This window comes from Coptis chinensis, chromosome 4, assembly GCF_015680905.1.
Source record: "Coptis chinensis isolate HL-2020 chromosome 4, ASM1568090v1, whole genome shotgun sequence".
NCBI lineage: Eukaryota > Viridiplantae > Streptophyta > Magnoliopsida > Ranunculales > Ranunculaceae > Coptis > Coptis chinensis.
Window position 1 is genome coordinate 87,285,871 of NC_141459.1, and position 72,089 is coordinate 87,357,959.

At 35.7% G+C, this 72,089-nt stretch overlaps 4 protein-coding genes and 1 long non-coding RNA gene across 5 annotated transcripts in view; 2 read left to right on the forward strand and 3 right to left on the reverse strand.

Annotated features, from left to right (window-relative positions):
- Positions 1–29,597: 29,597 nt before the first annotated feature.
- Positions 29,598–30,336, reverse strand: LOC147505395 (uncharacterized). The gene is made up of 3 exons (XM_086605530.1): positions 30,220–30,336; positions 30,045–30,140; positions 29,598–29,930 (listed from the first exon to the last, which is right to left on the reverse strand). Exons 1-3 carry the CDS (start codon positions 30,334–30,336, stop codon positions 29,598–29,600), a joined length of 546 nt encoding a protein of 181 aa, XP_086461656.1.
- A 1,154-nt stretch (positions 30,337–31,490) lies between these two features.
- On the reverse strand, positions 31,491–36,394 carry LOC147505396 (uncharacterized). Its single transcript, XM_086604131.1, has 3 exons — positions 35,839–36,394; positions 35,478–35,765; positions 31,491–31,703 (listed from the first exon to the last, which is right to left on the reverse strand). The coding sequence occupies exons 1-3, from the start codon at positions 36,387–36,389 to the stop codon at positions 31,700–31,702; spliced, it is 843 nt and encodes a 280-aa protein (XP_086460257.1). The 5' UTR covers positions 36,390–36,394; the 3' UTR covers positions 31,491–31,699.
- Positions 36,395–42,046: 5,652 nt separating this feature from the next.
- On the forward strand, positions 42,047–51,713 carry LOC147505397 (uncharacterized). The gene is made up of 2 exons (XR_015220594.1): positions 42,047–43,169; positions 51,089–51,713. It is a non-coding gene; the product is annotated as an uncharacterized LOC147505397 (long non-coding RNA).
- A 3,115-nt stretch (positions 51,714–54,828) lies between these two features.
- Positions 54,829–55,269, reverse strand: LOC147505398 (glutaredoxin-C9-like). Its single transcript, XM_086605531.1, has one exon. The coding sequence runs from the start codon at positions 55,267–55,269 to the stop codon at positions 54,829–54,831; it is 441 nt and encodes a 146-aa protein (XP_086461657.1).
- Positions 55,270–64,048: 8,779 nt separating this feature from the next.
- The window catches only part of LOC147505399 (uncharacterized), a 12,686-nt gene continuing 4,645 nt past the window's right edge, over positions 64,049–72,089 (forward strand). Inside the window, exons 1-2 of the mRNA XM_086605532.1 lie at positions 64,049–64,166; positions 65,172–65,506. Of these exons, the coding sequence (XP_086461658.1) occupies positions 64,049–64,166; positions 65,172–65,506 (453 nt within the window). The remainder of the gene's footprint in view (positions 64,167–65,171; positions 65,507–72,089) is intronic.

The window sequence follows — 72,089 nt, forward strand, 5'->3', positions numbered from 1 at the left end:
CTAGTTCAACTGGCAGATGACAAGGTTTTCCAAAGACAAGTTTGTAGGGGGACATCCCTATAGGTGTTTTAAAAGCGGTTATATATGCCCATAGTGCATCGTTTAGATGGAGAGACCAGTCTTTCCTATTTGAATTAACCGTTTTCTCCAAGATACGTTTAATCTCTCGATTAGAGACTTCTACTTGACCACTTGTTTGAGATGGTATGGAGTTGCAACCTTGTGGGTTACTCCATATTTTTTCATGATACGTTCAAAAACTCGATTGCAAAAATGTGATCCACCATCACTGATGATGGCTTTTGGAACACCAAATCTTGAAAAAATATTTTCTTTTATGAAACCGATGACTGTTTTGTTATCATTGTTACGACATGGTATGGCCTCAATCCATTTGGAGACATAGTCTATGGCTACTAGGATGTAGATAAAACCATTAGAAGTTGGGAAAGGTCCCATGAAATCGATGCCCAAGATGTTGAAAATCTCTACTATAAGAATGGGATTTAAGGGCATCATGTTACGTGCATAAATACGACCGAGATGTTGGTAACGAGCACATACCTTGCAATGAAGAAATACATTGCGAAAGAGTGTTAACCAGGAATCCACATTGTAAGACCTTAGCAGTAGTTTTATTGGCACTAAAATGCCCTCCACAAGCCTACTCGTGACATAAGGAAAGGACTGCAGACTGTTCCCATTATGGAATGCAACGTCAGATGATCTGATCGGGGTAGTATTTGAAAAGATATGGGTCATCCCAATGATAGTACTTTACTTGAGCCAGGAACTTCTTCCTCTGATTTCTATTCCATAATGGCAGAGTCTCTTCTGTCACCAGATAATTCACAATATCAGCATATCAAGGTGCAGAAATGATCGCGTAAAGGTGCTCATCCGGAAAAGAATCTAAAATGGGCCCGGAATCACTGTCACTATCATTGTTTAACCTAGACATGTGGTCAGCCACTACATTTTCAATTCCTTTTTTATCTTTTATCTCCAAATTAAATTCTTGCAGGAGGAGAACCATCAGATCAACCTCTGCTTAGCATCCTTCTTCGTGAAAAGATACCTAAGTGCTGCATTATCAGTGTAGATTAAGGTTTTTGAACCTATCAAATAAGGACAAAATTTGTCTAAGGCATAGATAATAGTTAAGAATTCTTTTTCAGTGGTCGTATAATTTCGTTGAGCTTCATTTAGTGTTTTACTTGCATAATAAATAATTGTAGGTCCCTTATTGATAAAAGCCCAAAAATGTAGTTTTAACCCCTTAACAATATTACTTGTAGACCGATAATGTGATTAATAAATAAGAGTTAGTGTTGTTTACATGTTTTTATGTATTTCAAGCATTGGAGTCAATTATGTGCAGAAATTTGTCCCTTTTGCGAGATAAAGGAGAAAAGGTTGGTTACTAAGAAGTTCTATGATTAAAGGCCAAGATTCAAGGAGAAAAAGCCTTTCTAAAGCCCGGTCAAAGCTGAAAAGTCAAAGTTAACGCGGGCAAAAATAGCGCATAAAAGTCAGCAGAACTTCCGAAGGCCGTATATTTGGACTCAGACCTCGGAATTAGGCTTACCATATGTCAACACGACCGGCTCGGAAAGCGCTTTCTAATGGTCCAAGCTTTGACCCAATCAGAGGAGCAGAAGTGGACGAAAAGGCTATTGTAGTAATTTTCAATAGAGAAACCCTTTTTGGACCGAAGTAATCAAGTTTTGGGGTCGATTTTATGGCCCAAAACATGGCTCCAAAACTCATGCACGAATTTGTAGACCTAGCATCTTCTATATAAAGAGGACTAAAGTTAAACTCTTATCCTCTCCTAGATTAGATTCATAATATAGATTAGTCTTAATTAATTAGTCAGTACTTAGTTTTAATACAGTTTTGAATCATTAGACTCTTTTTCATTAGATTAATAAAGTAATTTTACATTTCTTCAACGATGTCTTCTTCTTATTCATTTATTAATGATAGTTTGATTAATCAAAACTAAAACCTCCATTAGAGTGGTTTAAGGAAGCTTTGATGAAAACTTGATTGTGTTAGTGTAGAAGTAGTTGTAATAATCTATTCCACTTTAGAAGGTAGTTAATTCGCCATAAGAATGGATATAAATTGTCTCACATGCTAATTATTAGTTGGTAGAGATTGTCATGAATAATTAGGGATTAGAAAGACCCAATCTTTATGTGAAAACATAAAGATTAGGATTACAACAAATCTATGCTAGTTTATTAAATTGAATTCAAGGTGGAAACAAATCCCCCTAATTCCATCCCATATTCACATCGTAGTATTGAATTGTCGTAGTTTAAATTACATCATTTCTATTAGTATTAAATTACCACATTAGTATATTTTCATTTCATTATTCTCATCGATTTTGTTAGAATTACATAAACAAGGAAACGTTACATCTAAACAAGCTAGGAGTAGAACGAATTCTCTACTCCACATATTGAACGATAACGAGAGTAGAACTTTGATCATATATCATAAAATAGCATTTAGTTTTACTTATTCATAGCTGAAATAGTTAAGAGTAAGTAAGACTATTGTTTTTCTACATTTATCACTTATTATGTTTTTGACCTAAAACAACGCCAACAGCATAGTCGCTGGTGTGACACATGAGCTCAAACAGTTTTGACCAATCAGGAGGTTGAATTATAGGTGCAGTTATTAAGGCGGCTTTCAATTTTTCAAAAGCCTGCATGCATTCCGAGTTAAACTCAAAGGGTGCATCTTTTATAAGAAGAATAGTTAAAGGCTTAGCAATTTTTGAGAAATCTTTGATGAATCTTCGATAAAATCTAGCATTGCCTAGGAAGGCTCATATGTCACGGATGTTCCGTGGAATAGGTAGAGTAAAATTTTTGTCTATTTTAGCCTTATCTACTTCTATACTATTTTTAGACACGATGTGACCTAACACTATTCTTTTTTTTTACCATGAAGTGACAATTTTCCTAATTAAGGACCAAATTCTATTCCTGATAACGCGCCAATACTTTGGAAAGGTTGGATAGGTAATCATCGAAAGAATCTCCATAGAGGGAAAAATTATCCATAAAAACTTCCATGAATCTCTCCACCATATCACTGAAAATGTATAGCATGCAGCGTTGAAATGTGGCAGGTGCATTGTAGAGACCGAAAGACATACGTGCATAAGCATATATTCCAAAAGGGCAAGTGAAGGTAGTATTTTCTTGATCTGCTTCATCAATTAAAATATGAAATTACCCTGAATACCCATCCAAGAAATAGACGTAAGCATGTCCTGCTAAATGTTCAAGCATATGATCTACAAACGGTAAGGGGAAATGATCTTTCCTTGTGACGGCATTCAGCTTTCGATAATCAATACAAATCCTCCACATGATAGGAACACTTGCTGAAATTAACTCTCTTTTCTCATTACGGACCATTGTAATCCCAGATTTCTTTGGCACCACATGAATAGGGCTCACCCATTTGTTGTCAGATATGGGGTAAATGATTCCAGCAGCTAGTAATCTTAGGATCTCCTCCCTTACTACCTCTTTTATAACTGGATTCAATCGGTGTTGTGGCTCTCTAGAGGTCTTGGCATTCTCTTCCAGGTGAATCCGGTGGGTGTAGATCTTTGGATCAATTTATTTTATATCATCAAGAGACCAACCAATGGCAAAATGATGTTTTTGAATCACTTTAATTAAACGCTCTTCTTCTTCCCTTGACAAATGGGATGAAATGATGATGGGATGTGTACCATCGGTATTAAGATAGATATATTTTAGGTCTGGAGGGTCAGGCTTAAGGGCAGGAGTAGGTGATGTGGGTAACAAGATTTCTATAGGATTCTGTTCTTCCACAGTAAACACTTGGGCTGGTGACATCTCTTCATGTTTCGGTATCTCATCATCTGAATTATATAAAGGAACTGATTCTAAAGTGGCAGCTGTATCTTCTTTATAATGATCCATATCGAATTCTAACTCTTTGAAGGATAAGAACTGATGCACCTCATTTTTTAGGAAAGTCTGGTCACAGTACTCTTGCACTACGCTGTCAATCATACTAACTTCTTCATCCAACTCTTTTTCATTCCATCTGCTGTTGCATCATCTTGAAAACATTGACTTCTACTGAGAGATTTTTGAAAGACATGGTCATAGATCCATTACGACAATTTATGAGGGTGTTGGCAGTTGCCAAGAATGGACGCCCTAGAATGATGGGTATGGCATCATGAGCTACTTCGGTGTTGAGGATGACAAATGAAATCAACAGGGTAATAAAAAAATTAACCTTGACAAGCACATTTTTTACCACTCCTTTTGGGTATTTGATGGATCGGTCTGCTAATTGTAATGCCATGGTGGTAGGTGTAAGATCATGGAAACCGAGTTAATTAAATAGGTAGTATGGAATGAGGCTAACACTTGCTCCAAGATCGAGCAAGGCAGTGGCAGTGTACTTGTCTCTTATAGTGCAAGAGATGGTAGGATGACCAAGATCTTTATATTTAACGATTATGTTGGTTTCTTTGGGGATGGAAATTGTTCTGTAAGAAAGGCATCTTTTGGAATATTCATTTTTCTTTTGTTGGTGCACATATCCTTAAGAAACTTGGCATGTTTGTTGGTGCACATATCCTTAAGAAAGAGCAGGTTTATGGATAAACTCTTGAATGTTTCTCTTATTTCATCAAAATTTTCATCCTCCTTGGGTGTCATTAGGCGAGCTGGAAAAGGTGCCTTTGGTTTGTATTGCCTAACTGGGCCAGGTAGAGGACTTAGTGGTTTAGGGACTGGAATATTGATAGGGATATGTGGAGGTATTTGGCTTTCAATTTCCGGTTTTGGTACTGGAATGGGTACTTCTATAGGTGTAGGGTCTTCTGGTAAAACTACCTTGTTGTCAACTATTTTGCCAGATCGCAAGGTTATGACTACTTTCATCTCTTGGGCTGTAAGGTTTTGAACTTTTTGGCCTGGCAATGAGCTTTTCTGGGTTTTCTCTTGGGCTAACAAGTTCAGAGATTGTTGCATTGATGTTAGGATTTGGGTTTGTTGTTGCATGACAGATAGCATTATCTCGGTGGGCTTATTTGTTTGGACACTATTTTATGGTGTAACGGGAACTAGGTCTCTTTAGTTGTTGATAGGTGGGTTTTGGTAGTTTTGGTTAAACTAGGATGGAACCAATGCTCTATTCTAATTGTTATAGGTACCTTGTCATTGTCCTTGTCCTTGTCCTTGTCTGAATATATTTGGTGGTTTGTTAAAACCTAGAGGTGGTTGGTTTTGTGGAATGCTGGTCCATGCAAAGTGTGGATGTTGTCTCCATGGTGCATTTGGTACATTGAAAGCACATATTTCTTCTGGCTGAAGTGATGATAGCTTTGTGATCAAGGGACAGGTGTCATCTATATGATTTAAGCTTAGACAAAATTGCATGGTGAGGTATTTATGTTCATGACAGGATGAGGGGTTTGGTATTTTCGTTTGGTTGTGAGGGCATCTATCTTTCTTGTGAGGGTTTCGATTAAGGGTTTTATTTCTGGATTGGATTTCACCTCAAATATACCACTAGCCTTAGATGTACTAGGTTGGGCTATTCTAGAATTGTTTATGTTGCCCCAATAGGTACTCTTTTCAGCTTGGTTCTCAAGAAAGGTTAAGGCTTCAGTTGCACCTCTATCCAAAAAATTATCATTACTCATGATGTCGAAGGTTACTTTGTGTTCTAGGAGAAGACCTTTGAAGAAACATTGGACAAGAGTGGATTTTTTTAGTTTATAGTGAGGACATGAATGGAGTAGGTTAGAGAATCTCTCCCATGCTTTGGAAATGTCTCACTTGGACTCTGTCTAAAGAATTGTATATTTCTTCTTATCCCTTCTGTTTTCTTCGGCGAAAAGTACTTCTTCATGAAGGAGAAAACAATATTTTCCCATCTATCGAAAGAGTCGACTTTCTGTGAAAGAAGTCAAATATGACTCTTACCAGCTATAGTGAAAGGAAACACTCGTAGCTTAACTGATAAATGATAAAAGGATAGTTTTACCTACGCATAAGTACGAGACTCAAACGCAAGTAAAACTAAAACTATTTTCGATGCTAATTATCAAAGTTTTTCTACTCTCGATGTTATCACAATAGAGTTGGAGTAGAGAATTCGTTCTACTCTTAGTTCTTTAGAATTAGCATTTTCTAAGATTATCGGTCTATCCAAAGTCAATGAGAGTACGATGGAATTATACTACGATGCAAATTATGCTAACAAGATACGATAATTCAACTACAAAATGATAAATTGATACTATGAATAGAAATTAGGGGGGATTGATTCCACCTTAACTTCGACTTAATTAACTAGCGAAAATTCGTCGTAATCCGAATTGCAATGCTTTCACATAGCAATTGGGTGTTCCTAATCCCTAATTGTTCATGGTAATCTTTACCAACTAACAACTAGCATGTGAAGCAATCAAACTCATTCTCATGGTGAACTAATTACTTTCTAGATTGGAATGGAAAATTACGACTATTCTACGCTAACAACAATCAAGCTTTCATCAAGGCTTCCTCAAACCCCTCTAATGGAGGTTTAGCCTAGAGTCATTAAACTATCATTTCCAATTGAATTTAAACAAGACATGATAAAAAGATTTTAAATTTGCTTATTTCAATTAAATGGAAATCTACTCATGCAAGATTTAATCGAAACTAACAATGATAAATAACTAAGTCTATGAATTGAAACTACAATAATTTAATGAAAATGAAACTAGATTATGAAGAACTAATTAACTTTATTGATCTAATGAAACTAAATTGGATACAAAAACTAATACTTTATTGTAAACTAAATTCGATTCTATAATAACAATCAACTTGTTCTAACTAATCTATTAGAATTGAAAAACTAATTAACTGAATGAAATAAATCTAGATCTAAAACAAGATATTAAACTAATTAAATGGAATGTAAATCTAGATCTAGAGTTCTATGCTAATGGCTACCTAAAAACTAGTTGCTTAAGAGTTAAGTCTTTTCTGTTGAAATGGAGGAGACCAGATCCACATTTTCATGCATGGGCTGAGGAGCCTTGTTTTGGGCCGGAAAATCGAGCCCAAAACCCAATCTCTTCAATCTACATAGCTCTTTTCAGCTGAATTTGACTTCAGCAGACTTTTCATCCACTTCTGCTCCTCTTATTTGGTCAAGACTTAAACCATTGGAAATCTCTTTCCGAGCCGGTCGTTTTGACATAAGGTAGGCCTAATTCCGAGGTCTGAGTCCAAATATACGATTTTCGGAAGTTCTGCTGACTTTTGTGCACTATTTCTGCCCGCGTTGACTTTGACTTTTTAGCTTTGACCGGGCTTTAAAAAGGCTTTTTATTCTTGAATCTTAGCCTTTAATCACAAAACTTCTTAGCAACCAACCATTGCTCCTTTATCTCACCAAAGTGACACATTTCTGCACATAATTGACTCCAATGCCTGAAATACATAAAAACATGTAATTAGCATTAACTCTTATTTATTACTCGCATAATTGGTCTAAAAGTATTATTGTTAGGGGGTTAAAACTACAGTTTTGGGCTCTTATCATTAACCTGATCGTCGGTGACACCCAGATGGTGAGAAGTATTACATACTTCATGTATCCGGCGTACACTACACCATAATAGGATATTTGCAACGCGAACCTTTTTTGTTTTGCAACGGTTATTTACCGTTAGCACGTTACCAATGCTATATAAGCGTTAACAATGTTATAAAGCGCTGCTTTATTTCGGTGAATTTCAAGAATTAATTGCCAACACTTAAAAATCATGTGAAAAGTGTTGCAAATTAAAAATTCGAAATATAAAACATAACTTTACTCTCTCTCCTCTCTCTCTCTCACCGCCGCTACGCTCTCTCTGCCTTAAATCTATTTGCTTGGTCTGACTCTATGTGCTCGGTCGATATTTTAGTGATAAAGGAAATGAATTCGGCTTGTTTTCATCGTTTTTAGGTTTTCTTCATATATAAGTTGTAGATCTGGAAAAAAAATAGTACTAATATGATTTTTCACTTCAAGTTTTACTAGATCTAACAATTAACATCTCTTTGTTTGTTGAAACAGACTCGAAACTTGCTTCGTATAACAATATAGCCTCCTCCTTGCGTCGAACTGCTTTTAACTGAGGTTTTTATTTTAACTTTTAATTTAATTTTCTCATGTTTTGAGTATTATATAACAAATCACTAATGCATGTCTTTATTTACTACCAGAGATTGGTGTAAGGATTTGGCTTGATGTTGTTTGTTGCATTAATAAGCCCAACTTGGGAGAAACCCATCTCTTTGGGGAAGAAAATAGGGTATTGTGTTCATCATGGCTTTATTCAGCTGGATTCTTCAACTCCACAAAGACCTCATTTTTACTCCCAAGGATTGGATTTCAACATTAATGTATGCCCGAACTTCACATTTATTAATTCAATAGTCATTAATAAATTCTTGTTGCTTGGAGAATTTGATAGTCCAACCTTTCTTGGTTAGCTTGCAGGTTGCAGCAGTAAGGTGCATGATGAGACCAAAAGACTTTGCGCCAATAAGTAGAAGACCCATGTTGGGCTAGAATACATCACATAAGGCAACTTTAATTTTGGACTGACGAGGTGAGAGCTTCTATTATGACATCTCAAACTTCTTTCAAACAGGAAACACATGAGAAACTGCTCCATTTTGTGGGTTCTCCTGAAAAATGGATATTGTTTGTTTGTCCAAATCAATCACCGTTGTACACAGTGTGTAGAGTGTTGGACCTGAAATTTTTTTGGCATTTAGAAGAGTTTGTAAGAAGCTTACTCTTAAGTGCTTATGTGGAGAAATGGTCTTTAGAAAATGATAATCTATGATTAGAGTTAGATTAGAAAGGTAATTTGTTTCAGAAATGCACCCATAGCTAGTGGGAAACATTTTACCAGCCATTGTGAGAGTAAAATGTTACCTTCCATGTAGATGGGATATTGCTTGTCGTTTGTATCTCCAAGCAGTGAAAGAAAATTGGCCTCAGATTTTTTAGGTAGCTGGGCTACTCTTTTTTGCCTGTTCATAGAGTTCTCGTCTTGTGTCTTTCAGGAAACAATACCCATGGTTAAAATAAAAATTCAATTCTATGTTTGTCCATGATTAATTTTCTACTTATACATGAAAAATATTGCTTACCTGCTGCACTTGAAGGTGGAGATACATGTTTGCATGGTAGTAAGGCCAGATCTTTACTACTAGATATTGAACTAACTTTACTGTAGAGCATAGCTAGTAAATTCGTGGATGGCAAAAAGAAATTTTCAACAATAATCTTTTAAATATTCGGTCCAATAAAACGCTTAACGGTAAAAATACGATATACGTGTTTTAAGCGGGTATATACTTAATATATTTCTTTAAAATTTGGCTATATATTTTACATTTAAAATTTTGATATATAAGTATATAACGTTTTTATTTTATTTTTACAATTTTATTCATGAAAAAATAATACAAATGTCATTTTATTCGCCAAACCTTATAATTGGTGAATAATTCGAATAATAATTCGGCAATTATAAGCCCGACCCAACCAATTCATGAATTAAACCATTATCATTCAAAAATTACCGAATTATTCGTTTTATTGCCAAACCTTATAATTCGCGAATAATTTGAATTACTATCTTTGTAGAGTCCATTCATTTCGATAGAGGGTTTACTTTGCTTAAGGTATTTCTCTATGCCCATCCAAACACATTTGTACCTTGTGATTATCTTAGGGAATCTAGTGGTGTGTTTGTTTTGTAGGGTCAAGTAAGTACGCAAGACGTTTTTTCTTTTTCCAATTCAGACTTAGTTCCTGGAAAATATGAAGGTGCTTCTCAGTTTCCATTCTATTTGTTTGTTACCTTAGATTCTTTTTGGAGTTGTTAGGTTTCGATGGATTGGATGATTGATTGTGGAATCTTATTTTGTGTGTATTGAGTAGGAGGATTGAAACTATGGGAAGGTTCACTTGATCTGGTCAAGCAACTCCGCTTGTAGATTCGGGAGGGACAATTATCTCTTCGTGGAAAGCGTGTTTTAGAGGTGGGATGTCTGTGCTCTGGTGAAAATCAACAATTTTGCCAGTATGCAACCATGATTATCTTAACTATTTTTGTGTTTGTGTCTAGTTATATGCTTGAGTTAGTTTTTGTAAAATGTACACAAGATGCTTAGCAATTAAGATATTATTGAGCTAGTATATTTTTGCCACTTCCATTTCCAATCACTCTTCTTGGTGAGCACATTTTTTTTTTTTCCTTTTACAGAATGTGATGTAGTACAGAAACAAATTTCTTGTTTGCTTTTAATCTTCATCCGATCCTATTGACAACACTTATTATGTTGATGCCTAAGTAGCGTACAATATTTAGTTATAGATTTGCTGATAATACTTCAATGATAAATCAGTTCCTGCACTAGGTATAACTTCCTTTCACTCAGATTTACTTATGGATCATGTTGCTTAGAATAAATACATATGTATTCCTTGTGCATGGAAAAGAGACAAATCCTCATTTACACTCCCCACATTAAGAAGAAAAAAACTTCCTTTTCATCTTTCCATTCACACTTCTCCTCATTATCCTCTACATCTTCTTAATTCCATCTTCAAACACTAATAATAATATATATAAAAACTCCCCAATAGTTTTATTTTTCACTCCATGCATTAAATATCCAACCATTTGATTGTTTAAATTGTCCACAGTCACATCCTATAATAGCTAACCTCGTCGAAGGGGGTAAAGTATCCTTTTTTATATTCATTATCCTATAAGGTAGCTAGGTGTCCTTTCAAGTTAACAAGCAGTATTTTGACATTGAATTTTCAGGAAATAAATGGAATTATGGAGTTGTACTAAGGAGTGTATGGTCGACTTGTTTTTTATCATTTGTAATGAGTGAAGCCATCACCTATGCCTATGCTTGGTAGCTGGAAATTGAAGGAGATATTTGCACTTGGTATTGCAATTGGAAGGTACTTGGAATTGGAATTTATGACAGTGGATGTGTGGATTTTTGTACCTTTCAATCCACGAGTGATTTTCTCTTGTTTAAGACTATTGTACAAAAGTATAACCACTAAAAAATCTTTCAATGTTGTTAAGTTATATGGTTCAATGAGTATCATTTTTTTTCCAGCATTATACTCGTCTATGTTGTCGATTTACTTGTAAAATGTGTGAATGTGGTTCATGGATCAGTAGCTAAAATTGAATGTCAAATTTTTATATTTGTTTGTATATAGAGTCAGGAAGGACAAGCTTTTGCAGATTCACAAAGCCCCAAAATAAATGGGGTACGGAAGAAAAAACTATTATGGTGTACTGATCAGCAACGGTTTATAAACATTACAAACAATTTTTAAATTAACTAATGACTTTGCAAAAGTTTTAAATTTGTGTACGAAGTAGTTATAAAAAGCGTTACAAATCATTATTGCAACAGTTAATAACCATTGGGAATTTCTATTTGCAATGTTTCTTAACCGTTTCAAACATTTCCAACACTTTACCCACGCCATATTTGCAACGTTTAAAAAGCGTTGCGAAAATTATTAGCAACGGTTATTTGCCGTTGCAAATAGCATGTTATGGTGTAGTGGTAGATGCTCGTACGATAACTTGTGTTCTAACCCGTGGAAGATGGGTAGAAGATTGAACACGTTCGGTGGAATGCAAAACTCGCTCGTGAGCGGTGTGAGTCATATACAAGATAGAGGCCCATCTTGCAACGGTGTGTAGAAGTTGGAGAGAGGCTCTTCAGCTTGTACTACTTCGTCGGCCATCTTAATAGATGAAGAACTAGAAATAGGAAATTTTCTAAGACGACGTGCTCTCCTAGGTGAGTAAGTTTTATTCTCGCTAATACCAGTAGTGCCCGAACGCAGTATCATACACTTTTAGCAAGACCCCAAAACTATCATAACATGTGCAAACGGTGTAACGTATGCTCAAGAATTTGAAATTCGTTTTTACAAGTATGGAGTTTTGCAAGCTTTGCTTTGGTCTATATTTTACTATGCCCTATTCAACAGAACAATTGGGCGCAAGACTAGTATGGCTCTACTACACGTCTCAGAAGAGTAGGAAGTCACTTCACTAAGTGGTATGCTATCAAGAATCTCACTTGCGATGAATATGGGGGAGGGGAGTGAAGAAGGTAGTTGGTCCACCAGAATCTGGTAATTTATTACTCTAAATCCTCGTGACTATATTTTTGTCATTTTCTGGAGGAGCGTGGCTACTTTAAGCTCTAGTTGATTTATTTTAATTCATTTTTTTGGTATAGGGCTTCAAGAATCAAGCAACGTCCAATTTACCTACATTGGGGAATGACTTCCCAATGGTTGTTATGTGGCTCGGGTTTAGTCTTATGCGCAAATGTAAATTGTAGTACGGAATTTAAATTTCAAACAATCACATAAGCATGCTTGAACACACAAGGTATCCTCTTACTTGGGCTTCGAGGAGGTCTAAAATTTACCTCTCAAGCCATCTTTACACGCTGCTTGAGGAGAAGGCAACGTCGGTTGGCGTGTGATCTGAGAATCAGGCCCAACCTTTTGAGTTTTATCCTGTTTTAAGTTACAATAAAGGCCCACTTAAAAAGCCCACAAGTTGGGTTTTTGATAATTAAACAACTTTGCCTTCAAGGGTCCAAAACTAAACTAAACTAATACTATGCTAATCTAATAGATTAACTAGCTTAAGATTGATAATCTAGATTAACTAGAGTCAAATGGACTAAGAGTGTTGATTACCAAGTTGATTCAAAGTGTATGAGCTATGATTCACAACTTGCCACACACACTTGAACTTTCCAAGGCAATGAAAAACTCTAATCCCTTAGTAAATATATAACTTCAACCAAATTCAACTCATGTTCATCCACAAAAATCAATCAAACAACATTTTTCCTAATTTTTTTTTTCATTTTTCTTTTTATCTCTAACTATTACAAACTAGTTCTACTAGTTTATCCTACTTTATTACAAAATCCAGGCTTGGAGTTCAAATCAACATCGAAAAACTTATGGATCTGGAAAAAACTTGCTGGTGGTGCACTTCCAAAAAAAAAGGCATGTTGTGTCAGTTTTTGGTGTGTCGGTGATGTGGGAAACCGACACAAAAACCTTGTTGTGTCAGTTTGAGATTTGTTTGCTTTAGGATCAGGTTTGTTGTGTCACTTTATCAAAAAGAGACACAACAAGTTTTTCAATTGTGGTGGTTCAACTAAAACCGACAATATAGCGCAAGCTGTTGTGTCGGTTGGGTTAAAACTTTGGGTATAGTGTTTTCATAACTTCATCAGACCGACAAATCAACATTTTCAGCGAAAAATTTCAAGCCCAAAAACTGAAAATGAACATACTCTCTCTCGTCTCCCTGCCGTTTCTTTAACAAAAAAACAAAAAAAAACTCAAGCTTTCATTTTCCTCTCCTCTCGGTTTCTTCCTGCTACTCCTTCATTCTGTTGTCTCGTCTTCGACATCTCTCATCTTCACCAAAAAATCAAGCTTTCATCTTCCAGACTCTCGGCCTTGCTGTTAAAGGTTAATTTTTTATTTTTGTTTTTATTTTTCTGAATAACCTCATATTGTTTAACTTGCAATTGATGGTTTATTTTGTTTTTCCTTCTAGTCTAAATGTGCATTTATTGAACACTAGAGTAGAGAAGTTTGTTGAGAAGATTGGGTATTTACAGAGTTTGGGGTTAACCAATGACGAGGCTGAGCGAGGAGGGTTTGTGGGAGATTACCTGCGATTTTTGGATATAGTATTGAGAATAATTTGAGGGGGAAGGTTGAGTATTTGGTTGAGGAGATGGAGAGATGTGTTGTTGAGGAATTGAAGGTGTTTCCGCAGTATTTTGCATTTAGTTTGGATACAAGGATTGTTCCTAGGCATTTGCATTTAAAGGAGAGGAATGTGGACTTGTCGTTGCAGAGAATGTTGTTGTGTAGTGATCAAAGGTTTTACGCGAAATGGAAGTGATTCTGGTATGTGTTTAAATGTTGATATGTTTTTGTTTTAGAATGTTTAGTGTATGTTGTTTTGTTTGTGTGAGAAGGTTACTTATTGATAGCATTGAGAATTTGTGAAAATGGTGTGTATGTTGCATCTGTTAAGCATTTTGTTTATTTTTCATTTGCAACCATGAGTCCCTTGAGCGAAGTTATACTCATGTTTTCATAGCATTCCGAATTGCTTATTTTTGTAGAATGCATAACAAAAAAGAAATAAGCAAAACTTTGTTTAGGGTGAAGTCTGATTGCTGCCAGGCCATGTACAAAAAACACAACAAGGATGCCTTCTTCATTAAGTACAAACCAAAGATCAACTTAGTTGTTTTTATCTTTCATGTTTTTCCTTGTATACGACAAGCACCTATGTATACGGGCTAATCTAGAATAGTACCTTAAGCTAAAGAACAGTACGGGTGGCTAAAGATCTGCTGGAAAAGCACCACCTACGGAGCAAGAACTTGAGAACACGAGCTAGCTACAAGTGCACAATCAGCACGAGCTACAGAACCAAAAGCTGGACTGTTTGGACGATATAACAGTGAGTATGGATGAGCTAAGTGATGTGTGTCAGTGTGTCACATGGGACAGTTAGTGTCCTCTTGCCTGATAACATACATTAGGTGAGAACTCTTGGTTTGCCATTTAAAATTCATTCTTGTTTGATACAATGAAATCTAATTGATTTATATATGGTTTAGATACTTGTATACTACTTATGGGATTGCTCAAGCAAAATATGCATTTGGAAACCCTCAAAACATTAATATTCTTACAAAGGATGATGGTAAGACATGATACATTCAAGAGTTGGTTAGTATCCATGGCGACCGCGTACTTTTAATTCCTTATAACTTAGGGTACGTATATTTTTTTTTATGAAATAATTTTTTATTTTTGTAAGAATTTATTTAATTTAATTATACTTGATTTGTCGCAGCGGACATTGAGTTTTAATAGGTATTGACATACCATCAATGGAAGTGTACTGGTTTAATTCTCTTGGAAGTGAACCAAATCCAAATCTGAAATTAGAGATAAACACGTGAGTACTCTTTTTTAATTTCTTTGACTTGACCCCTAGCTATTTGGATATGGTCTTTTGCAATAGTGCCTTGAATTGCACTCGTTTCCTTTATGAATAAGTCCTTCGGTTCGAAAGTTTGGTTGATTATGAGTTTAAATAAGTTACAAGCAGGGCTGACTATTTTTTTTTCGTTCTTATTGTAAAAATCTTTATGCTACACTTTATCGAGGATCCTGGCCTACCAATAAAAAAGAAGGTGAATAGAGTTATCATGTTCTTTAATGCATCACATCAACATAAACAAAAAAATATGATATCGAAAAAAGTTTGTTATCGAAAAAAATTCATAATCCATCAACTTTTTTCTTGACTCACTTAGGTGATGGAGTTGGCTAGCAAGGACACGTACACAACCAGGGAAATAGATGTACTTCGTCAGGACTTCATTGGCTTTATTGACCAACTTATCCAATAGATCATCACGGCTATTTGTGGAAGATATTATATGGGCTCTATTGGCTTATATTAATTAGAACTATTTTCTAATTTATTTTTTGAGCTACCCATGGAGTAGCTAGCTAGCTAGCTTGTTAAGGAGTCCAAGTAGCCGCTAAGGTGTATGTTGGAACAATTTAGTTGTTAATCTACAATTTTTTCAATAGTTAGGTATATTGCTCAATCTTTTGGTATTAGGAGAAATGAGAAGAGTATAAGATGAACTCGTTCTGAATTTGGATCTAAGCGTCGAAATGAATTTCATTTAAGTATGGATATATGATTAGTCATTACCAACTCAACAATAAAGCAAACACTAAATTTATAATCAATGGAAACTTTAGGAAATATGGTATATGTACACATTGGAAATATCATTTGTTAAGGGTGTACACCTTTCGATAGCTATGGGACTCGGATGTATGTATTTTACTTGTGTTTTCGGTAATGACTTTGTACGAAGTGCTTTGATGATCTGGCATTAGTCGAGGCATTCAAGTACTTTGACATACTAAGTCATAATGTTGAAGTGATCTCATTTTTGTAAGCCAGTTATTTGACTGCTCTGGCATCTGTCGAGACGGTTAAGTAACTGGGTTAACCAATAAGAAATATATGATTGTGATATTCAGGTTATGACAGGTTTATATTTATGAAATGTCAAAAATACAGAGGAGATGCTGCCGAAATTTTACTATAAAAACCACGTGTCATAGGTTTGTAATTGCTTGAGTTTTGGGGCGGTACATATTTGCTTGTTCCAAAACTAGAAAAAAAAATTGTTCCGTATTGGCATTTTGTACTAGAAAAGAGTTTTGTACCGTATTTTCATTTTGTACTATAATGAATTTTGTCGCTTTACGATATATTGAACCGTACCTAACTACTTCCAATTATTTTATTTTGTTTTTTCTGTTTTTGTAGATTAAACTTAATAGAACACAGCTATGATGACTAGATGGATGGATAAAAGCTAAGCTAGACCTGAAATCATTTTCTCACATGGTGTTAGACTAGACTAGGGTGATTAGGTTTTATTTTGTGGTCGGGTTTTCATTTTGTATTTTGGATAGTTGGTTGGTTGGTTGTAAACTGATGTTAGATAATGGAATTATTTAGTAATGAAATGAAATTGTTTTTGAGATTGTTAGTTGTGTTATATCGATGTGGATGACAATGATTTTATACAGGTCAATGGTTCTACATTTTTTTTTTATCGAAACAAGTGATCCATCCACTAAAACCGACACAATAAGGGATCCAATTTTGTGCGGTTTAAAAAAGAACTAACACAACAACTCTATTTCTTGTGTCGGTTTGTACTTTCCCCAAAGCAAATTTACATGGGTGCAAGGCTAAAATCGACACAAGTAGTACACATGTTGTGTCAGTTTAGACTTAATAACCGACACAAATAATATATATATTGTGTCGGTTTGATAAAAACTTGTGTCACCACTATATGTGTCGCTTTGTAAATCAGAAAAACCCGACACATCAGCCTTGTTATGTCACTTAAAAACCGACACAACAAGCCTTTTTTTTAGTAGTGGTGTGCTTAGGTGGATCGATGGTCGCGCACAATGATCGGTGTAGACGTGCGCGCAGTCGCCCGTTGGCTCCAGCCAAGTTGTGTCGTCTTGCGGTAGCAACTTCAGCTCCTCTCTATATTTTGATTTCTAAACCTGGTATTTACAAAAAGTAAGTTAGTAGAAAAAAATAACGAAATAAATCAATGAAAATAAAAATAAAAAAAAAAAAAATAAAAAAAATAAAAAAAAAAAAACAAGTGAAAAGGATGAGAAGGATGTTTCCCTTCTTAAATGCTCAACCAAGCCTCTTGCTCCTTCAATTCATGACGACGGCACCATTTGAAGCTGAGTTAGTGTTGAGTAACTTCAAAAGAGTTTAAGAAGTGAGGTTCATCCTAGATTGTTTGGGCTTGAATGATGGGAGTTTGAAGAAAGGAATGTGGAGTTCTTATCTTTAGGACTTGTGTTTTTATTTAAGTTATGAAGAACATTGAAAGCAAAGTTAAAGTTGTTGAATGATTGAAAGAAACATAACTTGGAAACAAATAAAGAAAATGATTGATTGAAAAACTAACACAAAGAAATAAGATTGATTGATTGATTGAAAATGTAAAAATAAGAACAAGATTGAATTGAAAAACAAGAAAGTAAATGACTTAATTGAAAAACTAGACAATAAAATAAATCATACATGACACTAGATTAAGTCTAGGTGCATTCTCTCTCCCTAACTTTTAGATTATATACCCCTACTTTTGCTTTTTACTAATTTGCCCTCCTCCATTATTTTTGAGACACCTCACACTTCACTTTTGCTTTATGTTTTCTTCTTGACCAAGGTAGGTTTTTGAGAATTTCATATTTTGAGATAGGGGCCTCCATCTTTGGTCTTCTGAGTTGGGGGCTTTGTCCTTTGACATTGACCGTTGACTTTGACTTTTTTCAGTACTTTTTCATAGCATCTTCTGGTCTTCATAATAAGCATGATTAAGGCTCCTTTAGGTGCTAAGACGCAGCTTTTATGATAAGTGGTATGAAATTTTCTGTAACCTAAAAAAGACAATAAAAGCTATGAGTTATCTTTTCATTAAGTGTAAGAAGAGCTGTAATGCAGCAATATAAGGGTAATAAAACGCACATTTAGGAGTTGATCATACATTCAGTGAAATCCAAGTTTATAAAAAAAACACTTAAGCTCCAATAATCTACAGACAACCACCTCCAAAACAAACCAAAATTTTTGGCAGAACAATCGCAACCTTAGAGCCACCCTCTTTGCCTGGAAATGTTACTATAATATGTGCCAACTCGAAACCACCTTGCCAGACTATTTTATATATATACCATGACAAATCATGTCTTCTATGTGGTTCCTCTGATGAATCTATTTATCACTTATTGTTACAATGTACATTTACTAAAATTTTATGGTACCTAACTCCCTGGAATTTAAGATTGTTACATTTCAAAAGCTTTCAGGTAAAGAAATGGATTGATTACTGGTACAATCAACCACCTGATTGGCCAATACATCCCAAAATTTGGACAAAATTCTACCTACCACTACACCATAACAACATATTTGTGACACAGACTTTTTTTCATTGTGACGACATAATGGCGTCAAGAACTTTGTGACAGCTATTTAGCGTCACTAATTGATAAAAACCATAAGAAAAAAAATCAAACAATTACTTGAATTTTTCTTCAGTATATCCTGAAAAGCTTTGTAACGGCATCTAGGCGTTTTAAAAGGATGCACGTGGTAGGTTGTGCATCGAGTGCTAAATCTCTCTCCTAAATCAGTTCCAAGTTTTATCGACCTCTTCTCTTCCATCAAGCTCGCCTCTTTTCTCCATCACCATTTTCAACCCGAGAATACCAGCGCAACGCGGCCTCCACTAGCAAGTAATTCTCTCTTCTCTTTCAAAACCCCAACCCAACAAATGAGATTGTTTTCTCCTGTCTGAAATTTTTGAGAGATTGCCTACAAGACATGGCGAAATCTCTTCACTCCCAGTTCCGAATTTAGTTGTGCTCACTAGTTCTATATTATTTCGACATGTAAAAATCTCGACTTTTAATTCCTAGCTTAATATGCAACCTTGAAAAAATTACATATTGTGTATGGTGTAGCTATGCACCACATACAGGTAATATAGAGATGTTGGTAATGAATATTGTGTTCAACTTGTGTTAGATATTTGCATACTTTAGCTCCATATTTCAGCTTAAGGTTAGTACAATATGTGCGCAGTGGTACTCTGTATGGTAGATTTACTATTTTATTTGCGAGTTCAATTCCTTTGGTGGCCGGACGCATTTTGGTAAAAGTAAACGACGACAAAGATTAAATGGTTGTGTTTGAAGTGTGAAGAGAAGTGGAAAGCAGTAGCTGGTTTTGTAGTTGTTGAAATATAATCAGTGGTAAAAATTGTATATATGGTGCTTGTGTTTAGTTTATAACAAGGGCTTTTAATAGAAAAAAAAAAAAAAAAAAACAAGGACTGACAAGTAGCTCTTTTTTATAGTGTTAGAGCTGAAACTAGATATGTGATGGGTGGCTTCCCTATACTTAGCTAGCTTAGTAACTTATGTGTCCATAGTGCCCTTCGTCTGGTTGTTGAGTGACTGCCTTGCCAAAAGTGTTTTTTTTATTGTGGTGGAGCTGAATTGCTATATGTTAGAATATGTGCCTTATTTCCCATTTTCCTTATGGCAACCAACATGGAAAAGTAGAGTTCCTTATAGTTTGTTTTCTTAAAAGGTGCTCAAGTGTTCTGAAGGATTGGGAAGTTCTAAGAGATTCAATACTTCATTACTAAAGTCCTCGGCCATGAAACTGAAATTAACATTTAGCCTTTCACACATTGCTTTGGTATAGTACAATACTTAAGCAAATAGTGTTGGCTACCGAAGCAAATAGTGTAGTGGTGTGACTGGTAGTGTAGTGGACTGGTGATGCGGGTACTGCTGCTTCCAAGTGTTGATGCTAGCTAGTGTGTGAGTGTGCTGCTACCTAGTGTGTGAGTGTGTGTGTGTGAGTATGTGCAGTTGTTAGCTAGTGTGTGTGTATCATAACATTTTAGTACTATTTTTAGACTAATTCATTTTGCTTATGACCACTACACCATAACTGCATTTTTGTGACAGAGCCTTTTGAGGCTTTGTGATGCCAAAATGTCATCAGAAACTTTGTGATGGCCATTAGGAGTTAGTATTGGGTCTTTAGCGTCACAATAAATCAAAAGGTTATTTTAATTTGTTTAAGAAAATTCCGAAAAAAATTGTGACGGCATATAGGCGTTGAAGGTATAAAGATTTTAGCTTAAACTCAAAAGACTTCGGGTTTCTTCTCGATCTCAACTCTCTCTACCTGACTTCTCAAAGAGAAACCCTTTTATCTCAACACGCCTAAATCTGTTCGCTAATTTCGACGACGGTGAATTGAAGGAAACAGTTTTGTTTGTCCCAACAAAGGTGATCTCTTTTCCAACTTTTAAGATTTTCATACTGCTACAGTCGATGAAGATAAGCTTTCTTTGTCTTGATTTTGGTTTTTGGGGTTTCGTTTTCTAGGGTTTATAATTTTGTTCCTATGGAGTTTTCTCCATTTCGCAGTTTCTCCACCCAATTCGCATTAGATTCAGAAATGGTTCTGTTTCTGATGGAGTTTTACTTTTTCATGAACCTATGCTTTTGGTTCACAAATTCAGATGTGGATTCTACAAAGAGTTTTGTAGTTTGTAAGTTTTCATTTTTCTTTTAATCTCTTCATATGTTTGTCAACTCTATTATAATTTCAAAATTAATTAGACTTCGTAGTTAATGTATTCTGTCACTTTTTGATATATTAGTTATTAGACTGAGCTTGAAGTAGAGAGATTGAATGCCATCGACAGCAAGATAAAGGAATTGGTCTTGAAGATGCAAAATGTTTATTATTACTGATTTTTTGGAAATTTAGGGCACAATTGCAAAACATGAAAATGTTGTAATTGTATGTTGTTTCTATTGTGAGGTTATTTGTGGTCAGTTAACTGTATAGTCCCAACCTGATTACATCTTAATAGGAGATTTTTTTTTCCAATTGTGATACGTTTTCAACGAGTTCTTAGTGGTATAGCTGAATAGCATCAAGTCAATTTAAAATGTACTCTAACTGCTGCATCTACTCCTAGTATACGATGAAATAAGATTACTCTATTTACATGCATGAATTGCATATGACTTGGCTACAATGGGAAGTAGTTTATAATACGACCCGCAAACTTGGAAGTAGGTTTCATATGAAACTATGTGTTTGACGACGCCGAAGTTACTTTACCTACTGATTCTTATTGTTGGGGATGTCGCTTATTTATCTCTGGCATGGTGTTAGTGAAGGACAGTTCATCCAGGTCCTACTCTATGAGTTGGACGCTATTCAGAAGGTCTATGAGTAATATGAATCATTGTTTTTTATCTAGGCTTATGCTTCTCTAGAAGATGGCTACTTTCTTCCTGTAACGTTTGTGGTTAAGCAGAAAAGACACCACACACGTCCTTTTCCTGTTAGGCAGCCAACATCATTTTGTGGTGTTGTGGGAATAAAACCAACCTATGGACGTGTCTCAAGGTTTGGACTCATGGCATATGCGTCATCATTAGATGTAATTGGATGCTTTAGTTCTGTTGTTGACACTGCAATTCTTCTTGAAGCAATTTCTGGTCACGACAGATTTGATGCTACTAGCAGTAAGCGTGTAAGTTTTCTCATTTTTTCTTGAGGTCTTTGCCTAAGAATCTTGTTGACTCTATGTGTGTGCAACAATCCTTCTACAGCCTAACTTATTTATTGAAATTTTGAGCCTGTTTTGTTAAGTCTCTAAGTATGTACAATATATTAGATTTTAATATATGGGTGAATGGCACTGCTCTTTGTGACATATTGTTTCATTTTTCAGGAGATACCGAATCTTGCGTCTCAGTTAGTTCCAACTGAATCCTTGGAATCTAAACCTCTAAAGGGGCTAAGGGTTGGGGTGATCCGTGAAACCCTTGTAGATGGTGTTGATGTTGGAGTAGCATCCACAATTCTTTCTAGCTGCAACAACTTGGAAACTTTCTACCAAGATTTTCTTTCTTGCTAGTTGTAAGCACAATGTAATATACTTTTTGCATTGTACTTTTCTTTTAAAAAATGTAAGTACTTAGTGTTTATGTTTGCTAGTGACTAGAGAATTTTAACAGTGATAGAATGAATGTTATATTTTTGAATGAGTGATGGTGTATTTGTGCATTTTATGGAGCTATTTGTTTTTTAAATGTGTTGTCTTGGTTTGTAGATCACTGTAGATGGCCATTTCTACAGGGTGTATGTATGAGAGCAAATAATTATTATTATTTTTTTAAAATGTAAGATTAGATTAGTGACGCCAAAATGGCGTCACAAAAAAAAATGACGCCAAATTGTGACGCCGTCACAAAAAGATTGTTATGGTGTAGTGTACTTTTATACTATAACATCTGGACAGAGAGATGTTTAGTATATCATGAACAAAGAAGACCTAATTTCTTTAAAGTGTCAATGCTATTACAAAGTTCTTTAACTGTCCAGAAAATATACAGTGTTTGCAGGAACCAATTCGTAACTTAACGTAGTTGTACCTAATATCCTATGGTTACCACCTGCTGTAAACTATGTTAAACTCAATGTGGATGCCTCTTTCATCAAAGAAAGGAAGTCAAGTTATGGTTATGTAATTAGAGACTCTAATGGATGTTTCCTGGCAGCAGGATGTGAACCAGGACGAGACAATATTGCAGAAGAAGCAGAAAGCAGGGGGATGCTCATAGCCATCCACTAGAGCTTGAAGTTCAACCACAAGAACATGGAAGTGGAAACTGGCTCCAGCACTATCAGTAATGTAGGGGATTTTCTGAGTATCCTACGATCTTCTTCTGTGCTGTGTGATGAAAAACTTTGGGATTAATAATGGAAAAGGGATGAGATGATTGAATGATCAGGGTTGAACCGCCTTGTGGCTGCCTACGTATCTTCTTATCTATTTAGAAGAATCAAACCTTATTGCACATAGTTCCTAAGAGTGAATTCCTATTGTTTATATAGGAGAAGTCTTAGGAGTCTTACGATTAGGGTTAACCTCACTGCTTGTGAGTTTCCTTTCCTCTTTGGACTCTACTTTCCTATTATGAATTCTCTCTTCTTGGAAATCTGAATCTGAGTCATATCTTATCAGAGGTTAGTTTCCTTTTAGGTCATAATAACCCGTCATGTACGAGAAGATTACGCCCAAAAGGTAACTCTTAGAGATATGTTATTTTGATTCCTTCCTTATCATCAAGGACCGTCCTCCTCAGTTTCTTTCTGTTCAGAAACTGTCTATATCAGTTCCTAACGACTTGGAAAACTGTTATTTCCAGAGACAGTCCGTCATGTGACTAGCACATGTTTATGAAACACTCTTGATAAACACGAGATTACTTATTTCCATAACTAATCCGATAGTTCTCGTCTCATTCTGGGTATCTATAGTTCCATGTCATTTTCCGTCCACGTGTCATTTAGTTATTGACGGAAAATCCGCTTGAGAAAAAGACTGTAAATATTGATTGGACTTCTCAACTCTATCTTAATGATGCATTAGCATTACTATCCAACATGGATAACTTCTGTACACAATGGGTCAACCGAACTGGGAATAACGTGGCTCACTTGTTTGCTTGTAATGGTAAATCAACTCCTGCTCCTAAAGAATGGGTAATAAACCCGCCTCTATGGCTTGGGCAAATTCTGGACAGTGAGAGAAACCTGTAAAATAGACTTTCTTATATATATATATATATGATGATTAACCAAAAAAAACACACACACTTATAACTATTGAGGTTATTTCCTTTATGGAGATGCTCGAGATGCATTTTATGATCTTCACCCAAAAAAAGATGCATTTTATGATGTTCCGAAACAATTACGGAGTTAGGGACTAAAAATTTGGCACACTTGTTTGCCTTTTTCCTGTGTTTTTTTTATTTTTCGCTGACTGCCTTTTTCCTGGTTGACATGCACGAAATGACGCGCATTTTGCTCAAGCTGGACAGTTCCAAATGTCCCACTTGGGCATTGATGATCTAAAGCTTTCCTACTTTGATAGTTTGATTACATCCAGACTTCAAGCAGTTGTCACGGATGAGATCATCTTTATTTAAGACAATAGGAATTCGTGGTATCATGGCTTCTAAAATGCCAACAAAGGGATCATTGGTGACTTCACTGACTTGGTGTGTATATGTCATCAAATAAGGTTACATCGGCAGTTAAATTGATCTGGTCATCTATTACAATTTACAAGTAAGCCAAACTTTTTTTTTTTTTTTGGTAATTCCAAACTTACTATATTTTTTTTGAAAAGTGATCCAAATTCTCCAAAAATTGAAAGCAAAAGTTAATAATAATAAAAATAAGAGCTAGGGTTAGGCGGTTAGCAACAAACAATTCACACCCTGATTGCTAATGATTCCAGAATATATTCATACATATATTTTTTGGTAACTGATCGATATATTCAAACATAGTTCATGTCCTGACTAAGAATAATAATAAAAAAGATCATTTAGCTAGTAAAGCTACTAATTTTTGGTAGACTACATAACCAAAGATATCTTGGATATATTTTCAATATTATTGGACATCACTCGGAAGTGGCTTAGATATATACTTTAAATATTGATATTTTATCCAAACTTTAGATTATTAGTTCTCCACCTGAGATTGATTGTGTGAGGGATATCCTATCAAGCAAACACTTGATGAACACGACTCTACCAACTCGACTCCAAACATACAAACACTCGCCATGCTCAATGACTCGCGCATTCGTCAAAGTATCAATGATTATCACTCGACATCAGATCAACATTGATGACTTGTCACTCAACTTCGTCTCATGACATCATCACCTGCCACTCTCATCATTGCTATCATTACATCGAGCATTTACCCGCCATAATACTCAAATCAGCACCATCATTACACTTTCGTCATCATTACACTCGATCTTACCATCATTACACCTTTAATCCTACTCTCTCCCTATGCCAGCTCAAACAGTCTAGTACTTTGAGTCACCACACACGTGAAACTAGTGAGGACGGCTCATCCTAGCAGTACATCTGTCCAAACCACTACATGTGTGCTACTAACCACTTGTTCACAACACCATAAAAACCAACCCTAGAACTACGTTAGCTTGATTCCAGTCTCACTTACACAGTGTTGGATACGTATGTAGGCATTTTCTTACTCATGAAGAGCAGTCATTTCCATCAACCAAAACCATCTCCTTTCTTCACCTAAATTAGAGCTAAGTTATAAACACTTTGTAATGTCCTGTTAATCCCCTGAGATAAAAATAGACATTTATTGAAAGATTTTTTTATTGAAATATCTTTTTTTGGTTGTTAGCCTTACAGGTCAAGAATGGAAAATAGATTAGATATTTGATTGAGTTCATGTATGAACAAACTGCCTACGTATTCAGTTCTCTGGTGAACTGGAATCAAGTCTGACGTAGTTTCTGTTGGAATCTCTTGTGTATTTCTAAATACTAGTGTGTGTGTGCAAAGTGGAGGAGATGAACAAATGGTGTTCTCTCCACTTTAGTGCATAGTAGATAGTCCCACATTGGTTATCCACCACATCGGGTAGGGTTCGGGCTTGGGCTTGGGCTTACTGTTGTGGGTAGTGGTTTGACCAATAGCCTAAACTTGTTTTGTTTTTTTCTTGAGCAGCAAGTTTCAGTGTTCTATTAGGAGTTGGTCTCTCTTCCTCCTAACCTCTATAAATAGGAATGTGAGTCCATAGAGAGAATAAACTTGATCAGAAACTCAACTCAGAGAAACAGAAAATTCAAACCAGTCCTTTTCTTCTTCTCTTCTTCCTGTCAGCTCCTGTTAACCATTGAATCCTGTGAGGAAGACGCCACTATTGCCTTTTACGCACCATTGGAAGGCTTAAATCTTTCCTTAAGGACAGCCTAATCCGCGCCTTGGTTATTCCCAGTTACCGCTGTTCTTATTTCTTCATTGCTACTGTTCCTTCTGTTCTACTTTAGTTGCTGTGTTCATACAACTATTCTAACAGTTTCTTTTCTACTTTTATAGATAAGTTGGTGACTCTTCCTCTTCATTCTTGTCAAATCGAGCTCTTCAATAATGTTATCAATGTGTGATGAATTTGGCTTCTTGAAAAGTGTGATTGTGGTTATAATGTATGTCCCTTCATATTTGTGCGTTATATGACTCTTCATCTAGATGTCACGAACTGAAAGAGATCTTGATATCGAACTGGTTTAGGTCCTGACCCGTATTGGTTCAGGTCTTGCAGATCGACCACTACACCATATCTGTTGAAAAAAGACACTTTTGGATGTCGTTTTTCCAAAAAAAAGACACTTTTGGGTGTCGTATGGTGACCCTTTTTTTTTGCAGTCTTTTTTTTTCTACAACACTTGACAAGTGTCTTTTTTTTTCATTTATTTTTTTAAAAAGGCTGAATCAGGGCCAAAAAATGCCCCTACAGTTCTGTAGAGCATCAGTAATAAACAGACATCAGTAATAACAAATTTGAAGCGTGCAGTAATAGACAAAGCCCAGTTCTCATCCATCATCAAATGGCTAATAGAAACAATTTTATAGCCTACTCAGCGACTCAGCCTAATAGCAACAGTTAAAGGTTCCCATCAAGAAGTTACTCAGCTCCTACTAACAAACCATCGCAGCTTCTTTTAGTACTTTTTACAACGAGAAAACTCAAAACAGAAAACTCAACCAAAACATTTAGTCGTTAAATGGTACTAAGTTCAGGATATCCATCCATAGAAACAAAACAGAAAATAGTGTATTCTTCTAGTACCAATTGCTTTTAAGATACATCAGATCTTGATGGAATTCTCCATCCTCGACTTCCCGCCTCAACCTGAAACAGATAATAAGATTTCTTTAAAAACAGAACTCTTTAAATGCCCGAGACCGAAAAGAACAAAACACTAGTGACAACAACATCCGAAAAAGAAACTGGCGCTTTGTTAAAATCTGAAAAGAAAATTGTGCAACTTGTCATTGAGGGGTGAAGTAAACGAAGGTGTTCTTGAATTTGGAAAAGGTTCCTATCGGACTTCATACAACAAAAGGAATTGTTGAGGATGGATTTGGAGGACATCGGCTGTAAATGCATCATCCCATATCTGTGAGATGATCCCTACCATTTGAGGATCCTAAGCTTATCCCCTAACCAAAGACCAACTGGTTGGATGACGATGGCTACAAGTCCCGTTGTCTTCAACACCACGCTCCAAACTATTATATATATATCGATGACCATAAATTTAAGTCCTACTCAATTATATGTACACAATCTACAACCTCGTGGTCAACCGAAAAAATGAAGTGCTCCCCAAAACTCAATCAACTAGACTATTACTGCATGCAGAAGTAGCTCATATCCGTAAGCATACAAAGATTCGAGATACCCATCCCAGCTTGCAATTAAGCTCAACACCACTATTTATGGTAAACGGCTTAGCTTGTCGGGCCAATGCAGACCATCTCAGCAGCTTTTGTATCATTTAAAAACAAAGCAGGACACATCTTTGCGACAAAGAAGATGGTCGTAACTTACATGAACCATGACTACACAGGATTCTAGAAAATAGCACTTGAATACTTCCATCCCCTCTCAAACCTAGACAATACTAAAGACGACCGGCAACAAACAAGAGCATTTACAAGTGAGCACATAATCAACTATACATTTGAGCATATTCGTAAAAGAATCTATCCTACATCTGAAACACCTAGAAAAGCAAGGATTACTAGCATAAAAAATAAAATAAAAGAGCAAGACGATCATACACCAACAGAAATGTCATTCATTGTTTATGTTTACATTAGAAAAAGGAAACCATATCAATATGTTTAATTAAACCACAAAGATAACATAACATAACATAACAATCCAATTACACAAAGTTATTTCCATGAGGGGGCGGTTCGGGCCTCAATTAGGTAAAGGTTTAGCATCCGGGGATGTGTGTAAGATATTGAGATCAGCTCGGACCTACACTTCTCACCTTCATCATCTTTCACATTAACCGGACTTCTTCCAAGTAGATTCCTTAATCTCACCTTTATATAGAAACATAATTGAAATTGAATCCAAACACAATAATAACAACGGTTTACAATAACTACTTACGGGGAGAGGTGTGAGGAGTTGGGGAAACATTAGTAGTAGTTGAGAAATGAGATGTTGTCGGTTTCCATGCATTAAATGATCTACCTGCAATATACCATACACAATCGATCCTTGATTCAATGATTAAAACATACTAGTATAAAATTTTATACCTCTTCGAAGAGAGAAGTGAAGCATTTTGTTTTTGGACTTGTTGTGGATTTCAGATAGACTCCAAACTCAAGTGGGAGTTTACTTTTATATATATATATATGCAAACTTTTGTTTTTTTCTAGGACATCATGATTTTGATCTAAAAAGCTCTAATAAGTCCTCTAATAAAACATTGAAGAGCCTCATAATTTCGCCCCGAAGCTCTATGGTCCCTCCGGGACTCACAAAGTCCTACTGGGTCCTATGGATTTCCTCTGCCGGCTTGATTCTTTAGGCTGGCGGGAAGCGGCTAGAGTTTGTTTATGTTCCTTCGGCCTCTCCGGCTGATATCATATCTCAGTCTCTAGCTACAACTTAGCTTGAGGAAAGGATGAAGGTAGTATGACGAATGGGGAGACTTCGATAGCATTGTGCGATTCGGGGAGATAATTCTAGTTTAGATGAAATTCAGGCGAGAGTGAACACCGTGCAAAAGGAGAAAGTAGATAAGAGACAGATTCAGAGTGCTCATTCGCTTTCTTCTTTCACTTCATTTATTTATACAGAGTCAGATTGAGAGACAAGGAGGAAGAGACGAGTAGGGAATTCTGACTAAAGAAAACGAGAAGTAACAAACACAAGAAGTAAAGAAATGATAACACGCATAAATAGAATACCGTACCTAAAGAAAAAGTAAAATCCTTCGCCATTTGACTTGTAGGAAGGTGTAGCTCCCGAATGTTCTTTTGGATCCAAATAAGCGCTCAGTGCGGTCAATGACAAGGCATACATGGACGTTGTAAATGTCCATTGGGGTATCCAAAGTTGCATCAAGAATGATATTTGCCCTTGTTGCCCTTCCCTTGGCAACAACTTCTCGATGCATGTTAATCAATTCACATAATTCCATCCCTCTAGAAGAATCACCATGTGATTGTGAGCGTGTTGGATCCCACAAGCAATAAGTTAACAAAGACAAAACCACGATTTAGTTATCTCCTAAATTAGCTCAAGCCCCTAGGCACAATGTCTCACATTCAAATCATACATTTGACGTCGCTGATGAATCTGCAACGATCCTTCTATGTGATTGTTGACCGCCACTTCTTCTCTTGTCTCGGCAAGATCTTAGTGATGGTGACCATTTGTCGCCCAAACTTCCAAACCGCTCTTCAAGCATTGAGTGTTGTTGCTTTTGTTGGCAAAGCTGCTCTTTAGCAGGAGCTGATGATGCAAGGGATGTCTTTGATATGCCAACACTCATACCCAGCACTCGACCAAATTTATCAGGGCCACACACTTGAGCAACTGGATCATGGTCTAGGTCCAAGCTTACGCTAGCAGGGTCATCCTCAATTATAGCCTTGATTCTTTCCTATCATGACAACATATTAGACATTTAATAAATTTCAGAAGCAGTATATAAAAGAGAACAGAAAATAGGCGGTGGTCAGATTCATCATTAATGAAAATAGGCAGTCAAACTCACCATCCTTTCTGGCGCAATAAAAGAGCCATCCTTGTGAGTATGGATAGCCATATATGAATCCGTTCTAGTCACTTTAACATTCGGATTTTTCGATTTCTACAAAACATTACCAACTCTGTTAGAAGTAAATATGGTGTTACGAATAAAATTAGCAATTGACAAGGTAGATTAGTACCATATCATGGACTGGCCCTTGTCTCTCCCCTTCTACCGATGTATGTAAAGCCTTCACAGCCTTCTCTAGCCGCCTTGCCCTTTGTCCGCATGAGTTTTCTCGAAGGTTTAGATTCATTATCCATTTAATTTTTCCCATTCTTCCAATTTCACTCTGTTGGGGGCAGTTCCTTTTCCTATCGACGCCATTGTCATACTTGTCATAGTACTTCACGCGGAGACGATGCTTAAACTCCCTAAAGCTTTTGGCGACCTTCTTCAGATTTATCTTTTGTATGCATCATCCACATTGTATTCTTTTCAGTATAAGAATCTAATATTAATAAAAGACATTTGAAACGGTCAAACTATCAAACAAAGACATATTCGATTATTTTATATGCCAAATACCACTAACAATGAAAGAATACTAGTATACAATCTTGTAATTTATAGTTAAATGGCTTGCATCTTTTCACAAGATTGCTCAAACCAAAAGATGTCAGAAATAACTTTATAGTATCGCTATTAGGACATGCACAGTGACACACATTAGAAACTAGGAAAAACATTTTCATATGATAACAATCTGCTTACTAGTGCTAACTGGAGTTTCTGTTTTTGACATGTCATAAAAATTTATAGGTAATGATTTATGAAGAAACTAGTTAATTACAACGGTCGTTTGCTGGTCAAGTTCGAGAGTCGTCAGAGCAATAAACAGGTTCATAATTACAACGCCATGAATGATTACAACTCAAAGAATAGAATAGAAGATCATTTTCTTCCAAACTTCATACTTATTATGTAGAAGATTTAGAACAGAGAAAACTACAAAAGTCTTTCATCTCATAGTAAATCAGGATGAGTAGTGACTAGCTGCTTGTAAAGTTAATCCAGCAGCAATTTTGTGTACTTATTATTGCTTTAGATATTTGTTTTTTTCTTCAAATATTATCTCTTATTCTTTTCTCTTCCTTCTTGTTTTATTTTAGTTAATGTACCTATTCTAGATATGTTTCAATAAATACTATCCCTTTCATGTTACTCCACTGCTATAGGTACAAAAGTATAGAAAACAGGTACAGAATCATAAATGAAGTTATATACTAGACAGTATAGACCTATGGACTTTATTTTCGTTCGAACCTTTGCAATATATTTGGTTACCCAAGGTTCCATCAAAAGTCTTGTCTGTTTTAGTAGAACATAGGATTATAACCATTGCAAACCTTCGTAACAGAAAATGACTATTGTGACATTTGTTTCTTCTAGGTGTGCGTGTACATTAGCTTCTCCTTATATCCTTATACATTGTCATTTCTCATGAGACAGTTAGTGCCATTCTATAGAGTCCACTTCTCTTTCCTGTACAAGGTAAATCCTGGATCCCTTATCTAATGTATCTTATATTTATACATTAGATAAATAATAGTCCAATCCCCATTTTCTTCTGCCTTTACCCAAACAACAACACTCTAACATTCTAAAAATACATTCTTTCACCTACAAAACCCAAAAACAACACTCTCTACACATAAACCCACAACACCATTCCACACAAAAAAAACAATACTTTAACATTTTATAAAACACAAAGTACCTGAATGGGAAACAGCTCAGTAATCCCATGACGAGCAAGAGCAAAAACAATCTCATCAGAGATACCAAGTTTAGTAATTTCAAGACCAGTTTTTAGTAATCGGGTCTCTACCGAAAACCAACATTAGTAGTAGTAGTAGTAGCGTAAACAGAGAAAGTTCTTGAAAGTGAGTTGGTTTTGGAGAAAGAGATTGAAATGGGGGGCGTGAAGTTGGTAGAGAGAAAAGAAGATGAAGCAAAGGCCATAATGACTCACACTAACAAAAAGAGAGAGAACCATAATGGATATGAGCGTAAGACTAACCACAACGCCGCCAGGATTATGTTTTTGTTGGACTAGGCACATTTTGAAACTCTCATAAGAGATAGGACAATGTGTCTTTGTTGTCCCACCAAGCAAACTAGAAAATCCTTTTCGAACCGTCTCCAACAACAGTCTGTTCGAGTCAAATTCAACTTTTTCTTCTTTCCTTTGGAAGAGACTATAAAATAAAAATAAATAATAAAATGAAGAGGCAAAAAAAATATGTCAATCAATTCGTGGGAATATATAAAAGAATAACTATCAACAAATAAAATTACTGAACAAATACTATATGTACCACAAGAACCTCCACCTCCAGAAACTTGGGAATCACTAGATGATGATCCTGGAATCAAGAAAAGTTATGATATCAGGTACAAGTGCAATACATTTAATAGATTATAATGTTTTTCTTATTTGTGTTGCAAGGAAATCCCTACCCCCAAGATGCTCAAAAAAACGCGATACTAAGGAAGGCCTCGAGTCTGCAAGTATAAAAGGACTAGAGAACTTAGTATTGAGTAAATAGAGTGCCTATAATTTCCAACCCTTCATTAGATTTAAATTTTGTACTTGAATCAGAAATATGTATGCCACCGTTGAGATCTCTAGCCATCACAGCCTCACGTGATAACATTGTCTTCCTAGCCCTCTTTTCCGCTTGCTTTGAGCTCTTAATAGGATAAAAGATAGACTATTAGGCAACAACCATTAACAAACTAAAATTTTACGTATTTAAAATAACCTCAAAATTCATGAACTACAAGTCATTAGTTCAACGGGTTCATTTACTATGAAGACATCGTAACTTGTTTGGTATCAACCTGGTTCGTGAGCCTCCTTTGAGACCCCTGTGGACTACAAGGGAATGTTGTACATACAAGCACTGAATCGCGTAGATTCTCGAGATTGACCAAGATCAATCTCATAACGTTCCGCTTTGAAGTTTCTACACAAGTTAACTGTGAAATGGCCAGAACTCAAGGAGCATTTCCCAGACCAACTATTTGGAGATTCATAATTGTCCAAATCATGAAGATTCTCCTCTACTAGATAGTGAAAGAGTTTGGATAGCAGAAGCAAAATCAGAACAAGGTGTCACTTCTCCCACAGAAGACCAGATACCTCCTCCTGTAACTCCAAATAATCCACTGCTGATGATGCTCCTAATCAACCTCAGTTAATCGGGCCGATTCTCTTCCCACTTCAAGTACCATCAGTTGATTAAGTTCTTCCACCTGCTAGCAATGTTCCTACTTCCCCTAGATCTACTCATGATCATGGACCTACTGCAGTCTCTACCTCCCCCATTGATTCCCCTACTTTGGCAGCAGTCTCTACTTATCCCCAGCAACCAGTATCTAAATTATATAAGTTTTTCAGTTTATAAACGAATTTTGTTCCAAGTTATTTTTGTTATGTAGAATGATATTAGTAACTAGTGAGGGAAAGACCTTGTTTAGATATCGCAAAACCAGTACGTCAAGCAGGGACACATTACAAAATTACCATGAATTTCATGCAACATTAACCTGATATGTTAGCACAAACTGGACTACTTGAGTGTAGTGCAGAACATAAACTTTAAAGCAACAAATAATGATCATGGACCTACTGCAGTCTCTACCTCCCCCATTGATTCCCCTACTTTGGCAGCAGTCTCTACTTATTCTGTACATTTTCTTTCTCCAGATTATCAGGCAATATTCAGGATATGATCCTTGTACAGTAAAAAATATGCTAAGATTTACTTAACATTATCAAGTTATATATGTTTTTGCTTAACATTAATTATATATATATATATATATATATATATATATATATATATATATATATATTGTAATAGTTGTTTGTGGTTTTATGAAGGTTGAGGTTGGATGAGAGGTTTATACAGGCTCACATTTGCAACGGTTAGGGGTGCAGCCATGAAGTTCCATGGATACCATGACCGATCAAACTGAAATTTTACGTTAAAAGAAAGTACCTCGGTGCTCTCCCCGTCCCGACATATCCGATCCTATGGATTTCAACAAATACACACTTAGCGTAAAACCCCAACACAAATTTGGAAGAAAAGCACTATACTTGACTGCAAATAATGCCATACATGCAATCGATTTAAGTATATCATCCATAACATACATGCAATCAGATTTAAGTATATCATCCATAACATACATGCAATCAGATTTAACTAAGAAGAACTTTATTAGTTAAGCCACACCGACTTACGTAACTCGTCAAGAATTATACATACACAAGCCGTTTTTAACATACTAACGTAAAACAATATTAACACCTAATACACTGCCAATACAAAAGCATACAAAGGCCCCAGATACGTAATCCAAAACTTAGAATGCAAATTGTAGCGTATGGAACAAATATAAAGTAACAGACGCTTCAATAACACTGCCAAATGTTGCCTCGCATAAGCCGATATTTAAAACCAAATCAAGATGACAAATCAAGTCACTAAGATTTCGGACATAAGAAGTACATATCTTCTAACACTAATGAACTCAAAAGTGTCTCGTTACAATCTTGACTCAAAAACTAAAGGGTTTTCATACGCATCCATGTCTCTAGTCATTCTCTTTGGAGCATGTAACACGACATTCCAACCACTCCTCGTTAGGTCTTTGCAATAAAAAACCTGTGATGCTTGTGAGGCAAGAATAAAAGGCTCATCTACAATCTTCGAACTTCCTTTAAACTTGCTCAAATCCACGAATGTTAAATTAATATCCGGATCTGTAACATCCATTCACTTTATCTTCCACACCTAACCCAATCACAACAAAAACAGCTTATAGTGAAATCAAAGTAGTCGAAGTTCGAGAATTTGTCTAATGATCCCATAATAAGTAGTATCATCGACACGAGCTTCTTATCCTTTGCACTTGCACGAAAGTTAGTCATCGTGATTCATTTTAATTCCGAATTCTGAGTTGTCTTGTTAGTGTCCCATTCAAGAAGAAAACACATATCCATTGGCTTGGTATGTGTTATACCTAAATCGTTTGGAAGTTGGGACCATCGGTAAAGTCTCTTGATGGGAGAAACCTCTTCATTTTGTAGCGTCAAAAAATCCACAAAAGCTAATATTATTCTGCAAGAACTACATGATCCTACGTGTTACTCTAAGTGATTACTAAGGTAACCGAAACTATACTTGTTCCCTTAACCAAGGAATAAAACTCATTGGTGTTTTGGTGTTACCTTTTCTCTTACGACCACTTTCGGTTTAAATCTTTGCAAGTATATTTGGTATTTCCTACAATGAAATGACATAAGAGACAAGTTAAATAGGTCTTTAGAGTTTCACAGTCTCATATATAACATTATAAACATGACAAGAGTAGACTTACTTTTGCCATGGAATAGAAAGTTTTGAGCACTGCAACACCCATCTACGTACTTGTTCGTATTGCACATTACTCAATCTATATACGCCTTTCTTATTGAGAGGTTTCTCATTTGTCAGCTCTCCTATGTCATCCATGAATCTCTCTTTACCTCGCTTGTAGCTTCCCTTTGAACCATCAGGCATATGCTCCATACAATACATTATTGATTCCTCGACAACGTAACGCTCAGCAATACAACCTTCAGGATGTGTTGGATTCTTTACATACCTCTTGTAGTCTCTCATCATCCTAGTACAAATTAACAACATATATTACTCATATCAAATAACAAAAATATAGATAGCTCACTCATAAAACTTACCGTTCGAAAACATACATCCACCGACACCAAACAGGTCCACAAAGTTCTACCTCTTCCGCCAAATGCACAACAAGGTGCATCATGATGACAAAGAATGAAGGAGGAAAATACTTCTCAAAAACGCACAACACTTCAATCACTCTTTGTCTAGCAGCTTCAAGCTCATCGAGGTATATTTCTTTGGAGCAAAGGATGTTGAAAAATGTTGACAATTGTCGGATTGCTACTCGCAATTGCTTATGTTCTTTAAAGCAATGCATGAGTAATAACGGCAAAAGTTGTTGCATCATTACATGATAATCATGCGACTTCAAGCCTTTTAATTGAAAATCTTCCTTGCTCACCCGTTGCTTCCAATTGGAACTATATCCTATAGGTACCTTTAATGTGGCTAAGGTCTCAAAGAACAATTTTTTTTCAGATTGGGATAAAGTAAAATCAGCCTTTGGTAGCAACAACTTATTTCCCACTTCTTTTGGCCACAAGTGTTGCTTTATATTCATCTCCTTCAAGTCTAAGCGTGCTTGCAAACCATCCTTGCTCTTGTCCATTTCCAAAATTGTGCATAATAAGGTTCTCGGCTACACTTTTTTCTCCACATGCATTACATCCACATTGTGAGGACTAAACAAGAACTGTTAATCACTTAAAACACACAAATTACAATGATGTATAATGATGTACGACAAACCAAATTAAGAAATGGAAAATTAAGCTACCTCCCAATACGGCAAGTCAAAGAGTTTTGATCTTTTCGACCATGCAGTCACGCCCTCATCATCAACATTTTTTTTCCCTTTCTTTCGTGCTACCTTTCCATAAACCGTTTCAAAACTTTCCACTTTGCTTTTTACCCGGAACCACTCAATCTTCTTGGAGCTTCCCCATGTTCTTCCTTCCCATCAAATGGTTTTTGTCGCCTAAAAGGATGATCCTCTGGAAGAAATCTCCTAGTGCCCATATATGCATTCTTATTCCCATGTTTTAACCTAATTGAATATGTCTTTTCACGCATGGAGGACAACCATAATTTCCACCCGCCTTACAACCCGATAACATGCCAAATGCAGGGAAATCATGTATGGCCCACAACAAAACTGCTTTCATAGTAAATGTGGTGTTACTATGAGAGTCGTGATGTTTTGGTGCCTCAGAGACCACAACTCATTCAACTTCGGAGATTAGGGGTTGCAAATAGACATCAATGTCTTTCCTCTGGACTACTTTTCCTGTGTATCAACATGGACAACATAATAAACTGTTTAACCATACAAAGAGATGGCGGAGATTATATGGAACAATCATAACAGGCCAACACTTAATAAGAACTATTAGAATGAGAAAACGGATTAAATCCATCCGCCGCAAGTCCTGAGACGGACATTGCGTGGCTCAAAGAGAAAATTCTCGCCACTTTGCATCAATCGTGCTCCAATTGAGAGAGTCAACTGGATGTCTCACTCTATTTTCGTCAACCACAGCCCTCGAATGCCATGTCATGTTCTCCGCAATCCATGGAACACTAAAAAAAAATATATACATATATTTCATTAAAAACTGATTGATTCAAAGGGTAAGAAGTAAATGCGATAACGTACAAGTATTGAAGCCAAAGCCTTACCTATACAATCTTTGTAACCTAGGTATTAATGGGAAGTATCTCAAGACTTTTGCTGGTACGGGTTTAGCCTTTTTCTTGTCTGTAAGATCAACAGCTTCAACATTCTTCCATCTGCTCACACCACATTTAGGACACTCTTGAAGAGCTTCAAGTGTTTTCCAATACAAAATGCAATTATTGGGACATGCATCGATTGTTTCATAGTCCATACCTAAAGATTTAATCAGCCCTTTAGCCTCATATATCATTGCGAGGAGGCAATGTATTATCTTTCGGGAAGAATATCTCTTAGCGTGTATCCAATAATTCTGTGAAGCTATTATCGGACCACCGATGTTTTGTCTTGAGGTTCATCAACTCAATCGGCATCGATAACTTAGTCTTTTTCTTGTCTCTGCATGAGGAATATATTGGTCTCTTCACATCCTCCCACAAATTATTGAACTTCATCTCCTTTTTTAAATTAACTGGATTTTGGTTACATTGTTCATTATGGCAATCGACATCCACATTTTCATCGAACTAATCTCATCCGAACTTATCTCATCCGCATTGAAATCTTCATCCGAACTAATCTTATCTACGATTCATCCAAATCATCAAGTTGGACAGTCCTAAGCTCTTCATTCACAAAGTTAATTTCTTGAGGATGGGTATCTTGAGGAGAGTTATGAGAGGATGAACCAAAAGGTTCAAAATTCCCAACATTGTTTACAAATGACTCCCCATGAAAATACCATGTAGTGTAAGACTCGTCAAATCCATAACGAACCAAATGAACAAAAATGGTTTTTGGATCAACCATTCCACGAACATTGCAACACTTGGCACACGGACAAGAAGACCAAGTTCCTTTTCCTAAACTATCCCTCATGAATTCAAGGAATGATTCGATTCCATCTAGATATGCATCACTCCCCAATCGATTCCTTCATCCACTCTCTCAATTCGGACATGACAAACTCATCCCTACTTAATGCAATATGTAGATAAGTACATATTATTTCACAACATTATGAACAATCAATAACTAAAAACAAAATAATAAGTCTTCATTATCCATTTAAAACTCATGAAATTTTCACATGCTCATTCAAAAATCCTCATTGTGTATAATAAGATCACTATGTGTGCCGTACAACGTGACAACTGAATCTCATTGTTGGTCAAAATACCAGTTATCATAGAAGAACTGAAGATCAATAGTGGCTAATATATACAAATATACAATAAGTCCATAGTGATTCCAGAAAAAAAAAATGTTTTTAGGTGCTATTTTTCAGAAACATACTTTCCAAACAATTTTTTTTTGAGTTCGTCTACCCCGAGGATATCCTCATAGGGGCCGAGATCCAAGATCGTTGGATGTGTGATTCATCCGGTTCGAAAATCAAAAACAAACTCACATTCTCTCTTTTCATTTTTGTTTTTGATTTTCGGACCGTTGGATCCCTCATCCCTACAAGGATATTCTAGCCCAGGCCTTTTTTTATCTATGAAACACACCCTAAAAAAAGAACCGAAAAGGAACTTTGTTACTTTCAACTTTGGATGGTATAACATTCACCAACAAATCAGCCTATATAGTAACGAAAAATCAGTAGATTAACGAAGTTGTTGACATGTCACATTTGGTGGAACATGTAATCATGAACATGAATGAATGAATCTACGTCTTTAAATTGACCGAAGTCTCATGGAAGAAAGAAAACAAATTAAAATCATTGGTAGGGTCTTATCTATTTCTTTAGCCTAAAGATGTTTAACAAAGTAAACTTCAGTCTTTGATCTTGTTTTTCCTTTGTTAGGTTATAGAGGTGATCCCTTGAAGTTATGGGCCTGAATCCACAGGCATAATCGGAGGTTCGGGATATATGGGATATTGAGAAAAGCTTAGCTCAAGAGTTTAAAAGAGTGGTCTTTCAAATCAAGGAATGGATAGGGCTTTGTATGTTGGGTTGTAGTTCAGTTCTAAGCACATATAGGGTTATGTTGGACTTGTTCTTTAGAATTGGTCTCTATTGAGTTGGAACTTTGGGAAAACTTAAGAGACACAATACCTAAGAACATGGTGGCAGTTCAAGACTGCCAAGATACAATGAACTTGGCCCGGCCAACGACCTAGCTACAGTGCCTACAAGGACCGTAATTTTTCATAGGGGTTTAAGGCCTAGATATGGAGATACACAATTTCTTTTTTCGCTTTCAGAGAACCCCTACCAGCTTATCGATATTGGTAACGAATAGAGAATGCCTAACTAGAAGTCTAGAAACATATATGCAATTGTAAAGAAGCATAGCAATAACAAAGTAAAGAAGGGGTACTATTTATTACGATAAATCATCCTAACATATGTCTTAAAACACATACTCTACTGTTAAAACACATAAGTAGTTATAGTTTCTCAGTAAATGCTGAACAGGACATCAAGGAGACCAACAAACTATAGGCGATCTAGCACAACTACACTCTATTAGATGCCAAAGTCGCCGACATGGCATTATTGTGATCGGTGCATTATTTTTGTAGCACGCCCTTAAACTTAAACTTTTACCACACACGAGGAGAAGAACGGATATCCGCGACCGATCCTTAAGATGAATGTAAAACACGTAAAACTCGATCCGAATGTGACAAGAAGTTAAATTGATACGCATTACCTAGAAACGCCCGGTTCTGCTGCGGTCTATATACAAAATAGTTTGTATGTTTTCAAGTAACTCCGAAGTAGATCTTAAACAAATGATGCTTCAGGCCACTAACGTGCTCTTTAGCCGATTCAAAGATTCTTTGCTATCCGAAATAGAAGAATATCAATTTCAATTTAAGTAACTATTAAAAGTGAAAACCGAGTATGGCATGAAAACCGAAACAAATAATACTCAGCAATATCATCACAATGTTGATTCAGAGATTTCTAGGTTTCATTACCAAACGCAAAACCAGCTGACAAATCAATGAATCACTAATTTCGAACCTGATTACAATACTACTCTGTTTAACTAATTTCGAATCTGATTACATGTTTAAAGATTATATGAATTAATCATAGACGGATTAAAAAACGTTAAAATCTAAACGAAATCGCTTAGATTTGATAAAGAGATTGTAGATTTGATAAAGAAATAATTGAAATTACCTGAAGAGATTGTAGATTTGATAAAGAGATTGTAGATTTGCTGAAGAGAGTGATTTGAGAGGATCGATCAAATATTATGAAGATTTTGAGAGTGATTTTGAGAGCAGAGATTTTGAGAGCAGTGATTTTGAGAGATTTTGAGAGCAGTGATTTTGAGAGTGATTTTGAGGATCGATGATGAGACCCTTTTTGGTGAGAGAACGAAACAGGTTTTTTTTTTAGACCCTTTTTCTTGATCCGACGCTTAGGGTGAGTTCAACGACACGTGGTGGGCGTGCTCACAAAAAGACAAAACAAAAACGTCGGTAGGTTTGTCTTTTTTTTTTAAATCTGGTGTAGTGGACCTAGCAAATGTATCGAGCTGCAATAGCTCTATGCGTTGTTTATGTCCATCTTGGCGTGTGGGCAAATATGTGAGAATTATATCCTACTCCCACATTGGTCTTGATACTCTGCATTACCAACTTAGCTCACTGAAAATCTTTTAACGCACACACTATCCTTATGCACTATCAACTTAGCTCGAGTTCAGAGATACAAATATCCATACTTGAGTCACCAAGTTCTCTTTAAGGTCATCTGGACTTGCTATTAAGCTGATATATTTGTCCTATTATACTACCTGCATTGGCACAATCTTTTGTGAACAGATTCATGTTAGTTTTCGACATAACGTCATACAACCTATCGACATCTTAGCATCGTTACTCTTATATGGTTGTTGTGCTACTACCTTAACCATTACCGCGTGCTACAACAAGTTGCTTACGCTTATGGATGTATTATTTGTCATTTTATTCGAATCAAATTTGTTTATGTAGTATTGTTGCCAAGCTTTAAAACAGGTCCATTACTTTGCAAACTGATCATGAGGGCTACAATGTCACACCCACACCCATACACATATACAATGAACCATGCTACCAGGGCCGCCACAAAACAGCAAATGGTGTTCAGCGATTTCATTCAATCTCGAAAGATTCACGACAATTTAAACATTGGCGCAACTACCGGATTTTATTAGAGCAAAAAAAGCCTCTTTCTCTTAATTCTACTGCAAATAGCAATACAACTACAATTCTTATGCTAACAACGCCTTACAGATTTATATTGATCAACATTATAATCATTTATTTAACTTTCGGTCAGTTATGATCAATCCCGTAGGCTACCTCAACCATTCTAGTTACCTAGATATTTGTCAGCACTAAGAGAAGATGAGGAGCCTCATTTTGCTTGTGGTGTTTGCTGACCCCTTTTAGGTTTGACTATTCTTTCTGTGTGTATAATGCTATAACATCTTATGTAATACCACATTCTTTCTGTGTGTATAATGTTATAATGTCTTATGTAATACCTAAGTCATTTCCTTTACAGTTTTAGTCTTTATATATTTCAAGCGATCAATTTCCATTTTTTTTAGCACACTATATATTAAGTTCTTTCCAGCACGTCCTACTTTAGCATTCAATTTCCATTTTCATTCGCTAGCCAGTATAATCACACATCTGCCCAACCCCAACATCATTTAAATAATAATAATAATAATAATCACACATATAACATCATATGAATGATCTGCAGGATCGTCTTACATGAGATAAACATCTTACGGACTGATGACAAGATACCAGCACCACAATACTAGCGAACCGCACATAGTAGTGAGCACTGAGATTCAGGTCCTCTATTATCCAACTATTATTTGTGTATTGGTCTTGCTTGACGACCTCCGATTTCTATTTATCGACTTCAACCTGTCTCCACCGACTTCTACTTGGAAATTGGTCGACATCAACTAGTCATCCGTTCTATATATCAACTTCAGCAAGCCTCCACCGACTTCTGTTTGCGCTTTAGTCGACTTCAACTCGTCATTTCCGTTGCCATAACAATTGATGCCAATACCTTGTCCACAGATAAGTCTTTCTATCGTATCTTCTTGGCTAAAATAATTTTGCTACTAATCCACTGTCATCCTAGCTCCAAAGCTCAACTCGATAGCACGTCCTGCACCAGTCAGCTCGTTCACTGTTAGGTCATTTTGAGCGACCTAAACTATTAACGCTCTGCCAAGCCCTCATCAGTTTACAAAAATAAACATCAAATGGAACAGTCAAAGACATTTGCAATCTTCTAATGGGACATATTTCATTTTAAGTCCACTTCTAGCACGACCCATTGCCGATAAGTCAAACTACATACAAACTGAGGGCTAAAAGACACTCCACTACGAGGCAGTTCGTAATCCCCCTCAGTTCGTATCAAAGCAATCTGTAAACACTCTCAGTTCGTATCGAGATAATTCGTAAGCCTTTCCAGTTCGTATCAAGGCGGTTCGTAAGACCTCCAACTTTATATCACACAAAGGCAAGAAATCGAAGCGATTCGCATGTCTTCACTACTATGACTCATAGGCCATTCGTAAGTCCTATCTATTTATAGAGGCAGTTTGTAAGCCTTCTCGATTTCTCTTCAGATCACTACATATTTATCCAAGGCAGTTCGTAAGCCCTTTCAGTTCATATCAAGGCAGTTCGTAAGCCCTCGCCAGCTCGTACTTTATCAAGGTAAACCCTCTCCAACTTCTATTCATTAAGACAATTCGTAAGCCCTTAGCGCAATTTATACAAGCCACAAGCGCTTCCATTTCGCCCACTCAATACAAACGAGTAAAACGCCCTACACTTATTGGGTTCACAAACAACGGGTTCGACACTCCTAAACTGTCATACGGGTTTGACATTACCATAAGCTGTCATGCGGGTTCGACATTCCCACAGTAAATTGTCATACGGGTTCAATATTCTCACAGTAAATTGTCATAAGGGTTTGATACTCCCCTAAACTGTCATACGGATTCGACATTCCCACATTAAACTGTCATACGGGTCTAACATTCCCACGGTAAATTGTCATACGGGTTTGACACTCCTCTAAGCTGTCATACAGATTCGACATTCCCACAGTAAACTATCATAAGAGTTTGACACTCCCCTAAACTATCATACAGGTTCGACATTCCCACAGTAAACTATCATACGGGTTCGACATTCCCACAGTAAACTGTCATACGAGTTTGACACTCCTATAAAACTGTCATACAGGTTCGACATTCCCACAGTAAACTATCATACGAGTTTGACACTCCTATAAAACTGTCATACAGGTTCGACATTTCCACAGTAAACTGTTATACGGGTTCAATATTCCCACAGTAAACTGTCATACGGGTTTAATAGTCCCCTAAACTATCATAGTATCATATGGGTTCAACATTCACATAGTAAATTGTCATACGGGTTCAATATTCCCATAGTAAACTGTCATACGGGTTTGACGACACTCCCTTAAATTGTCATACAGGTTCGACATTCCCACAGTAAATTGTTATACAGGTTTGACATTCCCACAGTAAATTGTCATACGGGTTTGATACTCCCTTAAACTATCATATGGGTTCGGCATTCCCATAGTAAACTGTCATTCGGATTTGATACTTTCCTAAACTATCATACGGGTTCGACATTCCCACAGTAAATTGTCATACGGGTTCGACATTCCCATAGTAAACTGTCATACGTGTTTGATACTCCCCTAATTAAACTATCGTATGGGTTCAACATTCCCACAGTAAATAATCACACTGGTTTGATACTCCCTTAAACTATCATACGAGTTCGACATTCCCACAATAAACTGTCATACAAGTTCGACACTCCCGCATTAAACTATCATACGGGTTTGATACTCCCCTAGACTATCATATGGGTTTGGCATCCCCACATTAAAACTATCATACAAATTCGACATTCCCACAGTAAACTGCCATATGGGTTTGATAATCCCCTAAACTAGTATACTGGTTCAACATTCCCACAATAAATTGTCATATGGGTATGATACTCCTCGAAACTATCATACATATTCGACATCCCCACATTAAAACTATCATACGGGTTTGACATTCCCACATCAAACTATCATATAGGTTTGACACTCCCCTAAACTATCATATGGGTTCGACATTCCCACATCAAACTGTCATACTATACGGGTTTAAGACTCCCCTAAACTATCATTCGGGTTCGACATCCCCACATTAAAACTGTCATACGGGTTCAACATTCCCAGAGTAAATTGTTATATGGGTTCGACATCCCCACGATAAATTGTCATATGGGTTTGAAACTCCTCGAAAACTATCACACATACAGGTTAGACATTCCCTCGAATTGTCATCTCATTCTTGAACGCTTACTTATCGCGCCTTGACCAATTGTTCGCTGGCAAAAGCGTCTCCTTGTATACTAAGCCTAAGAGCAACTCCTCTATCAGTTTATTGGTTTCGGATCATTGCCCAACGCACTGTCTCTGCTGCCTCAACTACAATACGACCCTCAATAGTAACTTCAGGCATCCTCTCTACTACACAATCTGCTGAAGCAAACAAACTTTTTACAATGACCACAACGTATTTACATATGTTGGTCGGCTACTTCTCTATATCGACTTCAGAATATTCTCATCAATTCAAACTAGCCAAGGGCTTCGTATACATACAATTACATTGAGGGCTACATTATCTACCTCCTCAACAATTCAGCACAACAAGCTCAATTTTGTCTAACTAAGCGCTTGCCTGTTTCATATCACTAGAACACATCTCTCCTCCTATGACGGCTCATCTACTACATCTCTAGCCCTTTTCGGATTTCCCGTCAACACGCCATTTTCAACGACGTGTTAACGAGAGAGGACTATGTAAGGGACATCCTATCAAGCAAGCAAGATCAGTATCGAGTTGGTGGAGTCCATACACAACGACTCCACCAACTCGACACCAAACATATGAAAACTCGCCACGCTCAATGACTCGCGCATTCATCAAAGTATCAACAACTCACTCGACATCATATCAGTATCGATGACTTGTCACTCAATGTCACACCCCAAATTTTCAGAAAATTTAAAATAGGGAATTATCCAAGATATAAATATCTCAATCGCCACCCTATTCAATCATCTGAAAACTCAGGATGAAACGAAACCCTAATAACCCATTATGAAACACAATATTAAATATCTGAGATCAAGCTAGATCAAAATAATAACTCTTCATTCACGAAAAAAAAAAAACTAACCAACTCTATTACATCTGTTCTGAATCAAAACTTTCCACTTCAGAAAACTTAAACCAGAAAACTCCAAGAGCAAATCCAAATCACGTGTCCTCATCCACTGCACTCCACCATTTATGTTTCCAAGAACACACCCACGTTGCAAAACAAAGCAAACATGGGTCAGCAAATTGAATTTGCTGGTATGAGTAAGACTAAATATAAAATAGCAATACGTTCATATATTTCGAATAAAAAAATATACTATTCAATCATTTCAACTTGGAAGACAAGTTATTTCCGTACTCTCAAAACGGCATGCAGTTTCTTGCCAAATAAAATTTCAACCACCAATATATATTTCCAAGAAATCTCATATAACAGTATTCATCATGCTCACTTTCCAAAATAACTTACAATATAATTTCCACTTACATTTAACTTATTACATACACATATAATAACTTATTTAAATATGAGTTTTATACACTTTACCTTTAAGCCAGCACGTCGTCTTAGGGTAGGATAACGTCTCTGCATAAAAAGTTAATAAGTCATACCCTCCTGCAAAACAAAGTTAGATTTTCCAAACGTAATCATTTATATATATTATACATCTATTTCACTTTCACTTTCACTGCAACCATAATGAGTTTATATAATCTGGCATAATATATCGCCAATATTAACATTCATGTCACACTACCATATCCATTATATCATAATATATTACCAATATTAATTAACATTCATATCACACCACCATATCCATTATATCATAATATATCACCAATATTAACTAGCATTCATATCGCACTAACCATATTCACATTCCTTCGCAAGAAATTATATGCATCATATCATAATATATCACCAATCATATCCAACAACTCGCTCATACTTAAAGCCAATATTTTTCTTAAAAACCACTCGTCTACTTATGATAACGAGGAAAATATCACAACCAGAGAGTACATTCATCCCTTGTGAATATCAACTAACACAAACCACGTATATATTTCTCATAAGAAATTATGTACATCATAATACATAAATAGTCATATGCAATAACTCACTTACACGTAAAATCAATGTTTTACTTTAATATCAATCGTCTACTTATGAGAACGAGGAAAAAGTCATCCCTCATGAGTATCAACTCATACAAACCACATAAATATTTCTCATAAGAAATCATATACATCATATGCAATAACTCCATCACACGTAAAATCAATATTTTATTTTACTTATTAATTATCTCGTTGACTCATTTATTAAAAGACACAACCCAACCTTTAGTTCCTATTCCATGATTTGCACTACAAACATTTGCCAAATCACACATATCCGTGTGCCTCACTCACACCGAGTACCACTACAAGACATATGTCCCAAGTGGGGATATCGCCTCCAGGAAACATATTTTCATCTTGTAAACTTGTAACTTGTGAGTCACAGCCATCTCAGGGATTTCCATACATATACACAAAGCCTCTTTTGGGCATAACAAAATATCATGTCATTCATGGCATATTCAATGAATACCTTGGGTCATTTCCGCCACATTCAAGAAATACTCATCATAACACTAACAAGTAATTCATGACACATTTAATAAATACCTTAGGTCATTCCCGCCACATTCAAGGAATTCAGACCTACATTCCTATACACTCAAGGAATACATCCCACCCGCAAGGCGAATACCTTAGTTCCTCTCTAATTAGTCATAAATATTTCATGTCATTTCTTTTCATCAAAAAGGCATGGAGAGATCTAAAGATGTAGGCGACACATTAAATTTTCACCGGACACTTTTACACCGGATTTTTACACTCAAGAGTTCTCATTTATTAATTATAATATTTTCATTACAAAACAAACATCGTCTCAAATAATAGAATCATTACTAAAGATTCCAAACACAATAATTAATCAACTCCCTTCATTATCAATTATATAAATTATAGATATCAAAAGGTTCAATCAGAAATAACACATTAGTTAAATGTCTCGTGAATACATTTTAAACAACCACAATCATGTACACAATTAAGTACTAACCTTGTACACATATAGTTATCACAGTAACTAATATATAATATAGTGGCTGCACTTTTGCTCAAATTAAAGCTGCCTACGTATCCAAATCTTTTAAGATTGGAATCAAGCCTTCGTACTTCTTATCAGCCACATAGTCAAAGTCAAAGAACAATAAGAATTCATGTTTTAAGGTTGCATACTTCATTTCCCTTTCATTCCTCACTATATATATATATATATATATATATATATATATATATTAAACACAAATTTTAATGTAACATGTCACGTGAGATAACATAAATTTATATAAACACTTAGTGTATATGAAACAATTGTACTTGGAGTATAATACAAATGTGAAATTAAGCAATCAAAATTCAAGACACTTATATGTCTAAGTAAAATCATTTATCTCATTACAATAAGAAAAGTTAACTAGCTAGAGCTCCCCTAAAAAGAAAACATGGTAGGTTATCTAGGTAACTTGCCAAAACAATAACGTTTCCTATAACCATCCAAATGATACCCCACTTGATTATTTGAAAACTAGGATAGGTATTCTTACTTTTTCATGTAGAACTCGAAGTCCCAATGTCATTTTATCTCGGAGTAAAAAAATAGTTCAAAGTTGGTAAAAATCCTAATTTTTAGCAAACTAGATTTTTGACGGATTATCTTCTAAATGACACAACGCTTTCCACAGGTGTCCAAATGCATCGAGGCTTTTTGCATTGAAAAGCTAACACACATAACATAATTTCTTATGTTTTATAAAAAAAAAAAAATCTCATTCTAAATGTTCAAAAACTAAGCTCGAACACAATGCGCAGAAATTGATTTCTGACGCACTATTTTCTTCCAATCAAACTTCCAGACACCATAATTAATTCCATAGGCCTCGTAATGTGATGAGACCAATTGGAATAGAAAGTAGACTTCCAAATCTTACTTTTTCATGTTTTCATAAAAATCTAGTTCAAACTCTAACTAAATTAAAACTAGACTTGAACACAATGGGCAGAAGCTGATTTCTGACGCACTATTTTATGTCAACCAAACTTCCAGACATCATATCTACCACCACAGACCTCGGAATTTGGAAAGAAAACTTAGAAAACTCACTTTTTCATATTTTGGCGAGAGTTTGAATCTGACCCTAACTAGGTGAAAACTCGATTCCAAACCAGGCACAGATTCAGCCCAAAAACAAACTCTAACACAAAGCCCATCTAAATTAATAGCATCCGGTCCACTTAAAATAAAAAGGACCCAGCCCACAAAAATAATAGAAACCAACCCAACAACTCAAGGCCCAAAACCATAAACTACTTAAGCCCAAAAGTTTATAAAACAACTCAAGCCCACCATTCAAATTCGGCCCAAGCCTAGCTGAAAGAAACTAAAACCCAGCCCACTTCAAGTCGTCTTCTACCTCCATCTTCTTCCCCAACAGCCTACACCACCACCGAAACAACCACCACCCCTCTCACTCACCACCACACCAAAACCATTCAGTTTTGATCCCACTCAAAAACCCAACCTTTTGCCATATTCAAAACCCAATTCCATCACTTTAAAAAAAAACGACCTCGACCACATTAACGACAATATGGGCAACTTCAACAGTACCCAAACAACAACCAAACATATACCCATCACCCGACAACAACAACCAGCAAGTTTAAACCACTAAAACACTTGATTCAAATACCGCAACCCATTTATTCACTCAATCATTCGGCAGCATACAACAACCCCTATACCCAATCTAAATCGGCAATATAAAACAACCCATATACTCCATCTCAACAGGTAATATAAAAGTATTCAATACCCATTACTTTAAATTTAAAGAGAACAATTTTGACAGAGCATACAAAATAATTTAGAACGACACAAAATGAATAAAATTTAACTGACACAGTTATATGTTATATGTAATCAATTTTGTATAAGAATTGCACAGTTATATGAAATCAATTTTATCGAATCAGTAAACTGTTTGTTTCGAGAGAAAACCTTCAATAAAAGTTTGGTGAAATAATAATTAATCTACTCACCTATGTTGTGTTTATGAGTAGCATGAAGGAATAAAACTTGAGAACAAATAACGCTCCGTAACAATCGCCATAAAGCAATCCCCATAATTTTTCCCTTTCTTTATGTTAAAAATCTCCGTGCAAACTCCTGTGTATACTTTTTTTTTTTTTTTTTTTTTCAAAACCAACAAAAATAGGGATGAAGGTTTATCTCTTTACCTTTCCTATCTCCACTAATCTTTATCCTTTTTTTATTTTATTTTATCTATTATTATTATTATTCTTCTTATTATTATTTATTGTACTAGGAAAATAGAAAAAAGTTGGGTGTTATACTCAACTTCGTTTCGTGACATCATCACCTGCCACTCTTATCATTGCTATCATTAGCATCGAGCTTTTGCCCGCCATAATACTCAAATCAGCACCATCATTACACTCTTGCCATCATTACACCCTTAATCCTACCCTCCCCCTATGCCAACTCAAACAGTCTAATACTTGGAGTCACCACGCACGTGCAACTAGTGAGGATGTGTCGCTCATCCTAGCAGCACACTTGTCCATACCACTACACATGTCCTACCATATGTTTGTTCTTAACACCTATAAAAGCCAACTCTAGAACTACGTTGATTTGATTCTAGTCTTACTTACATAGTGTTGGATACATAGACACCTTCTTACTCATGAAGAGCGGCTATTTCCATCAACCAAAACCATCCCTTTTTTTCACCTAAATTAGAGCTAAGTCATAAACTCTTGTGTAATGTCATTGATAAGAGCCCAAAACTGTAGTTTTAACCAAAGCCCAAAATATCGATATCGATGAATATATCGGTGTACTCAGAAACCGATATATATCGGATATATCGGATATTTCAGATATATCCATTTTTTTGGTAACCAGTCCAAACTATTTAAAATATCGGAAATATAATGTCGAAAATATCGGATATATATCGGAAATATATTGGAAATATCGAATTTATATTTTAAAATGGTAAAAAAGTCAACCGATATATATCGATTATATCGGAAATATCGATTATATCGGCGATATAAAGTTTCATATAAGAAATTCCGATATATATCGGAAAAAAAGGATTCAATATTCGGTGGATATATGTTGAAAATATCGATATCGGTGTACCAATTTATTGAGATATATCGGTGATATTTTGGGCCTTGATTTTAACCCTTTAACAATATTACTTTTAGACTAATTATGTGATTAATAAGTAAGAGTTAGCACTGTTATCATGTTTTTATGTATTTCAGGCATTGGAGTCGAATACGTGTAGAAATGCGTCCCTTTTGCGAGATAAAAAAGTAAAGGTTGGTTGCTAAGAAGTTCTATGATTAAAGGTCAAGATTCAAGGAGAAAAATCCTTTTTAAAGCCCGATCAAAGCTGAAAAGTCAAAGTCAACGCGGGCAGAAATAGCGCACAAAAGTCAGTTGAACTTTTGAAGGCCGTATCTTTGGACTCAGACCTCGGAATTAGGCCTATCTTACGTCAAAACAATCAGATCGGAAAGAGCTTTCTAATGGTCCAAGCCTTGACCTAACTAGAGGAGCAGAAGGGGACGAAAAGGGCTGTTGAAGTCATTTCCAGCTGAAAAGCCCTTTGTGGACTGAAGTATTGAGGTTTTGAGCTCGATTTTCCAGCCCAAAATATGGCTCCAAGCCCATGCACGAAATTGTGGATCTTGTCTCTTCTATATCAAGGGACAAAAGCTTAGCTCTTAAGTTACCTAGTTCTAGATCAGAAAATTAGTTTTAAACTTAGTTTTTACTTAGTTAATTAGTTTTTAGTTAGTTTTTAATTAGTGAATGATGAAAAATACTTAGTTTTATTGTATTAAACTAGTTTTTATAGATTAATCTAATTAGTTGTTAGAACAAGATTTGAGTTTTAGAATAAAATACTTAGTTTATATTTCAAGTTTTAATTTCTAATTCAATATTGAATTCATAGATTTAGTTTGTCTTAAATTTATAATTAGTTATTCATAATCTTAGTTCTACATTAGTTTTAATTCATTTTGAATATTATCTTATTGTTCAATTAGATTTATAAGTAAAATCACTTATTCAATCATGACTTGTTCTTATTGCTCTTGTGATATTAGGCTATTCTCCCCATTAGAGGGAGTGATTATGAAACCTAATGATGAATAGATTGCTTAGTAGAATTATTTCATTGTGTATGTATTTCAATGAGTTTAGTTTATTGTATGACTTCCAAAATAAGCATATGATAAATTAAATTAGGGATTGTTGTAATTAAGTCGAGAGACTTGGTTGTAATAATCATACATGCTAGTAATAATTACTATAGAGATGTAGGTTGTTGCTAGGGATGATAAAGGTTGAGGCTTTAGGTTGAATCGTTGCGTGAAAACCTAAATATAATCTATTTTCAATGAATAATTCGATTCTTGCATGAAACTAGTTATTAGGTGGATTGATTACTCTTCTCTATAACTTTCTCTTTCATCAAAACCCTATTTTTATTAGTTTAGTTAATTTAGATTTATTTGAATCCATAGTATAATTGTAGAATAGAAATCTCTTATCAACATAACATTACTCTTACCATTGTTTCTTTGTGTTCGATTAGTTGAATTCGTTTAAGTCTGGAGAGTTAAGAGTGGAACGAATCCGTACTCTTTCTATATTGCATAATGAATTGAGAGTAGGAATATTGATTTAAGCATTTATTTCATTAATTGATTATTTGTGTTTACGCATAGATAGTTAGTTTAACGTAAATTTGTTAATATCAGTCATGTTAATCATCTGGGATAAAAATAGACATTTACATATTGCTATCTTAATTTATGTTGATCAATATATTTAGGAGTACAACAATAAAACATGACTATTCACTCAGGCTCCACATTGCACAACATCATTTGAGCAATGTATTTATGAAGACTCCATCTTAGAGATCACTAATGATCGAGTTTCAAACCCACAACCAGCAACCTCAAGCAATAGTGAGGGTTGTGCAATCGCTGAGCCAAGTGTTACGGTTGTGATCACTCTCTTCATTCTATACTTACATCTAACTACTTTAAAGAGTTTGGTTTGATAAACAGTTCATTTCTCCGTTATACTCCTATTCAGTTTTGATTATTACAATATTTGTTAAAAAGGAGGTATGTAATAACACGTGTGATGGGAGGGTACAATTGGTATTTGATCGGTAAAATTTAGACGACTCTCCCTTGATTTAGCACATTACCCCTATCTTATCAACGAATTACGAAACTACCATCTAACTATTTTAATTTATGTAATAGCCCCTACTCTTTACCTAAATTACAGAACAATCCATATTATTTATATTAATTACTGAACAATCCCTATACTTTATGATAAACTATATAGCAGTCCCTATTTTTTGTCTAAATTACTACTATGCCCTTATATTAAGTTAAGATTTTTTTTTTTTTTTTTTTTTTTTTGAAGTGAATTTTTTTATTAATAGTGATAACGAGTTTTACAATTAATTAAGACAAATGTGCAACAAGTTGCGTCGCAAGTCATTTCTGAATGACAAATTTTATCATTCTAAATGCAAACTCATTAGAACTAGCTATCAACTTTTTTTTTTTTTTTTGTTTATTTGTTTGTTTTTTTTTTTCCATAAACGCCGGATAAGAAATGTAACGGCGCCGTGTAGCTAGTTAAGATTTATGCCCCGGAGACTAAGTATAGAACGGTGAGATTGGTGACAACTGTCAGTCTGTCACACAACAGCTACTGTATTTTCTAGTTGCATCGTCCCCCAATGTAGATAGATTATCAGTTTATTGTTGAATGTACAAAACTAGTGGTCCTTTTTCAACTGTTTTTTATTTTTTCTACTGTATGCAGGGATTCAAAACGTACAAATTATTTTTGGTTAGGTAGAACATGCCGGTAGATAGTCAAATATGAGGTAGGGTTTAGGCGTGTGAACCCCACATGGCGCTCCTTAATTCTTCTGGTCTTTTCAAACCAAGAAAATCTAAATTTTACACTGTCTGAATGCCATTGAATATCTTTTCAAACAAGTTATGGATAGATTCTATTGAAAATTAGGAACCATCTAACTCTTTTTCTAAGAAATTTTGAAGAGGAAAGTAGTCGAATATAAACTAATTGATCTCCTTTATTTTTGTCATGAAATATAAGAAATCAAATAAAACGATCTCTTGAAAAATGTGCACTAAGACGGGGTGTGGGGGGGACTGAATTGTCGTTAAATGAACAACGGTTCATTAGAACAAAATCCAGCGGCATATTGGATTGCCTATCAGCAATACATGGTATTTCAATATGTTTTCAGCAAAAATCAGTAGTATTCAGTACGTGTTAAGTGGAAAATAAATTATAAATCAGTATATTTATATTAGCTTCTTCTTTTATTTTTCTTTTGGGATGGAGGGCTGCGCTGGAGGCATATGCACGGGGTAGCTAGGTACAAACAAATATGTATTAGCCGATTTGCTGAAGCCCAAGTCATGAACTCATGACACAATATTGGAGTTATGCACAGAGAAGTGATGTCAACTGCCCATCACACCACATCAACTCATCAAAGCTTTTAAAATTGCATACATAACTTTCTGGAACTTGGAAACTTCAGATGTGTATTTTTTTGCTGGGACATTTAGCAGAGTTTGTTTTTTTTTGGTAACTAGCCGAGTTTGTTTCTGTATGTCCACCTTATCATTCATTTCTATTCGTTGTTGTTCCAAGTTTAAACAAGGCCATATAAAGAACGAAGGAAAAGAGTTTCAGGCATATAGAGCATTCCGAACTTTTTTCTGATTACATAAATAACCAAATACATCAAAGAACACATTGATCTGATCTACGCAACAATTAGATAATCTACAAAACCTTGTAGTCAAATTTCTCCAACTCTCTAATATGAAAATAAGATATGATAGAAAGAAGCCAAAGCATTCCTCTCCCTAAAAATTGTTCAAAGAACAGCAGTAATAAGAAAATAAACTGCATCAGCTCAAAGCCACAGAGCCCCTGCTTTTTTCAACATAGGTACCAATTCCCCTGATATATGAGCTGCCATGAGCCTGTCCAACCCTCCAAACAACCTCCCACCAATGAAAACTGATGGGAATTGTGGTCTACCTTCCTTTGTTGCATCACGATTAATTGTCAACAGTTCCCTAATCACAGCATCCTCGTCTTCTTCATCGACTTCATACACTGCAGGATTCACACCTAGCATTAGTAACAATCTTTTCATGGCATGACACATACAACACCCGCGTTTACCAAACAGTATCACAGCATTCTCCAATACCATATTCTTAACACTTCTCTTAATTGATGATACATCTTTCGTAGAATTGTCAACCTTTTCAAAAGTCGACCCTGATGGACTAATTGGACTATCAACCGGAGTCGATAGCCACATCCTATATGGAAGTGCTTGTTGCATGATCGATCGATAAACGATTAACGATTAACGTACAAACAAATAACTAGATTGATTAACTGATGCACAAATAGAAGATATATAGAAATCTAGTCAGAATAAAATCAATATTGAGAAACTTGTGAAAGTGGAGTGTGTTGGCCTAACGGATGAAGATGATTTTATATGAAATACTGAGGTTGGGGCCAAATGCGGTGGACGTCAACGGTAGTTACGCATTTTGACGCGTCACATTTGCTGTGGATGAGGTGGAATGATGTCATCTCTTCTTTGACGGGTACCATAATCCTACGTAGCACTGATGTGGACCTTGTGTTTCTTTTTAATATGAATCAGATAAAGCTACTTACTATAGTTTTCATGTATATATGTCAATAAGCCTAATTTTAGACAGATCTAACTTGCAATATCACATGAAAGATGAAAGTAAGTAGATCTTATTAGTTTATAAGTAATCAAAGTGGTTGATATCAATGACATCATAGTTTAAGCTAATGTGATGTCATTGAAATCTTTGATAATTACATTTGAGTAGAGGTTCTAAGATTATGAACAAATTAATTACCATAACAATTGTTATAGCGTCGACGTCAACCGTTTAATAAGAAAAGTAAACACTACTTGTCTATCCATAATCATGGGTCTGGTTGAGAAAATTGAGTGAAGTGCCTGCACATGTTAAATTTCTCAAAATCAAAAGTTCTGTTGGCTGCTAAAGAAAATTAGACCTTTCAAAACTTGATAAAAATACAACTTGATAGTACAAGATTCTATAATCCATACGCATATCCAAAAAAAAAAAAGGAAAAAAAGAAAAGAATACCTAAGATCCGTTTGATATAGTTCACTATTTAAGTTGATGGGCCCATGGCCACACTCAAGCTGTTCGCCTGTTCCATTAATTGGACCTTTTTTGGATTGTGGCCCATATCTCTGCAATTATGTGGTTTGATCATTGAATCAGATACAGAGTTAAAGACATTGACCACTCATGTGAAGAGGTGACCCACCAAGGATTTTTGGGATAAATAGCCGACACGCTTCGTCATCCATACATTTGCTTATTTTATGTTTGTAAGAAAATCTATAGATAATTATCTAAAAATAAATTGTTTCTGTTTTGCTCTTATTTTTTGCCATTTCTGGGAAAATGACTGTATACTCATAATTTATATACGGAAAATGCTAGTGAAGTACTAAATCGAACCACGTGGGAGTGAAAACGACATCCAAGAAGTTGCACGTATTAAATTGAATAGAAATTGATGTTTGTGAATAGGTGAGGTTGTGAGAATGTGAGAAGGATTTCCCAATAATTTGTGGCGTTGTAGCAAAGATGAGACCGCACTGCAGAGCGACGTGATTGAGTCATCACTTATCACCTTCTCATGGCATTAAGATGATGATCTTTGATCAAGTTGGTAATCCCATCAGTTAAGTATTAGTATTTGTGAAGTAGGTAAAGTAAAGTACGTCAATGCTGATGTTACCTAATTGTGCCGATAGTCAAGTAAATAGGTAAATAGGAAAAAGGTTGGAGGTTGGGGAATTGTGTTAATTTATCAAAAAATAATGAGCCCTCAATAAAATTCAAAATCAATAAGTTTTCCTTTTTGTAGTCCAATTTCAATTTAAACAAGGAATTTTTCTTCATATTCCTAGAACCGAAAATCTTAGTTCTAACAAGACATCATTAATGTAGAGAATCTTGATTTTGTTTTTAATTCCTAATAAGTTTGTTTAGAGTGTTATATTCTTATTAATCTAATCAAAGTGCATCAAACATTACAAATTTGGAGTACAACTACACTCAAAAGTCAAAAGGGACAAAAGCCGCTCGAGGACGGTGCGGAATGCCGATATGCAGAGAGCATACGTTATCATCAGCAAAAAACAAATGATGTCATCCATTCACGAAATGTTCCCCTTGACGTGGGGCATGATAATTTTTCACAGACGAAACATCCATTTTTGCCACGTGGAAGTTGTATATAGAGGATCTTTTTAGAAGTGACAAAGTGGTGATGTATGCACGATATCTTCACAGGCACACATGACAGTTGCAACAACTTGTTCATGACATTCTTCGCCTCGTGTTTGACGTTTTCACAAGTCTATCGTAGATAATGAGGTTGATAGGTTTTATTTTCCAGACAAAAGAGAACAGTTGGCATATCGTTCCTGGGACCGGATTTTTTTTACTCGAGTTTTACTCAATTTCTTGGCCCTCAAGCAGTGAGTCCATCTAATGGCTATAACTAAAGACAGAAGAGCTTTCTCCAATGATGATGTCATGTAGGACCTATTTTTGGAATCGACGCGAACCTGAATATCCGTTCAGGTTGATTTTAATATCCTTTTTTTTTAATTTGGGTCGGATTTAGGTCCGGATATAAGTTTTGGGTTTTTTTTTTTAATTTTTTTTTTAGTGTTATCCGATTGGGTATATCGAGTTTGAGCTTGGATATGGTAAAACTACTCGGATTTGGTCATATCCGACCCAAACCCAGCTCGTTTCCTGCCCAGCTTCTAGGGCCTATGCTGTCTAAGCCCTTGCACAAGGCCCCTAAAAATAAACTATAAACAAGGGCCATATTCTACGTAGAAAACCCCACTACTGTGTTTAAAATCTTACAAAAACCCAGTCAACTTAAAAAAGGAACAAAAATGCCCATTTTTAAGATAGCTTGCATAGGGCTTATTGGAATTTAGGGTCGGCCATGCCTATTTCTAGTATACCTGTGAGAGACTCATTAAACCAATCTCTTATACTTCACAATGCTTTGTTCAAATTAAAACAAAATAAAAGATATAAATAAAAACTAAATACCAAAGAGCTAAGACAAAAGGTGGAGGGCACTAGGGGGGTGTCAACGATCCGGTTATGGTATGGTAAGAACCAAGAACCATTTAATTTTACGGTTTCGATTCTTAAAATTGTGGAACCATACCCATAATAAGTTAATAACCATCGGTTCCTAGCAAGTATTCCCAGTTCGGTTTTCATTTCGGTTCTTAAAAAATGTGTACTAAAAACACAAAAATGATGCACGAACGAGTTGCTTTTTAAATATTGATAAAAGTAATTATGACATTCAATAATAAATTAAATAAAACCATATATTTAAAGTTATAAGCTATATTTTTCTAATATTTATAATATTAAATACTATGAAAACTACATATTACACTAATAAATAAAATTTAGTAATATATAAATGAACGTTTTAAGTTTTTATATTTTTTATTATGATATTTTTTATGTTAAAAGTATGATAACATTCGGTTCTGGTCCGATTCCAGTTCCAGTTATGGTTTGTTTTTTTTGTTAAAATATCTTTCGGTTCCGGTTCTATATAGCCCGGTATTTTTTAGTACCCATTTCTAAACGGTTCCTAAAAATAGAAATTGAAACCATGATTTTTTTTACAGTTCCGGTTTCGATTAAACGAGCACCCATCGACACCCTTAGAGGGCACCCAATCAGGTTTTTCAAATAATTGTATTTGATTCATTCTAGTTGCTTGAGGTGATTGAGAATGATTCTTACACCAGCATCAATTATTTTTTGTTTGAAACTCTACCCCAAAAACTTCACTAATATCACTAGCAGTTGTGTAATGTGATTCAAATGACAACCCAACTATCCACATGATCACACAAGTAGTACATAATTGAAAAAATATATATTTTTGACATAATAATTCATTGTGCTAGAATTGAGATTATCCGACCTTGACCCAGACTCTCTCTCTCCCCCCTTCCCCCCCTTCTTTTCAAATTTTGAATTCACATCTCAACTAAATTTAGTGCTTTTAATTTTGTTCTTAGTTTAACTCTGATGTTTCATTTTTTTGCTCTTTCTTCTCTTATTGTAAGATTCTCACAACTTAAATATGTTAGCACTTATTATCTATCTAATATGAATCCCTCCTCTATGATTAGAGGTGAGTCCTCTTCTTCCTCAAAAAACAAACTGGATCTACGGATCTACTACAGGAAGAGATTAACAATCTCTTCAGTTCCCATAGAAACAATGTGGTGGAAATCGACGACTTAAATGAGGAAGAGATTGTAGATGCAAAAAAAAAAAAAAAAACTGTTATGGGGAAGATGTTTAGTGGACATATTCTAAAGCTCAATGATCTTGCTAAAGATCTTCACCGCTCTTGGCAATCTAGATGAGGAGAAGTTCACTTAGAGCTACTCTCGAAGGAGCATGTCAAAATAAGGTTCAAGGAAGAGGAAGAATACAACCATGTGACAAATAATGGACCATGGCTCATTCAAGGATAGATTTTCTCCATCAAAGAATGGAAAAAGCATGAAAACTTTGATGATTTCCATTTCGACATGGTTAACTTATGGGTACAAATTTGAGGCCGGCTTACCTAAGGAAAGGATCCATAAAGGAAATGTGGAGAAAATTGGTGCATGTTTGGGAACGGTAAAGGAGACGGACCTAATTTGCTCAACAACATTTCAAACCCATGTTGTAAGAGTAAGAGTGGCTATGAACATCAAGGAACGTCTGTTAAAGGATCTAACAATCAAGTTGGAAACAAGTACAACCTTCACAGTCAAATTTAAAGTATGAAAAGCTTGAAATCCTTTGTTACTTTTGTGGTGTGATTGGACATGAGCACTATACCTGTAAACTCAGGGAAAAGTATCGGACTAACATTATCAAGTGTGGAGGATCACCAAAGGATATCAGGCCAAAATTTTCCTATGCTCTTAAGGAAGTTATGTTTTTCAATGGAGTTGCGAATACCAGTCCCTAATCCATTACGTTCTCTGGAGCACAGCAGCGGTTACGGTTTGATGAGATACCAGCATCGGAAAGGGACTTGTTTGGCTCACCGGCAAGATTCACAGGTGGCGATAAAGGGGGAATACGGCAGTCGGAGATGCCGAGCAAAACTCAAGCAGTAAAGGACAAAGGTGATGTCACCGTTGGCATTTTAGGAGTTGGGCCCCAAAGTGCAGGTATCTCTGCAAACTCAACATATACTTTTAGAGACGTTGAAATGCAAGTGGCCCAGGACCCTACTACTAGTGGGACAAGCTCGGGTGTGATCCAGTCTGGCTCTGACTCAAGTATGCATTTTGAGACTTCAGAGTTAAACACCCACGTGATAGTTTTCAAGGCCTCAAGCTTTGGATTCCAGGACCATATGGCTTGGACTGTGGGCCTAGATTGTCAACCAACTCAAACAAAAGACCATCCCCTAACCCAATATGACTCTGGTCCACAAAACACCCCAGATAACATCCTTATTAAAAATAGAGCAAACTTCGAGGTAGTGCAAAAGAAATCTCCATAACCCTCTCAAGACTTCCATCACCCAATCATCCCACATCCAAAAACCTCGAAACTCAAAGGTTTGACAAAAATCGACACATAAACAATGCACCATCAATTCTTAACTAGTACGAGACTACATTGGGAAGTTGAGGGAGGGGCTTCAAAACAACTTCACACGGCCCGAGAGGGTGGAAGCGCAAACATAAAGCTAAACCATATGACCATCCCTTTGATAAGTGCTCAAAAAGTGCAATTTAACCCTCGATTATGCCTCTTGTTTAGCCATCTTAGTGGACTAATAGTGTTTGTAAGTTATGTTTTAAGATTCTACAGGTGAGAAAGAGAGTTTTGTAGAATATTAAAGAAAAAGGGATAAAATGGAGCAATTCGCAACATTAAGGATCACATGGGAAGCCCGTGGACAATCATGGAGAAGGCCAAGGAATTGAAGCTATTAAAAATGCGACTTGGACCTATTTTAAAGCCTATTTGGAAGCCCAAGGCCTAAAGGACTTGTTGCTTGGACCAAAGCTCGCAAAAGAGGATAGAAGGATAGAGCAGAAGAGACAAAATAGACTTATGCGTCTGGGACGCATGGATCGAGCATCCAGAAGCATTGATCGCGTCTGAGACGTATGAATAGTGCATCCAGATGCATGAATCGACACTGTAGCCAATTCCTTCTCAGTTTTGGAGACAAAGTTGGACTCTGAAAGAAGTCTATTTGTATTAGGAAACAAATGACGGTTTGGAATGCTTCTAGAGCTCATTGTAACCCCTATAAATAGAGGACCCAAGTGCCTCATGTAAATTTCCAATTCACTTATATTCTTGTCTCCAGAACTTGAGGCAGAGAGAGATTAATAATAAAATATCGGTTTTAACTAGCTGAGTCTTAATAAATTAGTCTTTCTAGTCTTATGTTCTTCGACTCTTCTTCTTCTCGTTCTTTGTATTCTTCCTTCTTTATGGAAGGCTAATCTTCTCCTTCAAGGGAGGAGATGAAGCCAGTGCTTAAGGTTTAATGATTCTTCTAGTTCATGGTGTTCTTCAATCAGGTTAGTTCTTTATGTTTTCAGTTATTAGTTCCATTGCCCACACCAGGGGATGGAAGTATAGAATAGGGTTTATGTTTTGCAATATTAATATCATGCTAGTGTTTTTTACTTTTCTTCTAGTAGTATAGTTCTTTAGAGTTAGAAAAGTATTCTTTGTGTTGCCTTAGAAGTGGTAGCTCAGGGAGTGGCTGCCTAGGGGAAGTATTCTTTGTGTTTGCCTTAAGTGGTGATTCATTGAATGGCCGCCCTATTAGGAAGTACTCCTTGATGTTGCCCTTGGTAATACATTGAATGGCTGCCCGAGCTTACATAAAAGGAAAGAAGATATTAATAGCATAAATATAGGAACAACCTTAAGTAGAGTTAATTGTTAACGATGTTTCGTCCAAGAGGGCATCGGCACTTGCTCGATTGCCTAATTGTAGTCTACTTGTAAGAACAACTATGAAGCAGAAGGTCATAGATTAAGAGTATTGGTGGATTCTAATCTCTTGAATTCCCTCTCTTATAAATTTTCAATAGTTTAGTTAATTTAGTTTAGTTTAGCATTAGAATCTAAATCTCTATAATCATAGTTTTTAATCCCTTAAACCCCCTTTCCAGTCATGTCCTTCACATAACATACACTTAAAAGTGGAACGATACCCTACTCATCCTTTACTTATTGAGGGATAATTAGGTTTTGATATGCTTCTATTTGTTCAACGACCATCATCTATCTACATCATCCATACACCATCTACACACAAAAAGGAGCGAAAGTCACCTTCTCATACAAACAACTCTCTCTTAAACAGTGTTTCCACAAACCCAAAGAAAAGGAAAGAATTGTTGGATATCTCTCTCATCATGAATGATGGAAATAATGGATGGAGCAGAAGGAGTAGTATCAGGGTTGCTGAGATAAAATCCTAAAAAGCAAAGAAGAACGCTGATAAACTCCGAAAGAAAAGTCGAGGGCATGTACGCTACAACCAAACGCAAATATTATCACTATTTCAAGCTCCAGTAGTGAATAGGGTAGCAAGCAATATGCAATGGTCCCGTTTCATGAGTTAAATGAAAATGAGTCAGATGAAAGTGAGGAGGATACTGAGTCCTTATCGAGTGAAGATTAGCAACAAGAGGAAGGGTTTAATGCTGCTTTAGAAGTGCATGCAGTAGAAGCTGAGGGTTATAATGCTGATTTAGAAGTGTATGTCTCAGAATATGAGAGGATTGTGGATCAATTGACTCCCTTAGCAATGGAAAATTCAATGGTGAACCGAAGGTTGATGTTTGAAATAGGCTCTGGTAGTGGCTCTCAACCAATCTATGGTGACATGGATATCCCGAGTGGATATAAGGGTTATCAGAATGGTAGCAAGCAGGGTTCACTGGAGGCTAAATGTGAGCCTAGTCCTACTCTTTCTGATGCAACTAGTCCACAGTCTGGGTTTGCAGTGGCTATCCCCAAACAGCCGTCTTGCTTTCAATGATGACATGGAATTGTCGTGGAATAGGAACCTCCACGATGGTTCAGAATCTAAAAGACCTTATCCGACAACATAAACCGGATGTGATTTGTTTGCTAGAAATGAAAGCTAAGGAAAAGAGAATTAGGAAAGTAGGTTCTAATATAAACTACAAGGGTTCTTTTTGTCTTTTTATGGGGGTTCAAAAGGAGGTATGGCAATATTCTAGAAGGAAGGAGTCATGCTGGAAATCTTGGGAGCTAATCCAAACTATGTGACAGGTAAAATTACTAACTATCTAGAGGTACAAACATGGTTTTTTACTTTTATTTATGGGGAGCCTATCTCCCACAATAGACTTAGAGTCTGGAATGATATTCGTTTGTTAGCTCCTAATATTCATGGCCCCTAGATGTTACTTGGGGACTTTAATGTGATTATATTACTAGATGAAAAATCAAGGGGTAGAGCAGTGTTTAGTAATTGCATGTTAGATTTCAATTCTTTTATAAATGACTTAGGTCTGCTTAATGTTGATAACAAGGGGCCAAAATTCACCTGGTCAAATAATTGTAAGTTTAAGAGCCATATTTTGGAAAGGTTAGATAGAGTTCTAGTTACTCCATCCTGGCTTGAATTGTTTCCACATGTTGCTGTTAATTCTATTGTGTGTGCAACCTCTGATCATCTTGCTTTAAATATTAATCTATGTGGTACAGTTAACAAGATTTATAGATCTTTTAGATTCTTCAACATGTGGCTTAAGTATAATACATGCCTCCCTACTAGTGAGGAGGCATGGAAGGATGTTAACCATGTAAAACCTGATTGTAATGTTTTGACAAAAATCACTAAGACTAGAATTAGATTGGGTAAATGGAATAAAGAGGTCTTTGGTAATGTCTTCTCTAACATTAGAAGGATCTAAAATAAACTTGAGAGACTGATGTGTAAAAAGTTAGATGCCTCTATATGTGAGGAGATCAGAGACCTTAAAGGCCAACTCAATGATTGGCTGGACAATTAAGGAGGAAGATATGTGGAGGCAGAAATCCAGTGCCACATGGCTCAAAGAAAATGGTAGGAATACTAAGTTCTTTCACACTTCTACTATATATAGAAGAAAAAAAAAATGAGATAGATAAGATTAAAGATAATGTTGGCACTTGGGTGGAGGGTAGAAACAATGTAGGAAACAACATAAATAATTTTTTCAAGGAGCTTTTTACTTCTAATATGCCTGCTCATGATGATAATATTGCTGCTTTGTTTACTCCTTGCACTACTAGTACATAAAATGACATGCTAGTTAGTATACGCTCTAGTGATGATATCTGGAAGGTTGTGAAGAAGATGGGGGCCCTCAAAGTCCCTAGACCTGATGGGTTCCAGGAGATTTTTTTCCAATCCTGTTGAGATGTGGTTGGCTAAGACTTTATAAGTTATGTTCAAGATTTCTTTAACAATGGGGTTTTCAACCCAAAGTTTAATGAAACTTTTATAGCTTTGATACCTAAAATCATCTCTCCTTACCATATTTCAAAATTTATGCCTATAAGTCTTTGTAATTTTGTTTATAAAATCATTTCAAAAAATTTACCAAATAGATTGAAGTGTCATATTCATAAAATTGTTTCTCCCTTTCAAGGTGCCTTTGTGAAAGGCAGAAACATAGGTGATAACATAGGGCTGGCGAGTGAGATTTTTCACAATATGAATAGGATGTATAAGAAAAAAGATGGGTGGGTTGCTTTAAAACTAGTTATGGCCAAGGCCTATGATAAGGTATAGTGGCCTTTTCTTAATAATATTTTTGAAAACCTAGGGTTTTGTGACAAATGGAGAAGTCTTATAAATTAGTGGCTCTCATTTGTTTCTTTTAAAGTTCTTTTAAATGGATCTCCCTTGGAATAGTTCTTCCCCCAAAGGGGACTGAGACAAGGAGATACATTGTCCTCCTTATATTTTTATTCTCACTTCTGAAGCTCTTTCTCGCATGATAAAATAAGGCAGATAGCCAAAAAATGATTTCTGGCATAAAGATTAGAAAATGTGCCCCCTCTATTACACATTTACTCTATGCAGATGATTTGTTGGTTTTCACAAAAGCTGCTTTGAATGAGGCAGGAGCTTTGAAAGATATCATTCATGATTATTGCAAAGCTTCTGGTCAACAAATATATTTGGATAAATCCAACATCTTTTTCAGTAAAAATGTACATGCTAAGTATAAAAAGATTTTTAACAAGTTTTGGAAAATGAAAGAATTCACAAATAAAGATAAGTACCTTGGTGTACCCATCATTCTCACTGATAGGAAATGTGAGGACTTTGTTTACTTGGTTGATCATATCCACAACAAGATCAAAGGTTGGAGAGCAAGACTTCTCTCTCAGGTTGGGAGAACTGTGCTAATACAGGTAGTAGACCAAGCCACTCCTCTTTATGTCATGACCACCTATTCCCTGCCTACTCATGTGTGTAATAACATGGACAAGGTGTGTAGGGAGTTTTGGTGGTGGGGGCATGAGAATTCTAAGAGCATCCACACTACTGAATGGGATAACCTCTACAAACTAAAAACCTTAGGTGGACTGGGGTTTAGGAAATTTACAGATATGAACAAAGCTCTCCTAGCTAAACAAAGCTGGAGAATTCTTAAGGATAAAGAATCTTTATGGTACAAAACTTTTGTTACTGCATACGAAAGAAAAGGGTTTAAGAAACCAGGCAATCTTAGTTCCAATGCATCTTTTTTTTTTGGAGAGGTGTTAAAAAGAATCTGGAGCTAGTCTATAAATGGTCTTTGTGGAAAATAGGAGGTGGGGCTCTGATAAACCGTAAAAAATAATACTAGATGTCTCTAACCTATTCTTACGTTATCAATTATTTATTTCTTACTCTCACATATATATTCATAAAATATATAGAGTACGAAATCATTCCACTCTTAACTCTCTAGACTTAACGAATTCAACTAATCAAACACAATGAAACAATGGTGAGAGCAATATTTATGGATGTGAATTTATACTACGAAAATAGTAAATTGAATGTGAAGAAACAGTAGAATTAATGATGAGAAAAAGATATAGAGCGAGTAATAAACCAACCTAATGATTAGTTTCATGCAAGTTACAAATTACTCATTGAAAAGAGATTGTCTTTAGGTTTTCACGCAATGATCCAACCTAAAGCCTCAAACTTTATCATCCCTAGCAACAACCTACATTTCTATAGTCATTATTACTAGCATGTAGGATTATTACAACCAAGTCTCTCGACTTAATTATAACAATCCCTAGTTTAATTTACTATATGTTTATTTTGGAAGTCATACAATAAACTAAATGCATTGAAACACATACACAATTAAATAATTCTACTAAGCAATCTATTTCTCATTAGGCTTCATAATCACTCCCTCTAATCGGGGAGATTAGCTTAATATCATTGGATTAATTAAACTAAAACAATGAAAGGAAGACATAATGTAAAGAAGAGTAATTTAATTGAATAATAATAATAACTTGAAGGTATTTTAATGGAGATTTTATGGAGGCTACAATTATAAACCCTAATTAAACTAAACTAAGTGGGAGAGAGAAAGCTAAATTATTCTAACTAATGGGAGGCAGAGATAGAGAGAATCTTAATTTACAACTAAACTAAAGAGGGGAGTAGCCAAGTTTTGTTTAGCCTTAGCCCTCTTTATATAAGAGAGGATTAAGTTTACAATTTCGTGCATGGGCTTTGGAGCTATGTTTTATGCCACTAAATCAAGCTCAAAACCTAATTACTTAAGTTCAAAAAGGGTTTCTCTGTAGAAATTTATTATAACACTATTTTCGTCTACTTTTACTACTCTGATTGGGTTAAGGCTTAAATCATTAGAAAGCTCTTTCCGAGCCAGTTGTTTTTATATATAATAGGCCCAATTCCGAGGTCTGAGTCCAAAGATACGGCTTGCGGAAGTTTTGTTGACTTTTCTGCTATTTTTCTACCCGTGTTGACTTTGACTTTTCTTCTTTGACTAGGCTTTAAAAATGCTTTTTCTCCTTGAAACTTGTGCTTTAATCATATAATTTATCTAGCAAGCAATTTGACTCATTTCTCTTGCAAAAGTAACATATTTATTCACATAATTGATTCCAAGACCTGAAATACACAAAAATACTAACTCTTATTTATTATAAACATAATTGGTCTAAATATAATACTATTAAGGGGTTGAAACTACAGTTTTGAGATCTTATCAGGCTCATACTTCAGTTTTTACTAATCCCTGGTTGATGTTTCATGATGAGCCCATCCTCCTGCAAGACCTACAACCACCAGTAGGAACTAAACAATACTGGAAGGTGTCACACCTTATGACAAAGGATGGCTCAGGATGGAACCAACAATTATTAATTGATACTTTTGTAAGACCCCAAATTATTTTTACATTATTTCGTAACAATATTTAGTATTTTGGAATTTGATATTTATTTCTGGGTCAACGGGCTAGTAAATGTGGGTTTGACTTTTTGATATAAAATAGAAAAGAGGGAAAACAAGTATTTTGAATTTTGAATTTTGTGTAGAGATTTTTAATAGTTGGAAAGTTTTCGAAAGAGATGTTAATATAAGGTATGTAATAAATAGAATATTTTTAATAGGAAATAATATTCTATATTAGGAATAGAAATATTTGGTAAAATAGGAAGTTTCTAAAAAGTTAAACATAATATATGGTAGGTAATATTATTTAGAAAAGTCTTTGGAAAGAAAAAAGAAGGTTTTCATAAAACAAAAACTAAACAGCTAAAACACAAAGAAGAACGGAGACACGGATTGTGCATTAGAATCAATTCTCTTTCATATTCTAGATACTTTTCGCGATACAGGTGAGTAGTTATGTTTTTCTATTTCACCAAACGAAGAAACAACTTTACTGTCTCTGCTCCATTTTTGTTTTGCCTCATTTTTTCTTTCGATGTTTTTTCTTATCTTGCCGAATGGTTAAATGTCATATATTGTTTTTCCTGGATTATTGAATTATTGGACTGTTGGAACTCTGAAGGAGTTAATGGCTGCGCAAGCTAAGCCCAAAGGACAGAGAAATCGTCCCTGTATATTGTTTGAATGTTTATTGTGTGTATGATGTTGTTGTTACGGGTTTGATGTTTGGTTGATGTCGGGGGTTAAGGGAGGTATGTTTGGTTGATGTCGAGGGTTGTTGGAGCTTGGAAGGGCGTTAATGGTAGCCCAGAGAAATCACTTAGTAGATTAGATTAGGTGAACTCTTGATGTGGTGGTTGTGGGTTGGTTTATGTTTGGTGGTGGGGTGATGGAGTGCTGGAGATTGGGTGTTGTTCGGAGCTTTGAAGGGTTGTTAATGGCGGACGATCTAGATCTCCATTTAAAGGGAGGGTTATCAATGTAGGAAATTGAGTTGGAGCTATTATTAAAGTGATAGGGTTTTTCACAAGGAGCAAAACTGCTGGAATGAGGAAGTGAGGAGTGGCTGATCCGGTGGCGGCTGGTGGTGGAGGGAGCAGGTGAGGAAGACGACCTCAGTTGGGCCAGGCTTTGGGCAAAAAATCTATTCTTTTGTTTTCTTTGGACCGGACCTAAGTTGGTTTGTTTTGTTTGGGCCAGTATCTATTTTTGTTTTGGGTCGGTTTCTATATTAGTTGTTGGGCCAAACCAATTAGTTGTTCTTGGGCTGGTTTTATGTTTTTATGTGGGCTGGTCCTTATGTCCCTAATTGGGTCAGGTTGGATAAATTGGTTGGTTTTAGACTTTTGGGCTTGGGATGAAACTAACTAGTGTTTTCTTTGGGCTAGTTTCTATTTTGTTTGGGTTATGTCCATATAAATTAAAATAGATCCAATTGGGTCTTTAAATGTTTAGACTCTTGGACTTTGGTTTTGGACCTTGATTGTGGACTATTGACTGTTTAATTACATTACTTTTATGTTGTAAATTTTATAGACTAATCCAATGGTAGCATGTTGTGGAAGTCTGTATAAACTGTTTTGTCATTATCTAAGAAAGATTTGACGTTGATATTGTGTATTTTTGACACGTGACGAGTGTGAGATTTTAAGAGACATGATATTCTTAAAACGCTATAAAAATGTTATGCGGTACGTTTGGAGCAATTGTGACATTATATGATATTTGTGGATATTTTCTAAGGGATTGTGGCTTAGTGCAATAATTTATTTGGCACGTGAAAGAATGAAAGTTGTTATGAGATATATACGTATGATACCTGAATAAATTACGTAACGAAAATCCTGGAACCTAGCTACCACAACTCATGTGATTGGCCCATGTGAAGGGCATATGTGATTTGATTAGCCCTTCTAGCATTTCAGTGAATCTGAATGGCCCTTTTGGCGTAGTCGAATAGTGGCTTGATTATCTCGTTCGCAAACTTTATAACGAGACGCGCGTTGTATTTTATGCCAAATAGTGGTAGTACCCGCGTAATGACGTTCGTGTGGGGGTTACCTGGTATGCGATATCCCGCTTAGGGTAATTACGCACAGAGTGGTTCATTACGTGAGGGGAGGCATGTGGATGTACATGTTCGGGCGGGGGGGGCGCATTGTGGTAGCCAGGGAAACTAGGTAAGACATAGAGAAGACGTGATTCTAGAGACACTTGAAGAAACTTTAAACAATAATTGTGATGATATATCAAAGTGTACGTTAAATCTATAATAAATGATTTATTGTAATTTATGTTGCATTCACAATGGCTTTGCAGAAGGGTAGGTTGAATTGATTAGCTATGTAGGTGAGACCCACTCTGTGATTAGGCTTACACCATCTTAAGTATAGAGTAAGTTTTAGTTTTGTTATTTTATTATTGGATGCAGTTGATCTAATATGGATTGGAAGCTAAGGCACCTCAGTGGAGGAACTACCTGCCTTAATTAGTGTATTTAATAATGTTGTATTAGTCGTTGGAAGTTAAGGCGCCTCGGTGGAGGAACTAACTGCCTTATGGATTGTGTATATATATATATAATTATATTTTATATTTTAGGGCTACTCATACCAGCATTGTTTATAATGCTGACCTGATTTGCATGTTTGCTTATCGGGTGTGTTCATAAAATAAACCCAGTTGATAAGTCTTGACAGGATTAGTGTTGAAGACGGTTGGTTGCTGCTTGTGGTTTGCGTTAGCGTCGCATTATATGATATGTTTTGTTTTCCCTTGAGGTGGAATAGATTTTCAATTGAGACAATTTTATTTTGTATTTTCAGTTGTAATTATAATTAAAAAGTTGTTGAAATGAAATTTGTAACTTAATCATATTTGTGAATTTTTGAAATGAAGAGAACTTTTGTTTATTTAAAAATTTTATTGGTTTCAAATTATTAGAATAATTAAATAGATGATGGGTTTTTTGAAGTTGAGAGTGCATCACACTTCAAAAATCGAATAGTCGGGAACAAATATTGTTTTTCCGATTTTGTTGAAATTCCGGGTGTGACAACTTTTGACCTTATTATTACTGGGCTCATCAATGGAATTCATGTCAGACCTCATGGAGGGGCAGATGAATTGATATGGTGACCAAGTAATAAAGGGGGCATCTCTGTTAAATCAACTTTCCATCTGCTGAAAACAAAGGAGTAGGATAACTGTGATTCTACCTTCTAAACTAAAACCACCAAAAGGATTTGGAAAGCAAAGGTTGCTGCTAGAGAGCAGTTATTCCTATGGAAAATGTACATGCATATTCTTCCTACTGGAGAAAGAATAGAAAACAAAATAAAAAACAAGGATGTTATGTGTGGCTTCTGTTTTAATAAGAAGAAAACTATTGAGCATCACTTGTTTGAGTGTGAATGGGCCAAAATCCTATGGTTTGTGATAATAATTAAATTAGACGTTACTCCAACTCACACTTATATTAATTATCTTAATCTCGATTCATGTTGAAATATAGTTCGAGTAAAGGAATCGTCCCATGCCTAAGAACCAGAGCACTTGTTCACAACTTAGCTAGACTACTCAAGAGAAACCTTAAATGAGAGAAGACTTTAGGTGGAAGTATTTACACTACACTACACTTCTTTTAATTACAAGTTACAAAAGTTACTAATAACAAATTTATTCTAAAATTATTAAAGAAGGTAGAAGAGAGAGAAGTATGGAGGATTGATTTACCATGTGATTCAAACTACTATTAATGAAAAACATATTTCAATTGTTAGTTTTCATATTCATTTTGATTCATAGACAAATCAAAGTGAGAAATTAAACTTTGATCCCTAGTAGAATTTCTAAATCTCTAAAGAGATTCTACTAGCATGAGTGATTAAATTAGCACCCTCTCTCTAGAGCACTTCTTCAACCTCTAGTTTAATTTGTTTTCTACTTCTAACTATTTTGTAATTGGAGTAAAAATCAAACTTGTTAAATTTTAAGCCATTGAATTACATCTTCATTAGTAGAGTTATCCTCACATGGATTTATCTAACCCTCCACAAGGAATGAGTTAGCTCATGGTGAAATAAATACAACTAATGAAAATAAAAAGAAGAAGAAAAAAAAGAAGTTTCTTATTTCCTAAACTACAGAATTATTTTCCTAAAATTGAAACTAAAAGAGAGTGAAGAGCTACAAGGCCACAAATCGCAACTAAATTGGCAAATTTATTTAGAGTACCACCCCTCCTATTTATAGTTTCAAAAAAGTGAAATAGGTGACCAAAATTACATCTTACATTTTCAATCCAAATGTTATAATTTAATCTAAGTGGAGAAAGTGGGTGAATAATAATTCCCATTACAAGACAAATAATTAGGAGTGGTTTATGTATTTATTAAGTGGAGAAAGTAGGTGATTACATAAGCTTCCACTTGATGATATCATGATGAATAGTAATTAGATTTTTACTTTGTCTTGGTTCGGACCTGTTTTAATTGATAGAACCTATATGCCATTATGTATAGGTTCCATCAGTCTAGTCAATTGATAGAACTTATATTC

Excerpts from the sequence above, each read along its gene's own strand:
- LOC147505395 (XM_086605530.1), bottom strand. The coding sequence starts at position 30,336 with ATGAATCTAAACCTTCGAGAAAACTCATGCGGACAAAGGGCAAGGCGG. Across the intron at positions 30,141-30,219 it reads AAGGGCCAGTCCATGATATG|AAATCGAAAAATCCGAATGT; the intron begins GTACTAATCTAC and ends AATGTTTTGTAG. Across the intron at positions 29,931-30,044 it reads TTATTGCGCCAGAAAGGATG|GAAAGAATCAAGGCTATAAT; the intron begins GTGAGTTTGACT and ends TTGTCATGATAG.
- LOC147505396 (XM_086604131.1), bottom strand. The coding sequence starts at position 36,389 with ATGGACAAGAGCAAGGATGGTTTGCAAGCACGCTTAGACTTGAAGGAG. Across the intron at positions 35,766-35,838 it reads TGGATGTATGTTTTCGAACG|GATGATGAGAGACTACAAGA; the intron begins GTAAGTTTTATG and ends AATTTGTACTAG.
- LOC147505398 (XM_086605531.1), bottom strand. The coding sequence starts at position 55,269 with ATGCAACAAGCACTTCCATATAGGATGTGGCTATCGACTCCGGTTGAT.